This window comes from Vicia villosa, unplaced genomic scaffold (assembly GCF_029867415.1).
Source record: "Vicia villosa cultivar HV-30 ecotype Madison, WI unplaced genomic scaffold, Vvil1.0 ctg.000359F_1_1, whole genome shotgun sequence".
Classification (NCBI taxonomy): Eukaryota; Viridiplantae; Streptophyta; class Magnoliopsida; order Fabales; family Fabaceae; genus Vicia; species Vicia villosa.
This window is the reverse complement of record NW_026705162.1, coordinates 155564-227652: the sequence shown is the minus strand read 5'-3', so window position 1 is coordinate 227652 and position 72089 is coordinate 155564. Positions and strand designations below refer to the sequence as shown.

Genomic DNA, 72089 nt, shown 5'->3' with positions numbered 1-72089 from the left:
ACTAATTTTTAACTCTAAATTATATATATATATATATATATATATATATATATATATATATATATATATATATATATATATATATATATATATATATATATATTCATTTCCTTTCCGTAAGTAAAACATTCTATGTAGCTGTAGCGGTAAAATGTAACTAGTAATTTCATTTCCTTAAGGCATAGTAAATATATTCATTTTTTTATCAAATTTTGGTTATGACTTTAATTACCAGGTATTCGTGGTGTGGTTTGGGTGGTTTTGACGCTAAAAATTATCTAAATTGCACGAGAAAAAAAAATGTGCGGTTTGATTTGGTTCGGTTGACTTTTGAAAATAAAACTAAACCAAACCAAATTAATGCGGTTTAAGTTGGTTCGATTTTTATAAAAAAAAAAAAAATTAAGTCATACATAGACATATAGAGGAAAGTATAATTTTGTATTTGATCATTCATATATTAACATAAAAAAAGTTTATAACTATCAAAGTAAGTTTAAAATTTAATACATAAAATTGTATCTTACAAGTTTATTTTAAATCTAAAAATTGATATACATGAAATTGCATTCTTAAATAAATATCATAGAAAGGATAATTTATCAAAATAGTATTTATAAATGAATAATATTTTATTTTTTGTTGATACATAAATTAAAATAAAACTAAATTAAAATTAAAGTAAAATAGTACAAGGTACAATAGGACAATTTGTGTGCAAATGCAGAATAATACAACTTGTGTGCAAATGCAGAATAATACAACTTGTGTGTAAATTCTTAGGAAACCAATCCCCGACTCCTTTTCCTCTTTTGCCATCCCTCCGGCCTTTCATCTAATGGTTCAGAATTAATACAAAATAAATAAATGATTTTTTTGTTTTGAAAAGAGGTAAAAAGGTAGATGAATGATTAAGATGGAATTGGATAAACAACTGCTGCAAAAGTACTTTAAAGATCCAAATCCCAATTTCTTACAATAGTCTAAAGAATATTTCTTACAATAGTCCAATCAAACTACTTTATATATTGAAAGGTTTTTTCTTTACTCACCTCCCTATGGGGGTCACCCCCAGCGAAAATCCCACTTTACCCTTGCTTCGAAAATGCATTTCTGAAGTATTTTTTATCTAAATTTTCCCAGACTTCGGAAGTGCACTTCCGAAAACACCAAATAGGGGGTGTTTCCGGAGATGCACTTCCGAAAACACCTTTTTTCAGATTTTAGTGTAATTCGGAAGTGTATTTCCGAATTATGCAGAAGTCTCCTTTTTTTTATGCTTTTTCTAATAGTCCCGTATGAAAGATATATTGCACGTATAATATATACAAAACGAAAAAGGCGAACAAAACAAACGACATATCAACGTAAAATACGAATATAATAAATAAAATTCAAATAATATATACAAACCGAGTCATAGTGTGCAAAATATATAATCCGAATACAAAAAAAAAAACCCGAACCCCTACTGGGTATGCCTAACCCTCTCTCCCTGGGACCTCCTCTGCCGCCTGTATGCCGCCGCATGGCCCGCATCAGTGATGATCCTCTCCATCACGGCGACTGCCTCTGGACCGCCCTGATCAACGATACCTCGATCCAATGCGTCCCGCCCAAGCATCTTTATCCGCTGGCAGATTGGCAGGAGATCAATGGCGTGGTCATCCTCGGCCTGCTGGTTCTCCAGGATCTCCTCGTGTGCTAGCCTAGGAGCGTCGGAAGCGTCGAGTCTCATCAGAGGATGTGACACCCGATAGAACCATGTGACATACCCCTCCACATTGTGCCATTCCTGGGTGACCCGAATGCAACGATACTCCTCCAGGACCACTTGACGCTCCCAATCTACAAATATGCCAGTGAGCTGCACTCGGGTCATTGTGTCGAGAGCAACCTCAAAAGGTGACTTGGGTATCAGCTGCACAAATTCAAACTATCGCATGCACCGCTCAGGGAGATACCGCCCCATGGTGTTGGTCCCGCATGCCAACCAGCCATAATATAACGAGATGCTGTCAAAGGGGACAACATCCGTGTAGTCGTTGAATGGCCTCCAACTGATGTCATCGTGCATCGTGCGGTCGAGGTACCCACGGTATGGTCCCACTGCATTGTTCCCCCTCTAGGGAACGTATCAGGAGGCCCTGGGCATCTCGTCCTCGTACTCAGTATCAACGCGGAAGTCGTGGATGCGGGGGATGTAGGAGATGATCCAGCTCTGAAACACAAACACGATAATGTATAAAAAATAAATATGAAACATAAATAAATATGAAACAATTAAAATGAAACGTATCGTAAGTAGTGTGCAGGATCCGGTCAACTGCCTGGTCCTCCAGTTGGAGGCCTCATTCAGCTTCTGGTATAGGTATACCAGAATAGCTGACCCCCAGTTCCACTGGTGAACGGTAGTCACGTCCATGAAGTAGCGGAGGTAGGTCACGTCCATGAAGTAGCGGAGGTAGGTCACGCCGACGCATCTTGCACTCTTGTGCACAAAGATTGCAGCGCCTACTAGTCTACCACAAACATGAACCAGCACCGGAGAATGCAGCCACGGTGATACTCCACAAATAGGCCGTCATCCGCCTCCTCGGATTCGGCCGCCGCCACCAGGTGGTGCTCGAAATAAGCTTTCAGTGTGGTGAACCGGATATGAGGCTCATTTGTCGTCTCACACTCATAGTCAGCCATATCTGTCTCCATACCCAAATAGAGCGCCATCCACTCACTGGCTACGATCCTTTGGATCCGAGAATGGTCCAGCAGCATCCCCCTAATCGGCAAGTGGAGAAGACATTGCACATCGTGCAAGGTGATCGTCATCTCCCCAACCGGTAAGTGGAAAGAAGACGTCTCCCTGTGCCACCTCTCCATAAAGGCCCCCTGCATGCCGTGGCTGATGGTGGTATACCCCGTCATGCACAACCCACTAAGCCATGAAGCTCTCACCGCGTCGTTAAACCACTGCGCCTCTGGTTTAAAGAGACTGAAAACCTTCCTGGCGTGGTTCATCTGTTTCAAAGTCTGTCTCTCCTGTTACAACAAAAACAAATAAAAAACACTGTTAATTAGACCGTTAAGAAAATGTTGAATAAATAGTTAAATTAAAAACGGTTAAATAATAAAGTCGGGCAACTTATAAAAAATACCTCTCTCCCCAGATACGCCGAGCGACGTGCTCGTGGTAGGTAATCAGCAAGGTCGTGTCACTGGGCCCTCCCGGGTAGCCCTCCTCCTGCTCCTCCTCCTCCCCGTGTGGAGGGTCAACATCTGGTACCTCCTCCGCCTCGTGGTATGTAACTGTCTCCTCATCCTCCTCCTCCTCCTCCTCTCGTACCTCCTGCTGGCGGGAAGAAGAGACCCGAGCCAGACGACTCATGGATCCTGATGCAGAAGTACCCTCTCCATCTGCACGGGTACTCGCACACGACGACCCCGTCTCTGCGTCGACGCCAACTATGTCGCCCGCTCGCGTCTAGCCGATGCTGTCTGGGTCTCTCTACCCTGTCTGATGCGTGATGGGTTGCCTGCCATGTTCCTGAAAACAATTGAAATCAATAAGAATGCGAAACAATTTAAAAAACAAAAAAAAATCAATTCTGGACCACTTCGGAAGTTCATTTCCGAAACTGGGAATGGAGGTGTTTTCGGAAATGAACTTCCGAAACACCCCTGCGAAGCAATTTCTGCAACTTCCATGGCAGACCCCAAAATCCAACATCAAAACTAATTTTAATCATTCTAAACAACCTAAATAGCAGTACCAACCTACCCCAATATAATTTTTTCAATTTCTAAACACCCTAATAGAGATATTAATCATAGATCTAAAAATTGAAAAAATTGAAAAACTTACCAAGCTTTAGAGATTGAGATGATTTAGGTTGAGATTGGGTAGCCTTTGGCAATCTCTGACTAGTTTACACACTTGCTTTTGCAGAAATTTTGAAGAGAGGAAGTTTGAAGAAGATTTAGGGTAAAATGAATGGGGGGGGCTGTTTTGCTTAATCTGCAAAACGCGCAGTATTTCGGAAATGTATTTCCGAAATGCAAAAAAATGGTGTTTTCGAAAATGCATTTCCGAAATAAGACAAATTTTGAAGAAAAAAAAAAGCGCTTTCGGAGATGCATCTCCAAAAACACCATTTTTTTAAATTTCGAAAATACATTTCCGAAGTAAGAGGTATTTTGGAATTTTCACTAGAGGTGACCAAAAAAGTAGGGAGGTGGGTAAAGAAATTCTCAACTTGAAAATATAATTTCTAATTTACATAAATACACGAAGCTATCTTGCAAATACTTTCTATTGAAAACTAAACACTTGTAGTGTGCTTATTTCACATACTCCTCCGTGAGAGTTATTTTATAAACACTTAAACACATTAATTTCAAACTTTAATTTCCTCAAAATGTTTACTTGAAGCTTTCATCTTTGAAAAGGCAGAGAGATATACGTAAGTCATATTATTACCTAAGATATTAGTAGTTGAAATGGTGTACCTTTATGGTTGTAATCATTTTTTATTATAGTAAAAAAGTTCTCTAAGTAGGAAGAGATCGGACCGGACGAAACTATTAAATTATAATGTGGAACTAAGAAAAAAATTTAGTTTTCATTCTTTCCTTTACCACTTTCCTTTAAGCTATTTAGTTTCAACTAAAGTGTACAAAGAATTCTTTTTAATTTTAACAGTTAAAGAGCTAAATGGAGAGTGAAACTCCAACTTCTCTCTAGAACCATAAATACCTTAAGAAATCCAAAGAGAGATCAAACATATATTAATGGCTTAGGGGAAAACCACTACAAGAAAAACTTTCTATACTGTCATGATATTGTGGCGTGAAAAACATGCGGAAAAATAAATGCATTTGCGACGTGATTATTCTGACGCTATTTAAAAAAATAAATAATAAAAATAAAAATCAGGTCTTATAGTGAAAGTAGGCGTAAAAGTTGTATTAAAAAAGATGTTGTGGCGTTATTCTCACGTCGCAACACAAAATATATTTAAAAAATAAAAAGACGCCAGGCTTAAAAAAGGGAGAATTTTAAAAAATTTCAGAAAATTTATTTGTGGCGTGGTAATCACGTCGGAAAATAGAATTCGAAAATAAAAAATAATAGAGGGAAAATTTGTCTTGCAGAATTGATGGATGGTGGGGTTGGTGTACGGGTTGGTCAAGCTTTTAGTTTGCGTTATGTATATCACGCTGCAAATTAAAGGATTGTTGGCAACTTGTGACATGTAAGGCATATCGCTGACTCAACGGTTATATATTATTGTTGCAACATGTATGCCCTACCGCAAATTTCTATATATTAACTCAGTGTTGCTCAGATTTTACACATCATATCTCATCCTCTCTTCTTTCTCTCAGTGTGCACAACACTTTTCTTCTCTTACACAACACTTCTTCTCTCACAAACCATATTCTTTATTCAATTTTGTTAAGTTTTTCTTCTATTATTCATCCTTTCCTCGATTTTTAAATCTTCAAAGGTATGAAATTTAATAATTCTTTTGATTTTCATTTCTTATAATTTTTATATTATGATAATTATTATTTCTAATATTTCGTTTTGATGATTTCCTTTTCTCAGTTTTTTCATCTTCAAAGACTCAAGGGACGTGGCTTACTTAGATTCATATTTTATTATTGAGGTATTTTAGCTACTTTAATTATTTTCTTTTTCAGATTTTATATTGATTTTATTTTTCATTTTGATTTTGTTGTTGGTTGTTGTTAGTTGTTGTTGCAATTTTTTTTATTTTCTAAATATACTGTTATAAAAAAACAAAATATTATTGTAAAAAAAGAATATTATTATAAATATATTTCAAAAATTTAAAATATTTGGATATTAAATTGAAAATTTATTTTTTTAAGATATACTATTTTTAAATATATAGTATTATTTATTAACAAAATAGAATATGTTTTATTCAATAAAATAGAATATATTTTTAAATATATACTACCTCCGTTTTTTATTATAAGTCGTTTTAGACTTTTCACACAGATTAAGAAAAATAATAATTGTTGTATGAAAATAAGAAATTATGAAAGTTTTTACAAAATTATCCTTCATTAATGACATGTGGAATTGAAATGAGAGAGAATAATAAATATTTAAGGATATAATAGGAAAAATAACATTAATTATTCATTGGAATTGTAAAGCGACTTATATTTAAATACAATTTTTTTCCAAAGCAACTTATAATAAAAAACGGAGGGAGTAATATTTATTAAAACAGAATGTAAAAAATTTATTTAAAAAATAGTTGTTTAGTGACATGGTTTTCACGTCGCAAATTTGTGACATGAAAATTACGCCACTAAATTCTTGCGTTTTCTGACCCTAGTCTGCCATGCCTGCTGCAACTGAAAAGTGGTTGATGTATGTGCAGAATGTTGCGACGTTATTTTCATGTCACAAATTAGTGACGTGAAAATCATGTCACTACTGAGTTGCCACGCGCTCCCATGTGGCGTAGACGTTCACATCGCAAAAAAAGAAGTTATGATGATGTGATTTTCCATGTGGCGTGAAAATCACGTCACTAATGAGCTTCTTTTTTGTAGTGAAGGAAACAAGAGGATATGAAATGTATATAGCCACTTTCTTAACCTGTAAGTCGATTACTTTCGCATTGCCATCTATATTTTCACCCCCTTCTCAAACCCTTGTAAGTCGATCGCTTTGTGCATCGCCATCAACCTTCTCCATTCACATATCTTTCATAATTATTACTTCGAACGCTTGATCCAACGTCAAGTGCTTTCCTTCATGAAAACTGTTTTCTTAGCAAATAGGATTGAATGGACGAGATGGAAGCATATCCAACCTTTTCCTAAATTAATTGAATACTATGAGATATTGGATCGAACTCTAGTATGGTCGAAGGCTAGCTTCTTGGTTCGACAGGTTTAAGCATGAAGTCGAAGGTTGTTCACATGCTTGTGTCGAAGATGCTAGGGTTGTTAGCATGTTAAATTAGGTTTTAGTGTTTAAACCCTAATTTGTTAAGTTAGCTTGTTTATTAAGTTGGCTTGTGTAATGGGCCTTGTGGAAAAAGACCATTAGTTAGTATGTGAGGTTTTATTATAAATAGCATACTAGTCTCTCATCATTGCTAAGCTGCAAATCCTAATTTAGGGTGAGAGAGGTTATTTGTTATTCTTGTAAACTTGTAATCTTGTTTTAAGAGAAGGTAAAAGAATAGCAGTTATAACCAATATTTGTGTTCTCCTCTTCTTCCTTGTCCTTTATTCATCCCTTATTTTATACTTTGTTCGTGGTATTGAATTCACAACAAATTGGTGCGGTGAGCGTGGATAAGATGCCTTCAACAAAGTATGAGATTGAAAAGTTCACCGGAGTGAATGATTTCGGTCTGTGGCGCTTGAAGATGAAAGCCCTACTGGTTCAGCAGGGTTGTTTGGAAGCGTTGAAGGGAGAGGCAACCATGAATGCAGAATTGACGGCAGCGGAGAAGACGAATATGATCGAGAAATCACACAGCGCAATTTTGTTGAGCCTTGGTGATAAGGTTCTCCGGCAGGTATCAAAGGAGATGACGGCATCACGGTTATGGGTGAAACTTGAAAGTTTGTATATGACCAAATCGCTGGTAAATCGACTCTACCTGAAGCAAGCTTTGTATTCATTCAAGATGATTGAAGACAAAGTATTGGCTGAGCAGTTGGATATGTTCAACAAGCTGATTCTTGATCTTGAAAATATTGATGTGAAGATCGATGATGAAGATCAAGCGCTGTTACTATTGTGTTCTTTGCCTCGATCACATGCTCACTTCAAAGAAACTCTCTTGTATGGAAGGGAGTCCCTGACGTTTGAAGAAGTTCAATCAACCTTGTACTCTAAGGACTTGAATGAACGAAAGGAGCATAAACCTTCGACTGTTGGCGAAGGTTTGGCCGTTAAAGGAAAACTCTTACGAAAGAATGGTAAGTTCGACAAGAAGAAAGGCAAAAGGCAGTCGAAGTCTTACTGTGGCGAAGTATCTGGCATTCGATGCTACCATTGTAAGAAGGAGGGTCACACAAGAAAGGTGTGCCCTGAACGCCTGAAATATCATGGAGGTAAGGATAATGGCAACGCTGCCATTGTTCAAGATGATTTCGAATCATCTGATGTTCTTGTGGTTTCAAGCAGTGACTCTAAGAAGGAGTGGATTATGGATTCAGGTTGCACTTGGCACATGACTCCAAACAAAGACTTGTTCGAGGAATTATGTGATCAAGATGGTGGATCAGTATTGCTGGGAAACAACAAGGCTTGCAAGATTGCAGGTGTTGGATCTGTGAGATTCAAGCTCCATGATGAGTCAATAAGGTTGTTGACTGAAGTCAGGTATGTTCCTGATTTGAAGAGAAATATGCTTTCTCTTGGTGAATTCGACAAGAAAGGATATGTTTTCCAAGGAGAGAAAAGTATCCTAAGAGTCATGAAGGGTTCGAAGGAGGTCTTGAGAGGCGTGAAGAAACAAGGCTTGTATACCCTTGAGGCTGAAGTTGTAAGTGGTTCGACAAATGTTGCATCCACGAAACCTTTGTCGAAAACAGAAATCTGGCACATGAGATTGGGCCATGTCAGTGAAAGGGGTCTGGTCGAATTAGGGAAACAAAATCTGCTTGGTGGAGACAAAGTCGAAAAGCTGAAGTTTTGTGAACCCTGTGTACTTGGAAAATCTTGCAGAGTGAAGTTCAACAAAGGCAAACAAAGAACACATGGATCCCTTGATTACATCCATGCTGATCTTTGGGGGCCTACAAGGTGTACATCACATTCAGGAGCAAGGTATTTTCTATCAATAGTAGATGATTATTCCAGAAAATTATGGGTATTCATCCAGAAGACTAAGGATGAAACTTTTGAGAATTTCAAAAGTTGGAAGACTCTGGTTGAAAATCAGACTGGCAGAAAGGTCAAGAGGTTGAGAACCGACAATGGCCTTGAATTTTGCAATGAGGCATTCGACAGTTTTTGTGCTACCTCTGGTATTGCAAGGCATAGTGTAACACCCCAAATCTACCCCGCAATTATAAGCGAAAATAAGAGTGCATTTAAAATTATTCATCAAAGATGAGATGTCACAATTCGACTTAACCAAACAAACATACTTATATTGCATTTAATAAAGATACATAGCATTCGGAACAAAACTTCATTCACCACTTACAACTTAAACTTATAAACATCTTTCAATTTAACTCAACACAAATGTCATCATGGAATATAATAATCATATAATAATGAATAATCCCCCCCCCCCCCGAGTGCTACGTATCAGAGCAATGGACAGCAACTCGACTTGCCATAAAGCAACATAAAGACTTCACATAGATAACCTCGAACATCCACGACTAATCTTGAGTACCTGCCCATTTCCCATGGTAGGGGAAATATCAGCAAAGGGGTGAGATATCTTACAATATAAAGGAATGCATGATAAATAATATAGGAGATATAGATCATACATAATTTCACCACTTCGCATCACATAGCATCTTACAACAAGTTTCACCGTAAAACAACTCATCAATGTAATACAATTTTCAAAACGGCAACGATGTCATTAATCACATATTCAAATCTACAAGTATGATACTAAATACGTCACGACAAACATATCATTATCACGTCACAACAAACACCTCGTCATCTCAACAATCCAAACACAATTCAAATGCAATTCAAATGCGACTCGAATGTGACTCAAACTTATGCATATGCATGTGGTACCATTGGAGTAAAACTCCCGTCTCAAACAGTTTGCCATTGGGTCGTCTCAAACATTTGCCACAAGGGCCGTCTCAAACAATTGCCACAAGGGCCGTCTTAAACAATGCAATGGATGCGACTCAAATGATGCACATCCACAAATACAACTTAAACCACTTAATCAACTTAAACGACATAATCAACTTGAACGACATAATCAACTTAAACAACATAACCATATCAACTAAACAACATCAACTCAATGCCAAGGTTCTATGGCAATAACCGTATCATAGTATTTTACCACATCTCAATCACGTCATCACATCATATCAACATACAACATCTATTCAACTTCATTCTTATCAACATAATACAAATTATCAACAATGACCATAGGGTCTACAACAACAACGACAAATTCCACATATTGAACACAATAACAATAAACATCAACATGTTACAACAACTAGTATGTAATCATTCACACTCATTATGAATATCATATCACATATCATGCCAACAATGTTATTATCAATCAACACCAATTCACGTATTACATATATACAATTCAAGTAACATGTTATCATTCAATTATAATCATACTCATAGTAATTACCAATTCAAGATCTCATTAAACTTGTAGTAAACAATTGCCAATGCATTTGTGCACATCCTCATCAATTCATTACGGTATACAATATGGACTATTACAACGTATCATAACAATACATGTTATTCACATTTCATCAAGCCATAACACATATTCACATACATGCATGTTATTAAAACAACCACATCATAATTAAGCCATCACATAATCATTCTCCACAAGAACATTCAAATAACACATATTAACAACAAACATCACATTACACAATTCAAGTAACGATGTAACACGGTTAATTCAACTACTTAATGAAAGCATATTCATTGTTAATTCTTTATAAAGCATCATTATCTCATCATAAGGGAGGTTCATATCATCATCTCAATAGCATTGTATCGTCATAAGTAAAACATACATCAAGTTATACCGCAACATGGTTACATCGATTCATAGCAAAGAACATACTTCATATATTAATACAACATAATTCATAACTTAATCCTAATAAACATAATAGGAAACTATATCATATGAATAATTTCACTACATCATGGTATAGTTCGTTGCGTTAGCTTTCCAACGCTTCGAGCGGCGCATAAAACGGAGTTACGAATCAAAAGTTACATCATTTCAAAGTTTGGAAAAAGTTCTGTAAAACAGGGTTCGCGGCGCCAACAAAGTTCGCGGCGCGAACTGAGTGAATCCAATTTTTCCTAAGTTTCTCCCAGGCAGTTCACGGCTCAAACAGAGGTTCGCGGCGCGAACTGGCGATTTCAGAAACCCCCAAAAAACAGAAAACAGCATACGAAACCCATCCAAAAACCCCCAAACTCAACCCAATCAAGCTGAAAACACCAACCATCATGAACAACAATGGAATATATGTTATAAACACAAATACAACACATATTATGGATCTTCTAACATCATAACAATCATCAAACATCAATTAAAACACATTTCAAATCATGAATTTACACATTTGTTCATAAACCCTAACATCTCTACACACAACTTCCATGGAGAATAACATACAATCTAACCCACCATATACATCATCATGCAAACCCTTAGAGAGTAAGAACCCCACCCTTAACTTAGCAAAAGCCTCCTCTTCAATGGAGTCATCCCTCTCTTCATGCCATAACTTTCTTCTCTTCCTCTCTCTTTCTCTTCTTTCTCTTCTTTTCCACAAAATGAGTTATGAGGTTTAATCTCTAAAACCCTAACTCTTACTATCCTTCTTTTCTTTATTGGGCTTAACCCACAATCCAATCTCATATTCTATATAGGCCCAATTCATAATATTGCTCTAATTACATAATTAAGTCAAATAACACACATAATTGAATAATCAAATAACATAACGAATATTATTCCCAATAATATTCCCCAACTACAATTGCTCCTTAACTTAATTAATACCAACTAGCAATTGTACTTCTCTGACTAATCCGACTAATAAATCCGACCACAACTTAACTGCTCAAAATAACATATTAATCCAATTTACGTCTTTAGAATAATACCGATAAATACCGACTTCGACTAATTCCAACGAATAAATCCTTGATTTAATTTAATTAAATAATTAATTAAATTCGGGGCGTTACACATAGAACTACCGCAGGTACTCCACAGCAAAATGGTTTGGCTGAAAGGTTTAATCGAACTATTTTGGAGAGAGTCAGATGCATGTTGACTAGTGCGGGGTTAACGAAGGTGTTTTGGGCTGAGGCTGTTTCGACAGCAACATATCTGATAAATAGATGTCCTTCGACAGCGTTAGATATGAAGACACCTGAAGAAGTTTGGTCGGGACATCCACCAGATCTCGACAAACTGAGAGTGTTTGGCTGCGTAGCCTATGCGCACATTAGGCAAGACAAGGTCGAACCTAGAGCTCTGAAATGCATGTTCACGGGATACCCAGAAGGAGTCAAAGCTTATAGGCTATGGTGCCTAGAGCCAGGTCACAAGAGGTGTATCACCAGTCGAGATGTAGTTTTCAATGAAGCTGAAATGGCTTTTAAGAAAACTGGTGATGTTGATCGAAGTACAGAAACATCTGAAGAAGAGCTGGAACAGGTAGAGATTCCTGTTGAGGTTGAGCATGTTGATGCTGAATTGCATATCCCTGATGAAGTCAAAGAAGAAGCAGAAGATGCTGAGGAAGTTGAGGAAACTGACGATGACTACCTATTGTCGAGAGATAGGTCGAGAAGAGTCATCAAGGCACCTCAGAGACTTGGGTATGCAGATCTTATAGCTTATGCCTTAATCTCTGCAAGTGAGGTTTTAGACGAAGAACCTAGAGACTACAAGGAAGTTATGAGGAGTCGAAATAAGACTGAATGGCTGAAAGCCATGGATGATGAGATGAAATCTCTTCATGATAATCATACTTGGAAACTGATCAAGAAACCTGCTGGGGCAAGGTTAGTCAGCTGTAAATGGATTTTCAAAGTTAAGGAAGGAATTGAAGGAGTGACGTCGAAAAGATACAAGGCAAGGTTAGTTGCAAGGGGTTTCACTCAGAAAGAAGGTGTCGACTTCAATGATGTATTTTCTCCTATTGTGAAGCATAGGTCCATTAGAATGTTGCTTGCCATGGTGGCACAGTTCGATCTTGAACTGGAACAGATGGATGTGAAGACTGCGTTCTTGTATGGTGATCTAGATGAAACGATCCTGATGAGGCAATCTGAAGGGTATGTCGAAAAGGGGAAGGAAGATTATGTGTGCAAGTTAAAGAGATCTATGTATGGGCTGAAACAATCTCCTCGACAGTGGAATAGGAGATTCGACAAGTTCATGGCACGCATAAGTTTCATTAGAAGTCAGTTCGACCACTGCGTTTACTTCAGATTTCGACCTGGTAATTCATTTGTTATTTTGTTGCTTTATGTGGATGATATTCTCATAGCAAGCAACAATGTTGAAGATGTGACGAGGGTGAAGGCTGAACTCAATAAGGAGTTCGATATGAAGGATCTGGGAGCTGCTTCCAGGATTCTTGGAATTGACATTCGAAGAGATAGAAAGAAGTCGAAGTTATGCTTATCTCAAGAGGCATATCTACGAAAGATTCTCGAAAAGTTTGGTATGTCGAATTCGAAGCCAGTTGTGACTCCAACAAACCCTCAATTCAAGATGAGTATTGATCAGTGTCCCAGTACTGATGTCGAAAGAGCCTATATGAATAGCATCCCATATGCTAATATAGTTGGTTCTTTGATGTATGTTATGGTCTGTACTAGACCCGACATAGCATATGCAGTAAGTCTTGTAAGCAGGTACATGGCGAACCCTGGAAAGGCTCACTGGCAAGCATTGAAGTGGATTTTAAGGTACATAAATGGGTCTCTGAATAGAGTCCTAATTTATGGTGGAGCCTTGGGTGAAGATAGTAAAGCAGTAATAGAAGGATATGTCGACTCTGATTATGCAGGTTGTATGGATTCCAGAAAATCTATTTCTGGATATGTTTTCACTATGTTTGGCACTGCAATTAGTTGGAAAGCAACACTTCAGAAGGTTGTTGCTCTATCAACCACCCAAGCGGAGTATATTGCCCTAACTGAAGCTGTGAAAGAAGCATTGTGGCTTGAAGGTTTTGCGAAGGAGCTGAAACTTCAAGGTCGAGGTATCACTGTTAAATGTGATAGTCAAAGTGCAATACACCTGTCGAAGAATTCAGCCTATCATGAGCGAACTAAGCACATTGATGTGAGGCTGCATTTCGTTAGAGGAGTAATCGGGCGTGGAGAAGTCCAAGTGCTGAAGGTTTCGACTGAAGACAATGTTGCTGATATGATCACCAAGACATTACCGAGTTGCAAGTTTTTCCACTGTATGCAGTTGATAAAGCTGCACGAAGAAAGCTAGTTTGTTTCCTTGATGTTGTAGAGTTAGATTCAAGGTGGAGATTTGTGAGATATTGGATCGAACTCTAGTATGGCAGAAGGGTAGCTTCTTGGTTCGACAGGGTTAAGCATGAAGTCGAAGGTTGTTCACATGCTTGTGTTGAAGATGTTAGGGTTGTTAGCATGTTAAATTAGGTTTTAGTGTTTAAACCCTAATTTGTTAAGTTAGCTTGTTTATTAAGTTGGCTTGTGTAATGGGCCTTGTGGAAAAAGCCCATTAGTTAGTATGTGAGGTTTTATTATAAATAGCATACTAGTCTCTCATCATTGCTAAGCTGCAAATCCTAATTTAGGTTGAGAGAGATTATTTGTTATTCTTGTAAACTTGTAATCTTGTTTTAAGAGAAAGTAAAAGAATAGAAGTTATAACCAATATTTGTGTTCTCCTTTTCTTCCTTGTCCTTTATTCACCCCTTATTTTATACTTTGTTCGTGGCATTGAATTCACAACAAATACGAGTTGCCTAACTTGGCCATTTAATTAATTACGATCCGACCAAAAACACTTGAATTAATCGAGTTTGATTCAAACTCAACAAACAATAAACAGGCGAGATGGAAGTATATCCTCCCTTTCTCATGAGTACTTGAATACGAGAAATATATCTCGGCCATTTAATGATCACCCACTGTCAAAGAGTTAAGATTAAATTCGTTTTACTGTTTTCAACAAAAAGGATTAAACGGACGAGTTGGAAGCATACTCAACCTTTCCCTAACTATTTGAATACGAGAAGCATATCTCGGCCATTTGACACCCATATCCTATAAAATCAACTTCAACTTATTCAAACCTTTTTTGCCTCTTGGCTCTTCAAATCGTAACCTTTTCATAAACCTGCGACACTTAGTCTATTTCACGACAATGCAAACAAATCTTCCACATGTGAAGATGAAACGTTTTCCACTCGAATATGATGATAATCAGAATCATTTTGAATCCAGACTCAGTCATTCATTCTTAAAGTGACGCAAATGTTCAATCATCCATGTTCTAGGCAACAATGTTTTCTGTTTAAAAGCGATTGAGTACCTCTCTCTAAAATCAACCAACCCACAAACATTTTCTACCCGAATTACGAAGCTTTGATATCCTCGTCGCACCATGAGGGTACGTAGGCACAAGACTCCAAAATCTTAGTGAGCCCAATAATAAAAAACCCTAAAATCTCTTTCTTTATCTTTTCCCGCATAATAAGTAGAAGAATGCAAACATCATGCTAGTAATCACTCGTTAAACTAACTAAATGGGTATTGTTGAGTACAACATATGTGAGGGGTGTTAATACATTCCCCTTACTTAATCGACTCCCGAATCCGATCTTGGTTGCGACGATTATTTCTTTCTTCCATGGGATTTATTCGATATTTTTTTCTTTCCTTTTGGAATAAATAAAGATCGGTGGTGACTCTGTTGTATTTCGAGCGTTCCTTAATCTCGGGTATTTGTTTCACGCCGTGAAACAAACAAAAAGCAATAAAAATACAAAGGATTATTAACCCAATTGAATGCAACATCACCTACGTTTAGGGGGCTTCCAACCCAATTGTTAGATCCATGGTTTTAGGATTGGCAGTAATTTTGCTAAAACATGGTTCTTGAAAGATGTTAAGCAAGATGCCATAACATCTTGATCAAACTGATACAGCAAAATATGAGCTTACATTGAAAAACCAGATGTTCTGACAAATGTCGTGCCATGCTGAAGTCTTAAGTCCTAATGTAATTGAACTTTCATAATTGTAAAAAATAGAGGAAGTCTTAAGTCCTAGATTTTGAGAGTCTCTTGTGTTTTAGTAACTCACCCATGTATCTTTTGATACAATGTGGTGGACTGATTGTTATTTCACTGTTTATCAAGTTATTGATCTCACCTTAATGTTTTTAAGCATAGAGTTGAGCATTGTTCTTGATTGAAGCTTCTAAGCCAAACTAAGAATTTTTTTATTGGAAGTGTATTCTTCTGTGTTGGTCATTGTTTTTAGTCACAAGGTTTATGATTGTATTTATCACTGAGGTGATTGAAAATGAGATGAGATTTCTCATATTTAGATAGTGATGTTTAGGTAGAAGATACACAGGATAGTGATTAGGAGAGAAGTTACAAACTGGGATTGTTTATAATTTCAACTAATACTATTATATTGAATTTCCTTTCTGGTTTGGTAGCCCTCAGAGTAGGTGATGTTGCACCGAACCCGGTTAATAATTGATTATGTTCTTTATCATTTTGCAATTTATCTTTATGCATAAGTTACAAGTTGATGTTAGTATTTTGTATTAGGAACATATGTCACGGCATATGTCTTGACATTGTTCTAATGCTGAAGCTTCGGTATTAGCATGTATTGCAAGTGCCAGAATTTCAATTGGCATCCGAGCAGACACCCTGGTTTGTTTTGTGGGTGAGTTTTAGGGGAAAATTTTGGTACTACACTACTACTGGTCTTTTGGAAGGACATAATGATAGTACTCTTGATGTCAATGGACAGTAGAACTTGTAAAATTTGCCAGGATTGGCAAAATCCTGATGCTCAGGAGATAGAAAGGAGGCGTATGAGTTGGTTCTCTATAACTTTGAAGTTATCAATGGAATTGATAAGTGTTTGTTCAGACTCATTATCACTTGTATTGTGGCCAAAGATACTTTTGAAATTCTCAAGTCCGCTCCTAAAGGCACGTCTAAGTGTTTTAGGGAGAAAGGAGATTAGAAGAATGGTTGTTCAAAAAGAATACACACAGATCTTTATTTAGGAGATTTGACATGGAAGTTACAGCTATTGAATAAAAACAAGAGCATGACTTTTGTTCCCAACTCTGTAGGAGTGTGTCTTCAAATTTCTGATGAAGGGTTTCTCTATCCCTTGGGAGGAAATTCAATCAGGTCTTGAGGAAATGGACAGAATGTCTAGACAATATGTCCAGAACATCAATACTGACATCAGTTAGTACTATGATGCTCAAGATAAAGGTGCAACTGATATGAAGGTCTTGGATGTTTTTGGTATGCCCTATTTATCTCAAAAACCATCTGAAAGGGTTGTTTATGTCTTGGGTTGATGAGGGAAGTAATTTTGTCAAAGATATGAAGGTGAGCTTGTGCTGAAGACTCGTGTAGTGAATAACTATCTCATAATAAGCTGGCTACTTCTTGCAAAGAATTGTTCATCAAAAGTGAATAAGCTTGTCAATAAGGAAGAAAATATAAGGTGTCTACTTCTTACCTATTGTTAGAGACCTATTCGTCAATCTATCGTATTCTATCGTTACGGTGTTTATCTAAGGCTAAAAAAGTAGGTTTGGATTTGCACAAAGTAAAGTAAATAAAAGGTTTGAATTAATGTAAGAAGACAATGTTGGAATAGAATCGCATTGATTCGTTGGTACTCTTGTTGTTTATAAATTAAGTATCTATGGGATAACATTTTCTATTTTGAAAAGAACTAATTAAACAGGAACTCTCGCTTCTGTGTATTTAGAACCAGATTTATTCTTTAAATTATATCATCCATTGTCATGGTGGATGGCTCATATTGCGTTAAAGAAATAAAACATATTGCGTTAAAGAAATTGATGTGTTTAAAGCATTTCCCAATATTTCATCTCAAATTTAACATCTTGTTGATTAATAATAACTTCGATTTCCCCGTCAATAATTATTGGTGCAGTATATTCAATTTTAATATCATTAGCAGTTAAGTGATTACCTCTGATGATGTCCACCCATTGTCGGTTTTGTTCCACTTCTTTTGGTTCTTCTATTTCTTCTTCCTTTTGTTCTTCCATTATCGGATTGAGTGTTGTCATCATGGTTGTTTCCCTTTGCTTGTTCCAGTTCCGTTCAATTTCTTACTTAGTTCTTCCAATCGAGCATTAGACGGTGGCATGAAAACTCTTACCATCGTCGAAGCTGTCACTACCGCCTATTGTTTCGATTGGCCTCAGCCACGTTGCATTTGCCCTATAAACCCGTCTGACCTGTAGTGATTTTTCTAACAACTTTTACCCCCTTCAATTTGGTCCCTAATCCGAAAATTAGGCGTTTAAACCATCTCTAGAAGGGATTCAGCCGTTAAAATGTGAGAAATTATCAAATAGAAGGCACGTCAAAAATCGCTTTTCTCCACCAAAAGTTACTTATTTTTTAAAGATAAATTGCATTCTAGTGACTTAGTTATTAAAATCAGAATGATTGTTTTCTATTTGTCAAGCTAATCTGAGTATCACTACTAAGCCAAACTAAAAGCTAAGATAGTGTATATTTTATTTTAACTATATATATTGTTTTAAGTTTTAATTAATTAATGTTGTATTCAATCAAATTCACAATAAAATATTTATAAATTAACATTAAAACCAATTATTTTTTCTTTAAACACTGTAATTTTCAAAAGCTTTACTTTTTATATTTATAATATTTCTTTTTTTATGGAATAATAACTTTTTTTTTATCTCTTACTACTTCTATTTTAAATTATAAGCCATTTTTAAAAAAAAAAAAGTAAAATATAATTTTATAATGTATGAGAAAAAAGAATATAAATTGACAGTATAAAATAATTTTACAGTGTCAATCAATTACCGTTTTTATTTTATATTTTGTTAAATTATATTAATACTTTTAAATTAGTTGTATGATATGGTTAAAGAACTAAAAAAAATTGAATGATAATATAAAATTATTTTATCGTCAATGTATTAATCTAATATTATATATTATAAATTACTTTACAACATCTATGTTACATTTTCATATCATTGAAGTTTGTTATTCTATTTTTTTATACAATTGACTACTATATTTTTTTTACACACTTTATTACTCTATTTTTGTATATTATTCGTGAATAACGTTTCAATTATATTATCTCCCATCAAAAATATCTTTATATAACATTTTTCAACTTTTTATTAATTTTTTTTCTAGATTTACAAACTCACATTATATTTTACTTATATTATATGGTATGCTTTAATTTAAATGTCTATAGATATCTGTTAAAATAACAATTTATAGTTTCTTTTCATTAATCTGATTTAGTTAGTAGTTCTAGAACATCATATTATAATGCACATGTTTAATCCCACGATATTTGAATAAAACTTAATTCTTCAAACACTTTTTTATATATGAAAATAAATTGATTATTTAAATATCAACATTCCATTTTTATCAACAAAAAAAAAAATCAGCATTCCATTTACAAAACCATTATGAGTCAAACAAATTGTACTAAGATAATATTTATAATAATTTCCATAAAAAAATCAACAATTCATTTGTTTAATTTATTTCAATAGTAAATAAATAATTATTTCCAACAATAATCCATTATTATATAGCCTGAGAGAAGAGATTCACAATCCATGAATGAGAACCAAAATTCATCGTAAAAATCCATCGCATGGCCATGTTATTATCATCGAAAGAGAAGAAAAACACCAACGAAAATGGTGTGATTATCAAATATTACGTCGAATCAGTGAAAAATCGTTGCATGAAGAAAACAAAGGCGAATGAATATCTTAGAAATGAAGAAATGCATGGGTTTGAATACGATCGTCGTGCTCAGCTTCTTGCTCGTTCTCGATATCTTCGAAATCCAGCGTCGGAAACGGTTTTGTTACCTGTTATTATTCAATCAAAACCTAAACCTAAAAGCAAGGTAAATTATTTTCTGTATTTTCTTCTCCAGAACTGATTTAAATCTAGAGATTTGATTTGACTCTAACCTAATTTTCAGTTTATATCTTATCAACCGGTTCGAATTTGTTCGTGCTCGGCTTCCATGGAGACTGTTCCGAGCTTGACTATCCGGGGCAGAAATGAATTCAAGGAGAAAAAAGGAGATAATCAATATGAGAAGAGAAAGTTCAAAGAGAAATACTCTCCCAAGATTTTGGTAACACTTTGGTTATCTTCAAAGTTATCTAATTGAGTATTTCACTGTTTTGATTTTTTTATTATGATTTGAATTCATTTTTCTATATTTTGGTTTTGATTGATTTGCAGGGTAAAATGAACAACCTATTGAAGCAGCTGTCATGCAAAGAAATATAGTGGTGTAGAAGAAGGATTGAGTTAATGGTGCATTGACATGATACAGTTGTACTGTAATGATAAAATTATTGATTTTGTGGTGTAAACAAACTTATAATTGATACGATAATTTTCTTATTTGTGCACCAGAGAACTAGGTAGAAGATGATAATGGTCTTGTATAATAAATGACAATACCATTTTTTTTTTTTTTTGGATTTGAATATTTGATACTGTATTTTGTTCTAAAAATCCTTTCACAATCCTTTCTCTTTAGCTGAATTCTACTCCTTAAAACTGGTGGGAACTAAAACAAGGCAGTCTTGTAATAAACACTATTTGCATTAGATTATTGAAGTTTTTATTATGAGACCTATGGTGGAAAGGAAACTATGATTTTAGGATTCAAACTTATTATTTATTTAAATTTTACAAGGTTGGATTCTAGAATCCGGACATAAACTTTAAAATTCAAATATCTCAATTTTTTAATCCAAATATTTTTCACAATTTAAAATTGAATATTTTGTACGTTCAGATTTTAGAATCCATACTTGCTAAGCACTTCTATGTTTTTACAAAATTACACATGTATTCTAGAATAGCGTATCTCAATTCTAATTTTATAGTCAATTGTTATCAAAGGCACAAGGACCCCAAATCCAAACAAATTTGCACTAGTAGGTCACGATAACAACTCAGCCGCACAAGTTAGGCATTACAATCCTAAGTCAATTTTATGAATAAAAATGTGTTTCTCATATCTGTAAATAACAGGAAAAAAAACTGCTACTAATTCAAGTATAAAAAAGATAATCATTACCACTCGACCATATGAAGCTGAGGGATGTTATGGCTCTCTTCGACTCTCATAAATCCATCACTGAAAACATGATGATCAAGAAACTTTTGCTATAGACTCACTCGTAAAACAAACATACTCACTAAGTTCATTATTATAAACAAAAAATTTACTTGTAATAAAAAACGGAGATTGGTATAGTAGTACAAAAATATATGGCTCAGAATGTTCAACAACATTGTCTTTATTAGTTCGGACCCTTGTATATGAAAAACAGCACATCATTATCTGCTTCCAGACTAACAAGATGTTCAATAAATCATCAAGGCTTTTAATTTATCTAACTTTGGATCAGAATATGTATCAAACTAATTCATGTATTTTAACTGTTTTATAGTTATTCAAATACATATTGTGATCCAATGTTGTCGAAAGCAAGAACAGTTTGTTCAAGCTTTGTTGTGCTATCTGTCAAACCACTATTTTCAAGAGTTGTTATATCTGGCTATTAATACTGCGTCGGATTTTGCTAACAAAAATACTGCATTTTTAACCCCAATACTGTCCAGATTTTTCAAAAACATCTGAAAGAAGTCAAATTACCTGACTACATCAACCAAACCACTGGCTATATCAAAAGTGAGACAAAGGACATGCATTACTCTATATAAAGACATTCAATTTTCCTATTACTGTCAAAGATGAATTGTTATACAATAATTCAAACTGTACAGTAATAAATCATCACAGGAAGAATAATGCATCGTTTTCAAAATAAAATTATTTGAGACATCCTCGATGTCCCTGATCACCTGTTCAATTAAATTCACCAATTTGCATGACCCAATGACAATAATTATGACCTGAATCTCCTAAACCTAGAAATAAAAGAGGCAACGAGCATTCTAAATTTGCCTTTTGTACAGTCTATTTGAAAACTGAAAACAAGGAAAATAACTGCAGATACAAGTGAGGATGGTACACGGCTAGAAAGAGGGCCAATCGCTTTACTCTCCCAATTAAATAAATTAATGCTCTGGCATAGCAACAAAACAAGCCACGTCAAGGCCATTCATGTAATATTGAAGATGAGTGTCTCCTTCCCCACATTTCAATAGTTTTCCTCTATTAATTTATATGCCCTCTCCTTGCAAACATCCTGTGCCTCCCTCGTCTTCTAGAGCCCAACACTATCCTGTGGAGGCCCCGTCCAGACAAAGCAGCAGAATCTATAGGTGCTCTACGGAAACCAAAAGAATCTGCACCATGACCCTGATTATACCTGATGTTTGACAAAAAGCTGCCAGTTCCGCCAATCATTGAGAAGAAATCACCATCATCTTCCCGAAATTCATCATCAGAATCAGAATCAGTCTCATCGCTGTAAAATGCATGATCATTTGGCTCGAGCACATAATCCCCCAGTACCATAGCCCCTGGTGTTGAAGACAAAATTGTGCTGATCACATCACTCCGTTCTCGTTCACACTCGAGTCTTTTCCATTTTTCTTCTCGTACAGGGTCCACTTCCCGTGGTCGCGAATATGGATGCTTAGATCTAACATGTTTCCTAAGCTCCTTGTAACTCCCCACAAAAGAGCAGTCATCTTGCATACAGCTTCTTTTCTTGGCATTCAAAGACTTCCGAGCTGCTTCAACCACGGTCCAACCTTTCACCTGCCGGCGGCAAAGGGGACAAAGAAGCTCGGGAGCTTTTGTATTGGCACTGTGTTCACCAGCACTAGAATCAAAAGTCGAATAGTCTGTTAATTGCTGCGAACTAACAGAAGTTGCTTTTGTGTACGCCTTTTTATACTGTTCAAAACAGTTAGAATAGCGACGACTAGTAGCACACATATAAGGGCGACAGCCCTTGTTATACGATGAACAGAGGAGTAGGATAGCATTATGGGGACTCTCCATACAGACTGAGCAGGTAGCACCTTTCCAGTCTTTCTTTTCAACCTCTTTAGAAAAGCTCTTAACATTTTTCATTTTTTTTTTTGCACAAGATAAAAGATATGGGGTTTCCCTTTGACCTCGAGAACGGGACTTGCAACGCATCTTACCAACCTTAGCCATTTAAAACTGAACCTGGAACTAATCAGAAGAAAAACATGTATTAAAAAGTAAGAATTTCAAACACAAGTAGTTAAAATGACACATTTCAGAGCAAATTTAATCAAGTATCCATCTCTGAAGTACATTTCTGATGTAAAATCATTTAGATGACTTTGTAGCAAGGCTATCCCCAAAAATGCATGCAAAAGAATCAAGTAATACATTTATTATATGCAGCTCATGTAGAACACTAGTCACAAATGGCAGTACTAAAGTCAAAAACATGTGAAGCACAATCTAAGTAGTTGGTAGAACACTAAAGTAGGCACAGCCCCGTTGAAACTCAATCATAAGCTCATTGCTATATTCATGATACAATGTTTACTATTCAATACTCGAATGTTAACACTTAAAACAAAATATATCTAATCATCCTTCACATAAGCATAGGTTTTCTTTATGATCCTCTTTTTACAATTTTTTTGATGAGGGTGTTGCTCACATATATCTTTAGGGTCTGTTTGGTTCAATCGAGTTTGGTTCAAATTATGAAAGGGGAGGAGAGGAATTTTATTTACAAATATATTTGGTTCACAAGAGGAGGGAGGTATTTTAAAACAAATTTACTTTTTCATCCTTGTAAGACTCACGATATTTACCATTTATAATTCAAATACAAATCCATTGACGAAATATAAATATTCAATCAAAGAATGTAATGAAAGATTTTATAAAAACGTAACGATTATAATATATAGATTATCGAATACAATAAAATCTAATAAAAATTATTAAAAACAAAAACATTACGAAGTAACATTAAAATATAAAAAATAAAATAACAAATTTTGAACACATATAATGATAATAAGATGAAGATGTAAAAATACAAGAAATATAAAAAGAAGATAAAATTGTTCAAAATAAAACTTTTAACATTTTACAAAGTTAAATTTATAATTTAAATAAATAAATAAGGATAAATATGTAAATATAATTATAATTAAAATGGAATGCCTCCCCTCCGCTCCCCACCAAATTCCCCCAAATCGGGGGAAGCAAAAAGTAGCTCAAGAGGGATTTTGGTCCCCTCCATCTACCTCCTCTCTCCCTCTTAAAATTTGAACCAAACACATAAACTATTAAATTCATTTCCCTCCCCTCCATTTACCCCTAACAAAACATACCCTTAGTATGTGTATAACCAGGCAATCAAGATTTAGTGTAGATGATAATTCATCAAACAAAAAATAATTTGAAAATAAAAAATAAACTATATCAATGAAGTAATAAATGAATTAACAAAAAGTATAATTATTTAAAAAAAGCGCATGCATAATTTTACTTAGAGCTCGTTAGGAGAAATGTGAGTCGGCTTTATTAGCAACATAAATATTCATTGAATTTGAATGACATGGTCCTCAGAAAAGGAAAACATTTCTAGAGCAACATGATAGAATATTAGAATTTGTAATCATGTTGAGGTTGAGCACAATGGAACACAATTTATCTTGACAAGTTACCACTTTTATATATGAATCATGACTATTTAACCTCTGAAACAGGTAGAGCACAATTTTGAGTTGTACAAAAACAAAACTTCATAACATCTGCTTCTAATACCCTAGAATTCAGAGGTGAAAAGCCTTTTCCCAGAAAAAGGAACATCAATCATCTCAATTGTTTGAGAGTAAACTAGAAATTTTAGAACCCCAGACTTGATGCAGATTGCACAAATATGCAATAAGTATTTGCGATGAGTTTAAATGCATTAACTACATGCAGATTGCAGAAGTATGGCCTTAGTCAAAGTTCTACGTATGATATTTAAGCCAATCAAAATAAACTAGTCATCTGCAACTAACTAAGTTAGCACTTAGCACGAGGTCATTAAATACATAGCACATATCAAATGACTGGAAAAATAATATGAAAAATAAAGTATTTATGTTATCGAGTCCGAGTATTGTGCTTGGTGAACTATCATATGAAATCTACTATCCTGTAGTGTTGTCAGTATTTTCTATGGCAGACAGCGGAAAATAACGGCAAGCCAAAAATCCGCCATGAAAACAGTCAAAAAACAGAAACAACCAAAACACAGATATTACATGACTTAGAAAAACAGAATTATAAATAGAGCAAACTAGAATTCATGTCTCAAAATCATTGAAAAAATAATTATAAATTGAGAATTAGAAAAACAGAATATTTATTAACTATTTCCATCCAGGGCCAGTTCTCTTTGAACCAACAGCCCTGAAGATTTGGGAAGTTTCTTCCTTTTCAGACATAGCCTACATAGAGTTAAAAAAAGCCAAAAAATAAAAATAAAAACAAAGCACTCATAAAAAAAACAGAAGAGAGAAAAAACCACAATAACAACAGAGCAACAGACCGAATAAATGAGATAGAGAATAGAAGAAGGTTGCAAGAGGAAGGAAACACTGAGGGAGGGCTTTTCATTTTAAAGCTTAAAACATCAGACATGGATAGAATCATTTAGAGAGATAAATTACACTCGAGAGATGTTTAGTTTAAATTACAATGTCCTGCCACTTGAGAGAAGAAATGCATTACACTTTAGTACATATTAAAGTAAAGACCTTTCATAGTGGGGGTGGGCAACTGTGAACAATTACCAAGAAATATTTTTACTCTCTACCTACAATTTTTAGTGGCACCGAGAGCTAATTACAGAAGCCCTATTATCCCTTTTTAAAAATTCATATAATGAAATGAAGCTCAAATGCAGTTATTATCAGCTTCAATTGCATTTTCTGAAGTCACTGAGTTGATTGTAAGGGTTCAAAATGATTTTGAAGAGAGAAAGGGGAGAGTGGACAGGAAGAGACAGGGAGAAGAGAAAGATTAGAGTGTAAATCATTTTAATCCCAAAAGGGATAAAGTTTTAAAAATTAGAAAAGAGAGCAAACCAATTTAAACATCACTGAAGGGAGTGAAGTATCCTTTAAATAGTAAACACCTGGAGGTAACCACAGAGTTAAGAGCTATTGCTATTGCGCACATTCACAAGGGCAATCGTTTCAAATACTTTATGATTTATGATATATAAGCCACATATTCTCCATTCAATTTCTATGTCCAACAGAATTTTACACATAAAAAAGTACATGATATTGTTAAAACGTGAAACTTAATCACTCAAAAACTTAAAACTCATAAAAAAAAATCTAGTGTGAACAACTTTCTCACAACTAGTCCATGATGTCAAACACAAATAACAGAAAATAGCGGTTCATCCAAATAGTCCTCGAATCCGCGTCTAGAAAAAGCAGCAACGAAACACGCGTACTTACCCTTACAAAACATCCCAAATTTAACCATCCACACAAACCAAATTGTTCAAAATTCAGATTCATCTCATCACTTCATCGAGTGACAATGAATAACAAAATTATCCTTTCAAACTAGAAATTCAATGTTATGAATGCAATTCAGTCTAAAAAAACAGATCGCTGTAATACAAAAATCGTAACCGTCGAGATCTAATTTCTGATATCTAATACCAACCGAAATTATATAAGCATATTCGATACAAAAACCGTTGATAATATAGGTTAAACAAAATGCATCAGAGATCGGAAAATCGAAAAGCATGGAAAAGCATCGGAATGAATCGAGAGAGTAATATTACCTGGAAGTGATGGAAATATGGTTAGAGAAAAAATGGTGAGATTGAAACGAAAGGTAATCGGAGAGAGATAGAGCGATCTTCACGTTCACGTTCTCCAGAATCCGGAAAAACTGCCTCGGGTGACGTATGACGCAACAACACCTAACCCATATGCTGTACTTCTACCTTCTCTCTCGTCGTTAAAGCGCAAGGAAAATGAAGGGTAGGGAGTTATATATGGGCCCGTGAGCCCATTAACGTGCTTCTATATCGGGGCCCAGTTTTGAGTCTTGAATCAGATTTGGAAGAAGCTATTGTTATTCCCACTGCCGTACCATACCCTCCAAAATCTGAAAATGACTAATATTCCTTTTTAATCTATAAAATTAATAATTAAAAAAAGTTCTTTACTAAAATATTCAGAATTTTATTTTTTTTTGAACTTTTATGAATTTAAAAGTTTCTGACTTTTTCAAATCCTTTCAAATTCAAGAATCTAACAACTGTAAAAAATTATATATATATATATATATATATATATATATATATATATATATATATATATATATATATATATATATATATATATATATATATATATATATATATATATATATATATATATCCAAAACACGTCTCTATATTAATATTTAACTTGTCATTCCCCAAATTATACCTTGCACTTCTATAATGAATTATTTCATAGGGAAAAGCTAACATGTGCCCTTGGGGCACATGTTAATGAGATGTTTATAGAAATTTTTTCTTGAAACACGTGCATTTAATGTATCGAAACTTTAAATATGATTTTATTGCATTTAATTACAAATAACATTTTCTATTTATAGTATCCTTAACATGTGCCCTAAGGGCACATGTTAGCATGACCCTTTTCAGTAATATTTTTTAAATTTTCAATATTTGTAAACTACAAAAAATTTCAAATTTACCATAGAAAACCAGAAATGTTTGTTATACCAAAATTTTCGATAGTTTTCTCATTTATATTTTTTCAACGATCAGGATTTTGCCGACATATTTAGAGGGATCTGATTGCACCGACAGATTTTTTTGTGGTCTACCATCAATCTTCATTTGTATAAATAAGGGCATATGCTATAGAGAAAGACATCTCAAAAAATGTATCTTCTGAATTTCTGCTTAAGGCATAAGTTTATTTCAACGGAAACAACCCTTGTGTCGAATTCAAGCTTCCAGATGGCAGCTTATCTGTCGACAACTTGACAGACAAGCTGAATGAGTTGTTGTCTGATATCGTTAACAGAACGGTGAGAAAGATCAAGTTTCGCGAAGATCAGATTGATAGTAATGAAATGGTGAAATACAACCTGATTGAGCTGGAGACCAACAAATATGTCAAGGCTATGAGGAAATCATTTTGCCGTAGGATAAGTAAAGGTCTGATCAAGTTGGATGCACAAATAACAAGATCCATCGACGACATAATGAAGATGTTGAAACTTTCATAATCATCCGGTAGTACCTAGGTTTTCATGTTTAGTGTTTTTTAATTTATGTTTGCGGTACTGCGTCTGCTCAACCAACTGTTACTGGTGAGAATAAGTTGGAGGATGTCTTTCAGCTTGTAGCTGGGAAGCCTCTGCCTTAGCCCTCCGGGCCTAAGCTTCTGCCCTATCAGTGAGTCTGTCCACAATGGAATCGTCTTTACCTTTAGTCCTCATTGAAACAAATAAATAAGCCAAAAATAATAGCAAAAAATAAACAAACGGAAATTTTGAATTCTCTAGTATTTTTCAAAAAAAATATGAACTACCAAAAATTTTTCAAAATTTCCAATATCTTTTTAAAAAATTGAACTACCGAAAATTTCAAAATTTACGGTAAAAATTCATCTAAAAAATACCGGAAATTTTGAAAAAAATGCCGGAAATACTTGCTATTTGGTGAAATTTCTGGTAGTCGCCTCAAAATTTCCGATATTGCCCTGGAGTTTGTAAATTTTCGATAATTTCCTATAGATTTTTTGATTTGGATATTTTGGTCTTTTCATATGTACTCCTCTATATCAAAGTACGCACATTTCTTTCTTAATAAAACTAGAAGAACAAAACAAACATAAACCACGTCAAAATATTCGATGTTGTTACCAACGCAAGACCTAAATTCTAAAACATAAAAACCACATATATGAAGAACTTCCACCGTTCCACATATTAAAAATTTTGGAATATACATTTCTCGAAACACTAATAAAAAATTTTAAAAAAAAAAACTAAGTTTTCTTACATAAATTATACTTATTTAAAAATATTATATAATAAATTTTTAAAAATTTATTAGTTTATAAATATAAATAATTTATTTAAATTAATATATAAATATAAATAAATATCTCAGTCATGATTGAATCTTAAATCAATTGTTTATACTAATTAAACTCAACTGTTAACATAGCAGTTGAGGTAGTCATATTACATAATTAAACTACATATTAATATTATATATAATTAATCATTTTTAATATATATATATATATATATATATATATATATATATATATATATATATAGTTATATAGTTATATTGTTATATTGTTATATTTGCAAATGATAAACAAGAGGTGGCGTAGGATCCACCAAGGGGGTAGATAGTGTTTGTCACCCAAAGTGGAGTCACTAGTCGCGTACCTATTATTGTGTGCGCCCGTTTATCACAACAAACGCCTCTTTTCTAGCTGCATCACTTGTTATATGAAATACTATTGCATCCAAAAAGATGTGGAATTGACATGTCTTTACTCAATAACAGTGATGGAAGAGCGGTCAACAAAGAGTGTCACGTTTCCCAATATTATATGGGAAATAATTACACATTCCTCTCACTCCTGAAGGAGAAAAGGGGAGATACAACTTTCTTAGGTTCAAAGACTCAAGATAAATATTTCAATCCTAACATTGAAAAGGACATTTAATTCACTCATAAACAATAGCATAAATATTTTTTCACCATCCATGTGTGAGTTTGCTCTAATATCACAACAACCCTACACTGCTAGTTGTCACCTATTATACTTTTAACAAGTTCAATTGGCGCCCACCGTGAGTCCAGGTAAAACTAACATAGGTCACCATCACATCATTCGGATAGACTGCTACCCAAGTCTCTAACCCCTTTATCTAGTTGTTGGCAAGAAATTCACGACATCATGGGCTCGATGCAGGAGGAAAAAGTTGAATAAATACTTAGTGAAAAAGGACGATACTTGGTAATGTTTCGACATAATTATTATTTGTTTTGGGCAATGAGATTACTAGGTTACCCTGAAGACTTAGGCACTTAGAGTATTTTTCAGACTATGAAAGTTAGTACGGTCAGGGATTCGACAAAGTTGACAATTCATAACAGAAGTTGGGGAGGTGGCGACGAGATCAGATTGAATAGCTTTTCAGTCTTATCCATGCAATGAAGATACAAGGAAGGTAAATGTGAAAGTAAAAAATGACTAGCACCAAAGAGGAACATTCCTTGGTTGTTGTTAAAAATTAATCTTGGTAAATCCCTAATTAGTCTTTGATCATGATTAAAGATTTTGTTATTTTGCCTTTGCCTTTGATTTTTTTTATAAATTTTTTTACAATTTGATAGAAAACACTACAACCATAAATGCATATTTTTTTGGAATTTTATGATGAAATTAAAAACAATGGTAAAACCAGTGATAAATGAAGAATGAAAGACTAAATTAAAATATTTTTTATCTTTTAGGTTAATCGATGGATTTTAAAAAACTATGAAAATTTGAGAAATCGACTTTTATTGCCCGAAAAAAATTAGGGTACTATAGTGATGTAAAAGAGGAAATAGGAATTCTAGAAGAAGTTCCAGAGATCATAGAGGATTTCAAGGAGTTGATCGCAGAGGAACTACCAATCTATTTGTCTCCTATGCAAGATATCCGACATTATATTGACCTATTTATGGGATTTAGCCTACCAAACCTTCCCCATTATAGTATGAGCCATAAGGAGAATGAGATTTTAAGGGACTGGATTGAGGATTTATTGAAGAATGGATTCATTTGTGAGAGCATGAGCTATTGTGCAGTACCAATCCTTCTAGTCCCTAAGAAGTAAAATTTGTGGTGAATGTGTGTAGACAACAAGTCACCAATAAGATAACTATTAAGTATCAATTCCCAATTTCCCGTTAGGGAGACATGCTTAACAAGTTGGCAGGTTCTAAGTTATTCTCGAAGATAGATCTGCGAAGTGGATATCATCATATCCAAATTAGACTTGGGGATATGGAAAATAGCTTTCAAGAGCAAATATGGATCATATGAATGGTTAGTGATGCCTTTTGGGATGTCAAACGCCCATAGCACCTTCATGAGATTAATGAATCAGGTTCTACGTCAATTTACTGGTTCTTTCGTAGTGGTTTATTTTGATGATATTCTAATTTATAGTAAGACCAAGAAAGAGCATCTAGAGCATGTGAAACAAATGTTGCAATCTTATAGGAAATCTGGTTGTACATTAATCTGAAAAAATGTACATTCAACACCAAAAAATTACTCTTCCCAGGCTTTGTATTGAGTAGGAGAGCTTCCTTACTAATTACCTTAGCGCATGAAATAGTAGCCTTTGAGTGTCTGAAAGAGTTGTATGAAAGTGATGTAGGATATGAACCAAGTGCAGTGGAAAGCATCCTTGTGCAGATTTTCATATTCGAGATGGCTATCGTTGTAAAGGGGATCGAATATGCATTCCTTGCTCATCTTTAAGAGAGAAGTTAATTCGAGATCTGCATGATGGTGATCTTGACGGTCATTTGGGTAGAGACAAGACCATTTCTAGCCTATATGAGATATATTATTGGTCACATATGAGGATGGACGTTGGTGCTATAGTCATGAGATGTTATACTTGTCATGTTTCTAAAGGTCAGTATCAAATTATTGGTCTTTATATGTCTTTACCTATTCCTGGTGATATTTGGCAAGATTTAGCCATGGATTTTATGTTGGGCTTGCCTTATACCCATCAAGATGTAGAATTTGTGTTTGTTGTAGTGTACAAATTTTCCAAGATGACACACTTTATTGCTTGTAAAAAGACTGGTGATGCGTCCAACATAGCCAAACTATTTTTCAGGGAGGTTGTGTGTCTTCACGGAGTTCGTACGTCAATTACTTCGGACATGGACACCAAATTTCTCAATCATTTCTGGATTACTCTTTGGAGATTGTTTGGACCCGCGTTGAACAGGAGTTCTACAACTCGTCCTCAAACAAATGGACAAACTGAGGTAACCAACAGAACTCTGGGGAGTATGATTTTGAGTGTTTATGGGGACAAGTCGAAACAGTGGGATTTAGTTTTGCCTCGGGTCGAAATTGCTTACATAAGCGTTGTGCACACAACTACAAGGAAATCACCCTTTTCTCTGGTTTATACTTTTGTTCCTAAACATGTGATTGATTTAGTTAAGTTGCTTAAGGCGCCTGGAGTTAGCGCGGGTGCTGAGACTATGGTTGAGGAGATGGTAGTTGTTAAAGTTGTCAAGGCTAAGTTAGAGGCTACCAGGCAGAAGAATAAGATATTTGTTGATAAACATAGTAGAGTTAAATTTTTCAATGTAGGAGACGATGTGATGGTGTTACTGCGTAAGAAGAGGTTCTCAGATGGTGCTTACAACAAACTGCAACCACACAAGCATGGCTCGTTCAGAGTGACCTGAAAGATCAATGATAATGCTTATGTGGTAGCTCTCCCGGATTCCATGAATATATCAAATACTTTCAATACTTTTGTCACTCATGAATACCAAACAGATGAGGCTCTTTGTTAAGAAGAGAACTCGGGGTCGAGTTCTTCTAAGGTGGAGGAGACTGTTGTATGAAGGCTGATTGGGTGTATCGAAGAAGAAGTCGCGTGTCAAAAGGTTCTGCAGGATTTGTGGAAGTTTGGGGTCCGATGTCAAAATGACTATTATTATACCTTTCAAGCCCAAAAACATTATTTTAATATATTACGCAATTTTTCTGTTTTATTTCTGTGTTGAATTAAAAGTCCACTAGGGTTTCTTATTTCTGTATTTAAACACTCTTTGGAGTCGTCGTCAAGATTATTTTTTATCATGATAATATTCAGTACTTTTCTTTATCTTGTGGATTCCGGAGCTTTATCTGACAGATTTGTCGCTTGCAAACTTGTGCTTTCATTCTAGGCTTAGCACTTACTAATCCGTAGTGTTTCCGACTGCGACAGGAAATGAGGAAAGAAGAAGGTCTAATGCATGTTTGACTGAAATGAGGAAGGAAGAAGGTCTAATGCATATTTGACTCAAAATCTGTCTTGAGGTATATTTCTGTATTTTTTTACGAAAATGCATCTCCTTACTAATTTTTGGTAAAATGAAAATGTGACTCGTTTACGAATAGATGAGGTGTGGATGAAGTGCATCGGAAAAATACATTTCCAAATTTTATGGGCATTTTGAGTTTTTTCACAATGGTGTATGAGCACAACAAAGGATGTAAGCATCCCCTAAATCAATAATATATTCTATTCTTTTCTATCGGTCCTCTCCTAAGATCACATTTTCAGAGTTGTAAAATAAATATATTCAAATTTTCAGAGATAGTGCAAGGAGTGCATGAGTATTTTGGTGATATAAACAGAATTCCAGCAGACCGGGAGGTTTCGGAGAACTGATAAAGCACTACACAGAAACAACTCATAAAACCAATAGAAATCTTCCTTGCTGCATCAGTCAGTTATATGAAATTATGAATCGAACAATTCATTATATTCAACCAAATGAGAAACACTAAACATGGATTCAAACAAGAAAAATGTAAAAAACATGACTTTGTAATATATACACAAAAAATGGCATACTGTTAAATATGTACAACAAGAATGGTTATCCATTTCTTGCTACTATTGTCCCTAAAGCTAAGCCCGGTAGATTTTTCATACTTTAGCTCTCATTAGAGGGAAAGGTGGGGTAACTTTTTTCAGCTTGACGTTGATATGTTGTCGTTGCTACAAATGAACAAATCATACAAGTATCCATAAGCACTTTGCCGAGTTGATAGCTTGGTTCTGTGGTGCTTCATATCATTTGAGCAGAAGCAGCGTCTAAAAATCTACTTGAGTCGTAAACAAGCAAGCAAACTCTGAATGCCACAACACGAGCAAAGTAACAATTGCTGCAAAAATGAACTACGGGTCAACTCCAGCGATTTTAAAAGTGAAAATTGGAAATATTACATTGCTACATGCTATGCAAAAGTAAAATAATCAACAAACCATTGAGAGATGTAAATTCAACCCATACAAAGAATTTTACTAATGGATGCAAACAATATAGCTTATCGTTTGAGAAATCCACCAGACATGTAAAAACATTCTTGCTTTTATTACATTTTATAGTTTGTCAGTTATGCTTGCGATAAAAGTTACCCCCAAATAAGAGTGAAATCACACTTGAACCTCACCCAATTTAAATATAGAAATTCTATGTGCAGCCTGAAAACCAAAACTGGCATTTCAAGCATCTTAGGTATCTTGTGGTTACATCATTTTTCATTAGTTATGAATGGGAATTCTCATGAAAGCTATGAAAACAGTTGTTTATAAGATTCTGGTGGCATCATGATATAAAATTTAAAACAGAGAATCAAAGTGAGATGCCATGTAACAATTTTCACCTTCATTATGTTTCATGGTTGAAGATGACAATGTTTAACCCCTTCTGCCATGAATGTAAGGAGATGAAGACTGTGAAAGTGGCCTATGGAGAAACGGATGGTTTAAGAGTTGAGCAGCAGTAGGACGATCATCAGGATTAACTTGAAGGCACTGCATGATAAAATCTTTTGCATCTCTTGAAAGAGTATCAGGAATAGGAGGTAGCACACCTTTTCCAATTTTAAATATTGCCTGCATCTGCGGTTAGCAGAGATCAATCAAATGTCATAACCAGAATTAATGCAATTTGGATAGCTATTATTATAGATATATTCAATATTTCATGGGAAAGTATCCATTTTGTTTGTGTAACTATAAGAACCAACCAACATTTTTATATTATTGGAAACACAGACATAGAACATAAACAGAATCCACAGTTTAATTTACAATTAAATAGCAGGAAAATTTGGAATTAGGATCAGAATGAATAGCTTGAACTGTTTAATAATGGTTAACAACACTGCAAAAGCAAACACTTCTGTAGAGGCAACAACATGAACCAAAGACTGGGAGAGGAGTTAAAATCAAAACTAAAACTGAGAAAAATTTAAGAGCTCTCCCTTAATACAAAAAAGGAGAAACATAATCAGGGGTTATATATAGGGCCCGTTTATTTTGGCTTTTTTTAAAAATGATTTTTATAGTGTTACATATAATCACTTTTACTGTCACCTGCCAATGGAAATGGAAGTAAGAATAGCAATAATATGACACATACACATTCCAAATTGGAGTAAGGAATTTGTCCCGTTAGCATCTCCAGCACAGTGCATCCCAGACTCCAAACATCAGCTGGTAGCCCATAACCTTTGTTCTTTCCTTTCACAACCTGCATATTCATGATTAATAATTAATATGAATTAGAATAGAAGCTCATTATTCACATGTGCAATCTCAAAAATTCTAGGAAAACGCTGCTATATCTTCTGTCGAGGTAGAATACAGTGCCATGGTGATGACAACATTAAAGTTTGTGTGGCTAAACTAGGAGACATCATGAGCATGAAATTAATCTCAGATGATCAAGCTTCTCTACATTTTTTAAAACAAAGGACCAAACACAAAAATTGTGCGACATTAAATGAGAAAAAATTCCTTTTAATTCGAGAAAAATCACAATTGGTTATCAATTCCAATGAACAATTAGTGGGTATATTTATGAAATCTCATAGGGGGGCTCAGATTTAACTTATTTTAGCAAACTTTGTGTATATGATATTTGTTCCAGCTTTCGGGAAAGTGTACTAGAATATAAACTCATTCTTCACCGCGTGTGCATTGCATTGATGGTGTATAAAAATGTGATTACTATGCTCATGTGGCATCCAATCAGGTACATATAAACAAAACAGCTGTGTTTAGTACACACTCTTCTCAAAAACCCTAGTTTCACTAAATACAATAATCAATAGCTATGGTATCAAGAAATTAAAAGATCAAACAAGTAAGATGAATTTAGAAAGTTTAAGGCTTCTACGAAAAAACCTCTAATCACTACATAGACACAAAATAATGTCCCACTACAAAGGTAGCCCTTAATTTCATTTTCTTTTGGTTTAATATGGGAGGAACAGCCGTTTTGTTTTGTCAATACCAACTATAAGTTCGTGACAATGAATTCTTGAAACAGATTACGCATGATTGCTACATCACTATCAATAACTTTATCAATCTGTTCATCCCATTGACCAAGTCTCATGGCAAATAAATGGGATAAGGCAAGAGAGAATTGTATAAATTCAACACGCAAGAGTTTCATTGTTTCAACTTATCTGGCACAATAAATGCTCATGTTTCTATGAAGATTACTTTTTGCGCTCTAATAATTTCTTTGAATTCTACATGGGGGATACCACCAACTTCACAGATAAACAGAACCATTTATTTGTTTTAGACTCACGGCATAATAAATGCTCACAGTTTATGATGATTGTAAGACAATTTAATTTCTTTTAATGTGTTTAGTCCTCGACTGAAGAAGAATAGAAACTCAAGTAGAGTTCTGCATCCTGGCTATTAACATAATTATACTTGATTAAACTATTTAGTAGTTGGACCTATGTACACTCCATGAAATAAATTTGAAAATTGAACCATTATTCAGTATTTCCTGTTCATAAGTTAAGATTGAAGGCAAACCTCAGGGGCCATCCAGAATGCTGTCCCTTTGCATGATTTAACATCATTCAATTTGGTTGCCTGAAAAGCAATATATAGAGCAATATCAGAAAATGGGAATTGTAAGTAATTGCACATTGCTCAGATGTCTATAACTGAAAGTAATATGTTGAATAAATAAAAGCCCTAGAAAGAGGAGTATAAACTAAGGAATACCTTTGCTAACCCAAAATCTGCAAGTTTGACAGATCCACTTGCATGCACCAATATATTTGCACATTTGATATCCCTTAAATTGGGGAGATAAGAGTATATTAATAATGATGATTGATTCATCCCAATTACATAACTGATACAGGAATGCAGAAAAGAGCTCAAAGACATAACTGATAGAGGAATGCGGAGGAGAAGATCTCAAAGACATGATGGGCTTAACCCAAAGAAAAAATTCTACTGATTAAAACTTCCAAAACTGAAAACCCGAATTGCATTGTAACTATGCAACCTTTTACTCATACCTAATTCTGATATTGATGAACATGATTTTCTATATTTAATCATTAGAAAAATCACATTCAAAGCTCAATGTAATAAAAAACTGATAAAAACTAATATTTCTACCACATATACTAAACGATGAAAATGAAGCTATATTGCCACGGGGAAATTCATATACGAAGAAGAAAAAATAAAACAAATACATCAATGAAGAAAAAGTCTAACAGATACATCAAGTTGTTTGCAGCGAGTATTATTAAAGAGCAAGCAAAATTGAAATATTTACAAAGAATATTTATATTGCAATGATGAGACATTAAAAAAAAATGAAAGTTCATTTGAAGCAGGGAAAGCAAGAACCATAGACAGGACTCTTGACAGCACCACTCGAGAAATAGGAATCATATCATATGATGCAAGACAAGAATTAACACAGAAAATCAGTAACCATATATGCATATAAGAAAATAAAATTACATTAAAATACAAAATCTGGAGTCACCTGTGAACCACATTTTGATCGTGAAGATACTTCAAACCATGCAGAATCTGTCTTGTATAGGCAGATACTAGGGAATCTCGGAGAGTATACCTCTGATAGAGGCTTCTAAGAGAACCCTTGGTTACAAGCTCAATAAAGATATGCAGCTTGGATTTATCCTGCAATAACATAAAGCAGGTTATAAAGAACAAATCTCATTTTGATTCATGAGCTTACTCTGTTAGATGTACAAATACAGACATTGAATACTGCTCCAAAATGAAAATGCTCAAAATGGTAGCAGTAAGGGCTAAGATGTTGCAAAAATGGTTTAGTGTCTGGCCTGAATTTTCATCTTGCTAGTTATTGTAGTCTTGTACTCTAGTGGATCCGTTGTATTAAAAGTAATAGACTATATTTCATTCCCTATCATCAAGGTTGTCAAACTCAAGAGTTTACTCAATACAAAGTTTAAGTATTTTGTAGGCAAAGTATAAATTAAATCAAGATGGGCTCATAGCTCCATGCCACATTTCATTGCTTATCATCTAGGTCGTCAAACTCAATAGTCTTTTTAAATTTGTGGAATTTCTATAAATTTGACTCGTAATGTCGTGAGAGTTTACTTAACATAAAACTTAAATATTTTGTAAGTGATCTGTAAATAAGACTAAGACAGTCTCATAGGTCCAGGCCACAAACATAGCATCACAGTTAAAAAACACAATATAGGTTCATAGTTCAGGTCAGGATGGAAAAAGAGTATAATAAGTTCTAAATCGATAGACAATTGATAAACTGCAATTTTCAAAATTACTTGAGAATGACAGTGGGGCTGGATTCAGCTCGGATAGTTAGGTTTCAACTCATTAGAGTTGGATTCCTTCACCGTGTTGGCCTGTTAGATTCATTCAATGATGGGTTTGTTTGTTCACGCTTTCTAACTCGTTAATCGTAACTTCATTATGCAACAAGCTATGGGGTCGAGATTCAATAGAACATTAAACATGTATGTGGAGTCAGGTACAATACCTATGATGTAAATGCTTTTGTCCCCTATATAGAGCCCTATAATTCAGCTGTTTCATTTTAGGTTTTTTTAACACTGAACTGTTGTCTAGTCATGTCTGAGGGAAAATAACCATTATGTTGTGGACAATTGTCCCCAAACTCGTGTATGTGATTCTATACAAGTCTACTTGAGTTTACATGGAAACGATTTGCAAACGAGTTAGCTTGATTTTGATGCTGAGGGTCGTAAACCCATTTACCACCATCAGTTAACCTAAGAGTTTGACAGTCATGTCTGTCATGACTCCGTATACAGCCTATCCACAAACATTTTACTTATATTGAAAATATTGTAAAAAGTTTGAGATGCATAAGGATCTTTCAAGATTTACTCAATCCATAATGTCACTGTTCAACACATATTCAACCATGGTAGTTAAAATCCCTATTTGAATTGTAAAATCCCATGATTTTACGATTATGCATTCGCTCAGTGATTATAACTATACGCATAATCCTATTTTGGTGGAATAGCATCGCTCTTGTTAATCGTTAAATTGTACAATCGTATAATCATTGAAACGTTTATATGATTTTGCTTATGAATAAATTTAAATTAATATAAGTATTTGAAGTGTGATGTAAGGTTTTAATTATCTTGCTTGTGAACATTGCTCATGAATTTAAATTTACACAAGTATTTTAAGGGTTTTTTTGTCTTGCTAATGCAATTATATATATATATATATATATATATATATATATATATATATATATATATATATATATATATATATATATATATATATATATATATATATATATATATATATATATATATATATATATATATATATATATATATATATATATGAGTTTTAGAATAGAATTTTGTAAAATCTTACTATTAGTGTTACGATTCCACAATTTAAAATTTTACTTCCCCTTTCCGATTTTACACAATTTTAACTACCTTGTATTCAACAATGGTAAATGACAAGAAAGTACCCAAGTGAGCACAAAAGAAGATAAGACTGGATAAAAAGAAAGTACCATACCATTTCAGTGCCATAGTATTGAACTATATTATCATGTTCAAAACGACTCAAAAGTGCAATTTCCTGAGAGAGAAAAGAGAATGAATTTGAGAAAATAAACATAGTAGGAGAGACATGAAGGAGAGTAGGAGACAATAACCTCTCAAACAATTTGGCATATTGCCTAAAATGGCAATCTATTTATGTAAGAAAACTTCTCATTTATTCTTCATCAAAGGATGCTCAATCTTGGAAAAGTAAGGTATTATAAGTGATAAAATAATAAAAAGTTGTAAGCCCGTCACCTGCTCCAGCTGATAGACACTTTGTTTTCCCTGATCTCCTTGATCAAGCAATGAAACTTCTTTAACAGCAAAAAAGAATCCATCGCTGCAGTGATTCAGAAGATGTGCATAACATGTTAGTAGTTATCACTTGTGACATAAAATAGGCGGGTAAATAATCAGTATAATCATCTCACTGGGAAAAGCTTTGTTATTGAGTTTTATACTGACAAAATCAAAAAGCTGCAATTCAAATTAAAATAGGGGCGGGCAACTTGGAGCTATAAATCTTCCACTGTGGCAGAATCCAAAGGGTCAAACCCATTTGCCAAAGACTGATTCGGCAACTCAAATTTGTGACATCTTAACATGGCGGCAGTAACTTCAATTATTGCATCATGATTCATGGCTCACTTTCAACTTGAACGAAAAACATTGGATGATAACTTATACCCTATTATAAGCAGCTAAGGGAGATACCAAATTTGAAATAATCCTGAGACTTTGTTAATTTTGACAAGTAAACTAGCATTAAATAGCAATTACAGTACCCTTGCCCTCCCAAAATGTAGCTTCTTTACCTCATTACATTTTTCTAAAGTTTTCATTTAGTATAGTTTTAAATACATTGATATTGCCTATTTAACTGAAGCCGTTTCTATCACTGAATCCATATCATGCAGGGACAACCTAATTCATCATTCAATTAAGGGGTGTTAAAGCTCAAATACATTTCCTAATCAGGAGGACCAATAGGACATTAATGTAATTGCACTTCAGAAATCATCTGTCAGTAAAAGGCTAATAGCAACAGTGCATTAGAGGGACTTGGAGACAAAAAGTACCAATAGTTGAAAAGGATAAGGAAATTTAGCCCCAAAAAAAGTAATAGAAAGGGATTACACCCTTTGAAATAATGGTTTTCATCTCACATCAAACGTACAAGACCAGACGCAAAGGGATGAACCCCACACATAGAACAAAGGATGGTTACACATGGGTATAAAGAAAATTACGCATTGGATGAGATCGAACAATCCGATATATTTCTTAAGGAAGTCTTCGTGAAAAGAGAGCACTAGAACTTGGAGGGTTCATGAACCCTTCCTAATATAGGATATAAACTGACAATTTCTGAGTAATTAGTCAAACATAAGCTGACCTGTCAGATTCAACTAGCTAATCCCCTTTCTTATTCTACTCATTATAACAATTAGCTACCCTTAATTATGAAATTGAAAATTCGAGAGAATAAATGGTAGTAAATCAGAAAAGAATATATTTCTTGCATCCTCCTTTAACCAAAAGTGTTCATTCCAGTATATTGAAAGGGGTAGCAACAGACAGCAGCAAAGCTTTGCCAATTTTACCTTCAAATCCAGATAACCCAACCAGCAATATTCTTGAAATGAATTAATCTTCCTAGTCATAAATTCCCAAACCAGTGTTATCAAATAACCGCCATGGTGATACTGTGGCGGAGATACATGGCGGTTTTTGAGCTAGCCGCAATGGTAAATATCGGCCGATATTGCGGGTTTTTCCGCCGTAATCCGCTATAACTATGCCACAAAGCAGTTGGTATGGTGAAATTTTGGTTCTTCACCATGGACCACCATCCGTCATCAACAACACAATCTCATTCGTGATTCAAATATGGAATTTTCCTAACTAGCATGTTCATATGCTAAATTACTACTATTACAGCAAAAAAAGGCCAAAATACATAAACACACAAATACTAAAGTAAAGTTGAAAGCAAAGGGATTGATTACACTTACTCAGAAATTCCTTCATAGACAGATCCAAACGAACCTCCACCCAAAAACTGACCCTTTTGCCAGCATCCAGGGGTAATAATACGCTTAATTCTCCCGTTAGGAGACACATGATTGGAGCAAGGTTCCATGGCAGTCCTAGATGAACCATCTTCGTTGGAAGTAGTACTAAACAAAGATGATTCCGAAAGGCCAACAACAATCTCAGCAATCCTATCCGTATTATCCACCACCCCCTCTTCCTCTTCCCTCTTCAAACTTACCCTACCTATACCTGTACCAATACCAACTTCCTCACCTTCTTTCTCCACCACTTCCCCGTTCAAAATCCCTTCTTCCCCTTCCCTTATCGGAGCCAATTCCGGCACCTTAATCATTGCCGGATGAATTCCACTGATACCCCCACGACCATCACCATCACTAGCAGCAACAAGAACAGTCTCAACAACCTCATCTGTAACCCTATCACTATCCCTAACACTGTGTTCACATTTCTTATTCAATCCACCTTCCTCTTCTGATTCTCTCACCTCATTCACCTTCTCCTGAAAATCGACCTCTTCAAGCTTCAAACTCGATAGACTATCCGTAGAGTACCGAACCTTCATAGCCTCCCAAGCAGCCGCCGGAATAGCAAAATCCTCCGGTCCAGAAAGTCCCAAACTCTTACAAATCCGATCAAGCTCACCTTCAGCCCCTTCAATTCGGAAGCTAGTACGATCATACAACTCCATAGAACGTGTATAGAGCGAACCAGAAGAATCATCGGACGAAGAAGAAGACGATCCAGCGTCGTAATCGAAGTACTTGAGAGCATTACGACGGTCGAGCTTAGGTTTTCTTCGAAGCTTCTTGGAGTCCATGGCGTTGGTTAGGTTGTTATGGAAAATCTGATGCATGGAGAATTAGGCGATGAAGCTGTTGTGACGATGATAAGAAGAGAGGAAAGGATGATAAAAGACAGTGAAACGATGGAATGGAAGCGACTGGTAAACGGGGTTGAACAGAGATGAAAAAACGCGGTGCCACTGCCATAGGGACGACCAAACCAACGCTCTTCGCTCCGGGGGATTTTTTATATTATTTTTACGTTTTAAAAATTAAGTCAATACCGTTTGGATGACACGACGGAGTCTCTTCTATATTAATCAGAGTTCTTGAGTTCGAATTCAGTTCTGAACACTTAACACACTTAACGAGTCTCTTCTATATTAATCAGAGTTCTTGAATTCGACTTCAGTTTTGAACACTTCAAATAATTAGTTTTTGCAATTGTGCGTATATTTCATTTATATCCAAAAAAATCTAAAATTCAGTTTTTTTTTTTTTTACTAATAGTATTTACATGCAATGCAAGTATCAAACGTCAGTATTTCTTCTGGTTTTGATATGATTATTTTGTTTGGAAATTTTTCAATGATGGTTTTTTAACTGTTTATTGAGTTGGCTTAGCATGATCGGTTGTTATAGGAGAGGTGAGAGGTCAAATGTTTACTATCCTTTTAATTTTTCACTTATAGGCCATGCAAGAATTCAAATGTTTCTTTGGATGATTGGCCCGTAAAAACCATGGATGATTCGGTATGATCATGATGTTTATCCTAGATGTCTTCATGTTTTTAAAACTATCATGTATTTATGTGTTGTCATTGTGATGGAGTAAAAGATGTGTCTTAGATGACTTACAACTAGAAAAATTAAATATGTTTTTATCTTAAACTAAAAGTACGAGTAAGAGAATTCTTAAAGTGAATAATCAACTATCTAGCCATTATTAGAAAAGTCCACCATACTCCCTAAAATGTCCTTCTCTATTTTAAAATTTACCCATCAAAAAGGATATATTTGTCTTATCATAAACAAGAAATAATTCCAACCCTTACAACTTATCTCATATTACCACCTGTATTAAACCAATGGACAATCAATAGTACTCACAACATATCTTTTGTTTTCACTTTGGCCCATTGTTTTGGTACTTTCATTGACTTCCAAAAACTTTATCTCTCTCCGAAAGCTCACTCTCTCTCAAAACACACAAGCATCTCTCTCTCATTTCCTTCACTCTCTCTTTCTCCCACCCTCTCTCTCTCTCAGAAACACTCAAAGGAAGAAAACTCTCAACCTGAAGAAAGGAAGAAAACTCTCACCTTCTACTTCTTCCCAAAGTATGTTCACCAAGGCTCTACTCTTCATATTTTCTTCATTTACTCTATCTTTGTTGCTTCATGTTTCCTTCTTCGCATGCTCTTCATCTTTGTTATTCATTTCATTTTGTTAACCACGGTGTTCTGATGTTATTTTTGTTAATCATTTAATGTTCTGTTCACTCTGTTTTCATCTTCCAATGTTTCAGTTTTTGTTCTTCAACACGGTTCAACTTTTATCAAGGTATGTTGGTGTTGTTTTACACCCATTTTGTTTTCTAATTTACAAACTTTCTTAGTCAAATCTCGACGACTACAAGTCATTTTTCAGTTATTTATCACCATACAAATATTCTTCTTTCTCTTCTCTACAAAACCCACAATTAAATTTCACAATCAAAACATTTTTTCCGACGATCACCGCGTCTCGAATCATATCCACCGCGTCGGGAATCATCACAACGGCGCCGATAAAATCTAATGTCTCTATTTTATTTCTTTTACCCCATTTTATTTTATATTTTGTAATTTTTTTTCAGGATATAATTGTCTCCTGTCATGCCAATGCAATGAAGAAGTTATGAAGATGTTGCTTAGAAAAACCAAGGGAATAGTTTAGAAGTTGAGTGAGACATGTAATCTGTTGACTAGATTGACATGTAATGTCGATTTAAAGAGGGTAAATTATATTATCTATTGATTATATTGATATGTAGTCTATCAAATTTAATTTATCAAATTTGATTACCCACTAATGGAAGTCAATATATTTAATCACAGAAGAAGAAATTTCACAATATATGACAATAAAGGCTCATACAAAGGTTTCAATTAGATTCTTCATCACTAATTACATTAATAAATTTTATATGTTGAATATTATGTGTCCAGTTCTTTGTTTTGTTGTTGTTGTTATTCAGGCTACGAAAGGAAAACCCACATGAAAGGAAAAACCTCAAGCACCCTGTCATGTTAGCTCTTTTAAACTATGGTATTGTTCTAGCAGAAACGGTTTAAACAGAAATGGATTGACTCATACTGCTTGTGCCAAAATTAAGTCTTTTTAATTAATAAGTTCTTACAAACTATTAACAATCTTTGTTTCCATTCCATAGTGTAAATATTAGAGATTGAAAATATAAACTACATGTGTCTGGATTAATTTTTGCTTTGTTCCATTGTTAATGCTGTGAAAAAAATATTAGTACACATGTATGTTGAAAATAAAAGTCTACAAGTGTATTCTTAATGCTGTAAACTTTAGTACACGGGTGTTTTTTTTTGCTTTGTTTCTATGATCTTATTTGTTCCTACTGTTTTTGACCTAATATAAACTACATGTAGAAAATATAAGTCTACAAGTGTATTCAATGATTTTGATTTAACATAACTTTGACAACTTTGGTTAAAAAATATTCTCTCACATGAATTAAATATACATTAACAATTCATTTATCTTAAAAAGTTAACTAAAGTTACCAAGTCATGGCTAGGGGAAAGTCACTGAAGCCATTCCCAAAATGTATTCATATTGATAGTGACAACCAATTGATTTGTTTAACTTTTTTTAATCATTTACAGCATGCTAATAATGAGAACAAATAGAGGCAGCATTGAACTATGGAAACTCTTGCAAATTTCATTCCTTAAGACAAAATGTCACATTAAACTCTTGGAAACTCTTTCAAATCTTATAGTCGCTTATAATAATCACGAGTTAGCTGGCAGAGCAGGTGTGTTTTGTCCAACCGTTTGTTTGGATGGTTGCACTTTCATATCCCAAGTTTTGAATAAACCAGGTGTTGGTGGTCTCTTCTTTAATTTTTTTTAAAAGTATGTTTAGTTTTATTTATTTATTTATTTTTATGCTATTATAATTTGATTGCTTGCATCATCAAAAAATAATCTGTTTGGTGAGACAGCAGTGACCTCTGCTAAAGCAAAGTATATGAAGCATCTTAGGACATTAAATAACTTAAATGTGGTTGATTTCTCACGTCTTCTTCATTATATTTTTACCCCGTAAACGTTTTGCAGAATTTTGACTCCATGTTGCTTTCACACTACTATTTGTCCATTTGAATATTATATATTCTTTTCACGTAATTATGATTTTATCCAAATAATAAAATATGAACCATTATACATATTTAGAAGACAAATTATGTCCTAAGAAATTATTTTAAAATATTTAACAGCAATATAGAGATGTTAAAGGGGTGCAAAATACAAGCACAAAGCCGGACAGATATTGAGCAAGTATTTTGACGGCAGGAAGAAAAAGTAACTAAAGTTATATTTTACACTAACTAATAATATTTGAACATAGTTGAATCTAAACAGTATGGTGAAAGAAGTCCTAGCTATACATGTTGAGAATTGGAAACAGTCCTATATAGCCAATTGAAGCCGACAGGTGCTGAAATTTACATAAGATAATGCATATTGACTCGCACAAAAGAAAAGTAGAAAGCAAATTGTATCATCATACTCTTTTTTTAAATTGTATCATCATCACTTATAGAAGCAATTATATTGGTTCATTGATAAATTATTACATATTGATATCATCATACTCTTTTTTAAAATACATTACTTCAATATAATTACTATAACAGTTATATGGCAAAACCCATCAAAAAGCAAATCTCAATAACATATAGCAACCATCAAAGTTTATCTATTCTGTTCCATCAAGGGAATTTGCAATTTCATCTCAAAATTATGGTTTAAATTTATATTTGTATCTAAATAGATTTTATACTATATCAAATAAATTTACCCGTGCGAGGACAATGGTTATTATTTTCACAAATGTTGTATTCAACAAAGTTTTTCAAAACATCTAAACGGTATACATTACTTAAATTTCTAAATGCAATTTCAGTTTCAATTTCATAATATTACTTCTTTTATTAATTGTTCATCCTAACGTCATTTTATTTTCTTGCAGGTTCTTCCATTTCACTTTTTATACGTCAAAAATGTTTTTGCCTTCTTATTTCACTTATTATTTTGATGTAGTAAGATTTAAACTTATCGATTAATATTCAATTCTATAAATATTTTTGTTATTTACTTTTATTCATATTATTCATAACGTTTAAATAATGCTACACTAATTTTTGTATACCCGTGCGGACGCACGGGTACGTTACTAGTATATTAGTAAAGCAATAAAAAAAATAGAAATTTGTGATGAATGCTTACATAGAAACCACAAATCAAATAGTGAATGTTTACATATGGACTACAAATTGAATAGTAAAACAAAAATTGTATATATAATACGATAGTATAAATACAAAAGAGAAAAAAGGATATGCACTGACAGTGTAAAATATTTTTATACTGTCAACCCATCACAACCATGTATTCAATTAAAATATAATTTTAAGTTAAAAAAACTAATATGACATGGTAAGTGTAAGGATTTTGATTGGTTGTATGTGTAAAGTTGGTTTACACTGTCAGTGCACTATCTTTAAACTCAATACAAAATGACAATGTCAAATACATAGTTAAAATGTGTCTTCAATAATATATGACACTGCAGACAAAAAGTTTACTGAAAAGAAAGAAAAAAATAGTAGTAGTTAGAGTAAAGAATTTCATTAGATATAGTCATTAACTAAAAAGTTGAGTGAAATTATTTAAATGTTAACAACGTTGTAAATATGTATTTTGTTCTTCAAAGATATTTGTATTGAAAGTTAGAAGGAATACTTTAATGCTTCCACAGGGATACTTTGGAAGTACTATAACCAAGCATATTAGGTTAATATGTAAGTGTTATTAAAAAATAAGCATAGTAAGGGTACTAATACAAAGTTATGTTGCAGTGAAAAAAACTAAGACAAAGTATATTTAGAAAAATAAGAAAGACAATACCTAAACAACATTGTGGAAAACTTCTTTGAAAAGCACATTTGTTGTTTGAGATAACAGTGTTTTGTCTTTGTCATGGATTAAGATTTTCAAACCACCTGTGCTTTTGACTTTTGACATTGCAACATAAAGTTGTCTGTGGCTGAAGATATCTTTCGGCAAATATAAATCAACATAGTCTAATGATTGCCCTTGAGATTTATTTATTGTCATTGCAAATGAAACAATTATGGGGAATTGTCTCCAAATAAGCTTGAATGGCCAAGGTGATTGAGAAGGAGACAAAGATATTCTAGGTATGTAAATAGCATTGTCAACATGGGTACCTGAAATAATCTTAGCCTCGATGACATAATTTGTTAGCCTTGTCACCGTCAATTTTGTACCATTGCATAATTCCTCTAATTGATCCAAATTTCTTATCAACATTATGGTTGTGTCAATCTTTAACTTCATAGAATGATTTGGCTAACCAGAAGTTTTCAAGCAACCTAAGAATTTTGGTGTCAACTGCTCAAAAGTGTCATTGTCATTAGCATCTGATCTTTCAATAGAATCACTATTTAGATACTCCTTTTCATCACTTAAAAAAACATATTATATTTTAGTCACATATTTATAAAAATAAAGCTTTTAAAAGTCATGTTCGATATTAACTCATAATTATTTGTTGCTTGGAAGAAGATTAGTAATGTAACCATTGGTTAAATCCACATTCTATATAGTGGAAGTCAAAATAGCTCTACTCTGAAGGTAATCAGGATTAGTGAGATTTTCAAGGATGTTAGGGTAAGTATTGGTAACAATCGCCTCAATGGGGTCCACAAAATCTGATAAAAGTAACTCAGGGAGAATAGTAATTACAACATATCTATCATTTGATTCTGAGAGCTTACCGTCTCCAACATCTAAAATCCATTTAGAGAAACTTTCAATCTCTTCAGCATTGTTAGAGATAGATCTGGATACCAAACACATATTTTTTGTAAGCGTTAGAACCTTGCAACATTCCCAAATATAAGAGGCATTTATTGTTGAATGGACAATATCGGACCCAGTTCCTCTTGGTACAACTGGTAGAATTTGTCTGAAATCACCATCAAAGACAACAACCTTACCTCCAAATATTTGTTCAAATGGTTTTTCACTAATACCTATAATATCTTTCAATGACTTGTCAAGGGATTCAAAACACCATTTGTTTGCAACGGGCACCTCATCCCATATAATTAACTTAGTTATTTGCAACAACCCTGCAAGGTTCAAATTTTTAGGAATGTCACAAATAGATGAATCAAGACATAGAACAAGAATTTTGAATCTAGAATGTGTAGTTTTTCATTCGGGTACTTGCTATTCCACTTGATGCGGCGTTCAAAATAATATCATGATTGGAATGCAATATTGCTGAAAGTGTGTTCCACATGAAAGTTTTTCCAGTATCTCTGTAACCATATAAAAAAACACACCTCCATTTTGTTCCGTAATAACATGCATAATTGTGTTAAAAATTTGCATTTGTTCATCTAAAAATGGCCAAAAAAATAAGATGTTAGTGATGTCATTCATAAAAATTATGCATGCATTATTAAACATGTTCTGACAATCTTATATACTGTAATGTTACTAGCTTTGTATTAATTTATTTACATAAACTCAAAATAAAACTGATGCATATTTTACGTAATATAAAGCTTATGCATATTTTATTATGCATAAAAGCTACATAGGTAACATAAAATAGCAAAACGTGCAAAATGATTTGGGGAATAGTTAATGTCACAATAGTTAATGTCATTACTTGGGGGAATAGCAAAACATGCCATCGTAGAATATGAAGCAAACAGGAAATAATAATAGTTGGCCCACTGCATGTCACAGTAGGTTAAATATGAGAAGCACTTAAAAGGAAATTTATCACCAAATAAATCTAAACAGCAGGTAAAAGTGAATAAGAGTCATTATGTTTGCATTTTCTAGAAGATCAATAGGCGACAAAAGCGGAACTTCGAAGCAACCTATTTCAATTTCATCTTGAAGCAAGTATGTTACAATTAAGTGTTATTCATCTCTGTGTAGTACTAAATGACTAGAGAACATTCTTTTGGGTCTGAACTATGTTTTGTGTTACGGTATTGCAGGAGACAAAGTCTCCCTTATGATGTTTGCTTCTTTGAATTTGTTACATGCAATATATCCTTTATTCTCAAACAGACACCGATTTGTATGTAGTTTTTGAATGCAACAAAATCTCCCTTTAGGGATTGCTTTTAGGCTTCAACCTGTTGCAGGCAACAAAAACAGTTTCATTGGATTGTAATACTTGATTGCATGATGCCGTTATCGCAATGTAATTATTCAAACTTGTAGTGTGAAAGCAGATTGTTAATATTGATTGTGATTACATACTTTAGAAAAGCTGAGTTGATTTGTTAACTTTTTGATGGGTTTTTTATGAGTTGTTGTCTTTTACAATGATGAGAGCGATAATAGTTACTCAGAGGACTCAAGTGATGGATCTTCTTTCACAAACAGCAGTTCATGCACTAATGAGGGTTTCACAAAGAATCATGGGTTCCATTGGGTTTTAAAAGTGAAGTCTGCAGCTAAATAAATTATTAAACAACATATGTTGTTGCAGTACTTTCCAAGAAAGGCATCTGATCATCTCTTATTGCCGCATCCAAGACGAATCAAAATGTTTAATGTCGACAAGGGCAATTGGTACAACTGTAAAATATTGCAAGCAAAGAGGGACAGTTTCGAAAAATACATAAGGAAGGCGTGGTATGCATTTGCGAAGCAACACGACTGAACAAAGGAGATGTTGTGGATTTAACATTGTTGAATCCCCCTAAAACCCTACAAATGTTTTTGCGGAATCGTTCAACCTAGACCTGGAGTTGTATTCACTACGCCAAATAAGCTATTTATCATCACTTTTTTGTTTTCGATAGCGTTTAAAAGTGTTATTAACCGCGTCGCTATTGTAAAAGTTTCTTGTTTAATAGCACTTTAAAAATGCTATTAAAGTACCGGTTTTTAATAGCGTTTTTTCTAAAGTGCTATTGAAGTATGCATTTTGTGTGTGTTTTGATTTGATTTTGACAGCACTTTCAAACTAAGTGCTATCAAAGGGCACATGTTTCATAGTGTTTTCAAACAAAGCGCTAATATATGATTCATGTTTGATAGCACTTTTAAAGAAAGCACTAATATATGACTCATGTTTGATAGCACTTTCAAAGAAAGCGCTAATATATGACTCATGTTTGATAGCACTTTCAAAGAAAGCGCTAATATATGCTACACTTATTCTTCTTCTTTTTTTTTACATAAAATCATTATCATTTTATTGGTGTGCAAATATCAAAAGGCTACATTTAATTCAATACCAAATAACATTTTAAGTTACTCATTGCATATATATTATGATCCATCAATACCAAATAACATTTTAAACCAAATCCTCTTGTTTACAAATATCATAACATATATAGGGTATTTAGTGTACTTAAAAAAAGAGGGCATTTGCATAGCCAAATTTGTATATGCATGCATTCCATCTAAGAGTACTTTAATCCAAATCCCAAAACAAAAAGTCATATTCTCTAAATAAAACTAGGAATTAAAAATGTTGAACTTACACCCAAGGTTGAGAATTCATTTTCCATCTAGAATATCCAAAAGTATTGAGAGTCTTGCATATACCATTTTCATATGGGAAATAATTCAATTGTACAATTCATTTAATAAACTTGATCACCAAAAGACACCCATCCTTAAAACTTTGCATACAAATTGGATTTGGGAAAATTTCACCTAATTGAAGTTCCAGCTTATAGCTTAGGGTTTCACCTTAAACTACCTTACCACTAATATTAAACCACAAACATACAAATATTATTTCAACTCAAAACCACGACAACTGTATTTGACCCTTTAACATTGGAGGCAACAACAACAACAATATTGACCCTTTAATGTTCCTCCTTTTATCGAGTCATTTCCTTCCTCTATATAATCCAAACAACTTTGTCAATAAACACAACCTAAAATACTTAACTTGTATGTATTGAATGATTAATCTAGGACTCTAGATCAATTCACGTTAGATATAATTGAACACAAAATTTAAGCTAAACTTTAAAGTAAGCAACTTGTTTCCTATAGTTTTTCATGTATTTCTAAAATGCTTCAAAATTGAAGTTATTCATTATAACAATTGTATATAAGGCACCTTTGAATCTTCCATCAACAAAATTAATTGTGCATCAAATAAAATTCCAAACACTTCTTCCCTTGTACAAGCTTCCACTAAAAGTATGATGAAATGAACAACAAGTGGAATATAATGGCCGAACCGGAGGCTTCCTCATATTAAAACGAAAACCACAAAAGCTTCCTCAACCATCTGAAATAATCAAATAGAAAAACAGAGAGATGATAAAAACAAACTAGTAGTAATATGAATTCAAAAATAAATTTTAACCTAACAATTAAATCAAAGGCTATCAAAGAGTAAATTATAAGTTCTATATAATTTTCGAAAATACATGATAATAGCAAATTAACGATGACGCAATGAGAAAACCTAGACAAAAAATCAAAGACATAGTACACCAAAGATGGCACAAATCAAACAATATTATAGATTAGAAAAAGAAACGACATAGATCTTATATGAACGAGGTAATTTGGAGAGGAACCTCGTAGATCTGAGAGAGGAGTTTTTGGAGATTGACGAGGAGAACTGACTTTAAGGCGTAGCAGAAAAGAGGGGGAAATTAGAGGAAAACTACAAAGTATAGCACGCCTGAGACAATGAAGATCAAAGACAAAAAGAGAGAATTATTCATGGTGGTTTGGGAAATTTCTAAGGTGGCGGAGCGGTTCAAGTGGTTATAGTTCGTTCAACTATGATAAGGTCACAAGAGAGATTAGGATTGGCTATAGTAACAAATGGACTCAATTACATATAGTTTTTTATCTCAATCGTCAATTTAAGATCGGACGGTTTAGAATAAAAACTATGTTTTTAAGTTAAAAGATTTTCAATCGTTAAATTAAAAATAGACAATCCAGATCATTTGTAGTGTGATAATACAAGAAATAAAAATTTTATTTTATTTTTTAAAATATTTAAATTACAAAATTAGTATATATATTCGATTTGATGAACTTCAGCTATATGAAATGTCACCCAGCCTAACAGTGTGGTTTTTTATTTTTAATAGAATTTATATATTTATTAAAATACAAAAATGAAAAGTCACCCTTTTTTTTATTTTATAAAAATCAATAATAGCACTTTAAAGGAAATGATATCTTAGTTAAGAATATTAATAGCATTTTCAAAAAAGTGCTATCTTTTTTAAGTTAAATAATAGTATTTTCTTTTTCACAAAGTGCTATCAAAATCGTATTTTCAGCATCCTATGATAGCGCCCGACGACAAAGTTCTATTATAAACTTTTTTTTCCTTTTCTATAGTACTTTCTTCAAAAGTGCTATCTTTTTTAAGTTTAATAATAGCATTTTTTCACAAAGTTCTATCAAAATTGTATTGTCAGCATCCTATGATAGCGCCCGACGATAAAGTGCTATTATTAACCTTTTTTTTCTTTTTCAATAGCACTTTCTTCAAAAGTGCTATTATATTAGGCGATACAAAATATCAAATTTGGCGTAGTGATTGCAAGTTGTACAAAATTGAAGATGTCATTTTGATTTAAGATAATGTGTTTGGTGTCTGTTTTGGGAGGATATCACCTTGGTGTATTTTGTGATTTCACTACTGGCTTCTATGTTGGTTTATGTTAGAGTATGATGGTTAGGTTAAACTTGAACATTCTTGAAGGTTGTACAAATATGAATATTTCATTTTGGGTTAAAGTTAATGTGTATGGTGTCTGTTATGGCTAGAAATGTAGTGTGTGTGTGTGTGTGTATATATATATATATATATATATATATATATATATATATATATATATATATATATATATATATACACACAGTGTTATTTCACTACTTTTCTCATGTTGGTTTATCCACCATTTATGATGGTTATGTTAAGATGTTTGTATGTACTATTCAAATTCTGGTAATTTCTAAAGCTATGTTTACTTCATGTAATGACTTTTATTTTGGGAAAAACAAATGATGCTATATATATATATATATATATATATATATATATATATATATATATATATATATGAATGTACTTCCCTTGTTTAAATTGCTTACTCAAAAATATGGGGTGTCCTTGTGAAGTGAATTTCAACTGTACAAAAGGAATCACATAACATGTTTCTCTATATGTTATAATAGTTAAGTGTTGTATATAGTTTTCTAATCTTGTTTACTCGCAAGTTAAATGTATGATTTAAAACAAATGGACATATTAAATGTGTACCATTTAAAGACTTAAACAAATCTTGGAATTTATTTTTTGAGCTACAATGTCGTGTTATCGTTCATTGTATGTCAGCCGATTTCCTAGTAGGGATGGCAGGAAGACCCGAACTCGTGGAGCCCACCCGCATCCGAACCCGAGTCAACGGGTGAAAATCCGATTTGAGTGAGTTCGGGTTCGGGTGCGGATTTGGGTAGTGTGAAACCTGCACCCGAAATCACACCCGCTTATATATATAGTGGAAAGTTATAGGAAAAATATATTTTATGTATTTTGTTGTGGGTTCGGGTTTGAATGAAAAACCCGAATCCAATGGGTGTGGGCTTGGATGTTATTTTGCAACCCGAATAGCCTTTAGGTTCAGATTCGGGTTCAGGTGGTGATTTCAGGTGCGGGTTTGGGTAGTATGAAATCTGCACCGACCTTACCTGTTGTGATCCTTATTTCCAAGGAAATCAAGCACGTACTCATCAGGATACAACATTGGCTTAAACTCTTTTAAGATCCTCCTATTTTTATGTAATTGTTTCTCAATTTCCATTAAAGTCAATTGTTGGATTTCTTCGAAAGTGAGAGGCAACTCTAAAATTAATGGGAAAAAAGCGTTCAATGAAAAACAATATAATGAAAAGATTAATTAACTTATTAGACCATATAATAAACCTACAAATTACCTGGATTAATTGACAAACTTCTTTGTTCATAAAGAATTCTATCATATAAACGCGATCTGGTCGATTCATTGAAGCTAATAACAACATGGTAAAGAGTTTCAGCAAAAAAACACTGGAACCCCAATTATATGCCTCTTTTATTGCCTCAACGAACTCCTTGTTATCTTGTAGAAACCTCATTACAAAGTGTGCCTCACAGAAACTCTTATGTTTAAACCCATCAATATTTTTGAGATCATCGTAATTGGTTGGTCCTTTCTCTACAGTTAGTAACATCTTCGTATAATACAATTCTCTTGTTGTGGGAGGGATCCAAATTAATCGACCAACTGTGTAGCCTATTTTCCTTAGTTTCAAAGTTCTTGTTTTTTTATGTAAACAAATTTGGACACAAATTGATCATATGTCAATAACTTGGCTTCCTCATATTCTTTATTTGCAACAAACCATGAAGTAAATATTGATTCAGTTACACTTGCCTTAGGTAAGACATTTCCTATTTGTTCAAAATCTTTGTAGTACATTGAATTTTCTCCTTCCAAGTAAAAAGAAATATTTCAACAGCCAGTTCTCTTCCATGAATAGAATAAGAAAAAAATTCTCCAACATGCTTCGCTTGGGGAAACATATCTCCAATATAGGTATTGTTTGATTTCATCCATATTACCCTCACATGTGCTATTAGTTAGAACAATGATAACGAATATTCTATTTCAACCTTTGTTAATGTACTTGAAGAGATATTTAATTGAAGTACTTTGATTGCACCATTCTATATTTATGTGTGCTTTATACTTCATTAGCAAACTTGGATTGTATGGAACAACATGGCCGCTATGAAGTTTGATTCCATTTTTCTCAATTGAGTGCCCATTATCTCTTCTTCTATATACATGATATCCATCTTGATCAACCACAGTCACATCTTAACTTCTTTGGGAAGAACTTAGAACACCTTCCATTTTTCATGCATGGACATTTTAGGTTTGCCAACCCGCAAGATCCGTGTACCATGTGGTTTTTCACCAAATTATACAACCTCGGATGTTTCAATGTATCAAAAACTTCTGCTGATATAATCTTTTTGACTTTGAAGGGTGAAAAAAATTATACAACACTCAACTCTCCTACTTAAAATCTTCAAGAGTGAGAACACATGTCCACCTTAATGTATCAGAAGATACATGAGTGACACAAATAAACAGAAAACACAAAGGACTCGAAGAACTCCCAAAACAACAACCCTTATTGCTCCCATAGTTTTCCTTACAAGAAAGCATGGTCATCTGGGTTTTCCAAGTCTCTTTTTATAGATACTTCATACTTGCAGAATTGGCTTGGACTTCAATTTGAATCTAATATTCTCTTTTCTGAAACAACTGCAAGATCTTTTTACAAATCAGGAACAAATAAAAATCAAATAAAATCTTAGTTTTCCAAAAGAAATCTCAAAGATTTTTTTTCTTCTAAAAACAGAGACTGGTCGATTAAATAGAAAGTCTACTATTTTTACAGATGTAGTAATAATAGGGGATAATCCCGGGTATCAATCTCGAGGACTGCGTAGGAAATACAAGTTATTTTAGCGATTCAATTGAACAAAGAAACATGGGTGTTTTGTTGTTTGTTTGGGAATAAGACGAAATTATGACAAAGTAAATCAAAGAGTAACTAAAGGTTTAGAGTATATGAGCCAGCTTGTGAGGGCTAAGTGTTTGAATTGACTTGTAACAACTTCTAATCCATATTTTATAAAATATTGTTAGAATGGTTCTCTACCGAATCTTAAGAGTGTTTTCCTTAATTCCTTAACCGAAAACCTTTGGTGTGTGCCTTTAATCCTAATTCCTTAGCCATTAAAGTTAACATCAAGCAATAGAATTATTTCTACCAAGAATTAAATGGTTACTTCGGTTAAATCCTTATTTGTAAGAGATTTCACCGTCGTTTTATTGTGCAAAATGCGTTGAGTTAGTTTTTCCGACCTAAATCTCAACCGTAAATCAATAACTATTTGTTCGATAGAAAAGGCATTAGGAACTTTGCGCAATAAAGTAGACTCGTAAAAACTTCAATAACATAGAAATATGGAAATAAGGTTCATCACAATAGCAATTCAGGGATACCCCTGACATTGGGGGTTTAGCTACTCATACTATATAAAGTATTCAAAATAAAGATGATAGACATTACAAAAATTCTATAAGGCTTTGATTTTCAATTGTGATTTTCGTTGAAGATCTCTGTTCTCCGAAATCATTGTTAGCTCTCTTCTTGATTCTCTAAACTCTCCAATATGATCCAAGATGCCAAATGTTTTCAAAAACTAGGCTTACATAGCCTCAGGTCACCAAACAGTAATGCGAAAAGTCCAAAGTACCTTAATGAACTAAGGCATTTCAGAGTTTAAAAACAAATTTTTCTTCTCGTGCCTGCCAACACAGGCCGTGTCAGCTGACACGAGGCAGCCGTGTTGGCCCACTGACTTCTCCCTTTTGAGTTCTTTGCATCAAGTCTGCTGACACGGGCCGTGTCAGGTGACACAGGCGGCCGTGTCAGTCCTTTGTTTTTGAGAAACTCACACTTTTAACTTCCGTGAAATGTCCTTCGGCTTCGCATCAGTTACTCTTGTACCTGAGACATAAACACTACCAAACTAAGCACCAAAAGCACCCTAATTGTCATGAAATTCAAAGCAATGCAAATGCAAAATAACCAAACACGGAAATGGAAATAATATACGAAAAATGATAAAAGATAAACATTGTGTTACCGGAATGATAGACTTTTTGCCGAATGATTGACGAAAACCAAGTATAAATGGTGACCGATCAGAGACTAATATGACTAATCCACATTTGTCCTAATCATCCCTTGATTGCTTGCGTCTGTAATGATTATATGAATATTCCATATTCTCATTTTTTTTCCAGTCAAATCTTTCAAGGTTTAAAAACAGTCTAAACTGTCAGGATTTTTGGTGTGTGTTGCACCCCAAAATTTGCCCTCTTTATTGGAGCTAAAAGTTAATAATGACGTTTATTTCGTCATTCAAAAATTGAAGAAAATCAATAAACAGTTCTTGTGGTTTTAAGAAGGGCGACGTGAAAAATGGTCTAAACAGTGGAAATACGAGAAAATTCACAAGTCTTATTCTGAATGTGATATGAGCTGAATTCCCGCGTAGGCCCGACTGTTTCGACGATATCTACAACTTTCATGTTCGGCTCGAAAGCCAGTTCTTTGAGGAAGTTTGTCAGATTTGCAGGTTACTTGAGATTTCACAATGAAAAAGAGTGCTGAATGTAGAGTTTCGGTTCTCAGAAAATTCATATCTCCTAATCCGTTAGTCGGATTCGCTTGAAAATTTAACTGGAGCTCTGTACCGTCATTACCAAGATTTCATATGTTCGGACCGAAGACTGATTATGCACTGAAAACTCCCAGCATTTTAAAGATCGCCGTGTTGTTTCGGTAAAAAGTGTGATTTCGAGTATGTCGCGCCAAGTTTGAAAATTCATAACTCCTTCGATTTTTATCGTATGAAGTCCATTCCAGCGGAATTTTCTCGGAAATTTCGTTAGCTTCGATTCTTCGTCACACATGCTTGTTCAGATTTTGAGCCGAAGATGGAGTTTTATCGAGTTCTTTGAGCGGTACGCACAAAATTCTGCACAGTCGCACCAGATGAATCGGCGTTTCTCGTCATTCAAACGCGCATAATTTGTTCATCGCTTATCGGATTGAGATGATTCTCGCGGCGACGAGTCAAGAATTTGGTCATCTTCATAGTGGCATTGGTTTCGTTCCGGAATTCAGAGCCGAACCGAGTTTCCTTAAAAACGAGCCAAAATAAGACGCACCGAGGGCAATTTGGACATTTCGCGTTGACAATATATAAACATTTTGCTCTTCACAAATAAAAGGAGGACTCTCATAATTTCAATTCACCAAAAAAATTCATAACCACTTTCTCTCAATTCTCTTGAATCAAAACCACAAATTACATAAATCTTTCATCAATTTTCTTCAAGAATCAAGATCAACATGGATTGAAGGTCAAGACTCCGAGTTCGAATTTCCTCCTTCCTCTCTACATCTCGCGCGCCTCTCTCCTCTCCCTCTTGGATTTTGCTTTCGCATTCGTGTCGCGTTCGTGTCGTCTTCGCGTTCGTGTCGCGTTCGTGTTCGTACCTCGGTTTAGATCTTCATCCGGTAAGCCTTTGAACCTTGAATTAAGTGCTTAATTGTTGATGTTAACATGATTGAATGTTAGATCTAGTTGTTGATGATGTTTAATTGATGTTGATGATTATTAAATGTTAGATTCATTGAAACTTTGCTTGCAATTGCATATCGATACAAGTTTGGTGCACTATGTGTTTGTTATAATGCTTGCATGAACTTGTTGCTTGGTAGTTAATGATGATGAGTTGAAATCTATGTGAATTGATGCTTAATTGTGGTGGTTTGATGTTCATAATGCTGTGTGAATTGATGCCAATTCGTGCTTGATAGTATCTTTGATTGATGCATGAGTAGATTGCTTTTGAATGATGTAATTTGCTGTTTTTTGAACTTCTGACTTGAAGTAACCGGTTACCTCATTTCAAGTAACCGGTTACCTGGCTGTTTTTTGCACTTCTGACTTGAAGTAACCGGTTACCTCATTTCAAGTAACCGGTTACCTAGCTGTTTTTTAACTTCTGACTTGAAGTAACCGGTTACCTCATTTCAAGTAACCGGTTACCTGCCTGTTTCTTCACGCTGCCTGACTGAGGTAACCGGTTACCATGTCTGGAGTAACCGGTTACTTGCCCTGTTTTTCACTAAAATTCTTGAAGTAACCGGTTACCTCATTTCAAGTAACCGGTTACCACTGAGTGTGGGCAGATTTAATTCCAACTTCGAAAATTCATATCTTCTCGCTCGTAACTCCGATTTACATGTTCTTTATATCGTTGGAAAGCTTGTAAGATATACTATTTTGTGGAATGATTTGTATTGCTGAATTTTGTGTTTTCCATGATGGTACTTTTGTCGGCTTCCGGTGTGATTTTTGCATGCTTATTCGCGTATTACCGCACCTTTTCCCACGTTTACTTTGTCCGGTTTATTTTAGAATAGCAATAACGCAATTCCGATTGCGGTGTCTTGTTATCTCTAACGTGTGTGCTAGTGTGCGAGGCTTTTGGACGGTCACCGATCGATGCTCATTCTATGAGTGTTCCGCTTTACTTGCGGGACACGATTTCATTCGCTTGCTTTGTGTTCTCATCCTGGAGACACATCTCTATTACTCTATATCTGCTTGTTTGGTTTGCTTGTTCCTCTTGCAGGTGTATTGTGATTGTGTTCGACGCGCGTGTCAACCTTTGTGTGCTTTCATAGCTAATCGGTGTGCTGACTATTTGCTTTTGCTTTGCTAGCTCGCTCGCGGGATCCTTAGTTTCTTCGCTTTAGTTTACGGATCATCATCCGTTTGGTATTGATCCCGTTTCATTTTATTTCTATCGCACTTTATCGCTTTCTCGCATCATCCTTTAACATGAGAAGTAGGACCTAGACATGCATCTGGCCAAGTCCTCGAAAGAGGCTCTGTTTTTGTTGGTGTGTTTATATTTGTGCTTTGCGGCAGGGAGTCACGGTGTAATAAGTCCTATATGGCACTCCGTTAAGTCCTCATGGAAGGCATGCGGAAAGGGTTAGCAATCAACCCCCGCCTAGTCTCATCGAGTCTGTTCATTATGCGCACGCTACGCCTGGCTCGCTTCTGAACCTGCACAAGATCATGTTATCGAGTATGTCAGGAAAAGGGTTCATGTAGCCGGACCCCCGCCTTTCTTATAGCTCGCGTCGCTCGACGTTGATGCTCGGTGTACGCACGCACCGTTTTCCTTTACGATCCGTGACGGCTTGGTTGCTGAGAGGGGTCCGCCCTCTTGTCTATGACCCGATCATTTTCGCGAGGTCTAATGCTTGGTTGACTTGGGTTGAGCTGCTCCCCTTGGCTATGGCGGGATCGCTTTCCTACCACTCGGCCAGTGCCGTTGGTTTTGTTTGCTTTACGAGCGGATGCTCGTTTGTGTGATACTCTTGTTTGCTTTCCCTTTTCCTCGTAGGTTGCTAGTTTAGCTTAGACTTGTACCCTTTGTATGATAACATTAGGTAGCAAGCTTTCCCCCTTAGCTTAGGTTTTCCTCATGCATCTTTTAAAACACAAACCACAGTCTTTCATTTTCTTTTCTTAAGAGCTTGTTATTTCCGCTCCATTCCCAGCATAAGTCTCCAAAGGTCGAGCAGCGGAGTGTGAATGTAACTCGTTCACCTAAAAAACACAAAACAAACAGAAACTAGTTAGCCGAGCTACGGTAGCTCTGATTCTGCAAAACAGATACGTAGGCAGCGGGGTAGGGCCCGTGCGAGCATAACTCTTTCTTTTCCCTACATTCTGCATTCATTTTAGTCCAGATTAGCGCATTTTGCTTACACACCCATAGGTTTATACACAGGCGTGGATACCATCGAGTACGATGGGCGCGAGGGGTGCTAATACCTTCCCCTCGCGTAACCGACTCCCTTACCCTTTTTCTCTGGTCGTGAGACCGTTGTTTTGTTTTGTGGTTTGTTGGCATTCCCTTCCTTTTTAGGATAAATATGTTAGTGGCGACTCTGTTAATTTTCGCGGTAGCGACAGTGTGGAATGTCACAATATCTAGCAGAACATATGTCCATACACATAGCAGCAAAACCTGTTATGACAGTAGAACAGGATGCTACAACATCTGGTTCAACATTAGTTAAGAACCATGTTTTAGAAAAATTATGCCAATAAAAAAACCATAGAACTAGCAAGAATGATGCAAGATGACTCCTTGTTATGCAATAAGAGATCAACCAATTAAAAATAAATAATGTGTGCAATCTTCTGCCACATCCTCAAAATAAAACAATCATGGGCACCATGTGTTTTTTTTATCAAACTTAATGAGAATGATATAATTACAAGAAATAAATCAAGATTGGTGGAAAAAGGGTAAAATCAAGTTGAAGGAATTCACTATGAGAAGACGTATGCTCCTATAGCCCGTCTTGAAGTGGTTTGATTTCTATTGGCATTTACATGCTGTCTGGATTTTAAATTTTATCCGTGGCATATGTTCATAACCAAGATTGGCATATGTTCATAACCAAGATTATCAAAATTTCAAGAAAACATCCAAAATTTGGGCTATAGTCGAGACTCGAACCAAGTACTCATTGGTTGCTAACAAATATGGTGTACCACTAGGCCATTTCATCATAAGTGATTTAAGTTACATCTAGTTTCTATATCAAGTTACACTCCTGGAATTAAAGCTTTGTAACTACAACATATTTTTCTTCATGAAGTTCCAAGATCCATATTTTAGTAATCAATAAACATCCTGTTAAAGCATTTTTTTCTTCTGACTTCCATTTATACATGGTTTTTCTTCTTGAACATTAGTTAACTCTGGGCGATCATGATTCATCACCAGCTTATCTTCAATATCTCCCAACTTTTTATTTTCTACCACACCCTTAAACAATATTGAGAATATGGCTTTTTAAAATGAATTCACCAAAATACATACAAGGATCATGGAAATTACATTAAGTACAAATCAATATCATGCTAAATAAGTACACAAAGTAATGGCAAATTTATACCTAGTTTAGTTTGTGAAACTAATAGGTATTTTAGTTTTTTAAATATGCTCTTACTCCCAATTTTAACATGTCTAACATGCTTCAATTACAATAGCTATGTTTATCTGATGTCATATTTTATAAACTCACCTCATTTGTTTCCCTATAATACACAAGAACAACATGTTCATATTCCTTGTACAGACAACAATAAAAGAGAAAATAAATATAAATATCCATTACAATATAATACATATAAATGAAAACATCTTTAGATTAATAATTCCTATTAAATACTATTTTTTTTCAAGTCGATATAATTTGAGTTTGGTAAAAAATATAGAAGGTTGATTGTTATTCAAATGCAAGATAATTTTATATTGATCAAAATTATAATTGTTCCAAACAATTTTACGTCTATTTTGAAAGATACAACACATTAGGATAAGCTTAATAATATGAAGGATTTTTATACAACTAATAGTTAACTCACAGGTTCAACATCCATTAACTTCGCCTCTGGAAACTATGGTTCTCTGCTACATGTGCATAATAATAGTTCAGGGCTTTAACATTTCCAACCTAATGATGTAGAATAATATGGCCACTCAGATTGAGAAAATCAACATATAAGATTAGGGTACATAAGCAACAACTGCAACATCAACAAGGAGTGAATATCAACAACAACCTCATCCATCAGTTCTAACTACACTTGCTAGGGCGGTGATTGGTGTTTCAAATGGAAATGTTCTGGTTGCCTCTGTGTTTCGACTACACTTGTTGTGATTTGTGTTTAGGTTTATATATCAGTTAATAATCATTTTAAATCATTCTACAATGTTCATCAAAAGAACATGTAATAAATCACTAAACCTGGAGTTTTAAAACACATAAAATCTTAAATGAAATCAGTATAATCAATGTATAAAAAAAATTAATATTTAGTTTATGAATTACTACCTTAATTAGTTAGGAATGTGTCGAATCATTATAGTGGTTATGCGTGATGCTTTAGCTTCATCAATGACGTTGGGAAATTGTGTAACATTTCCACGGCGACAAAGGTTTTTTTAGTTTGTTTTGGTACAAACTTGTGTTGTTGGTAATGAGAGTTGTTTCTATTTTGAGGATAGGATAGTTGAGTGTGTGGTTGCATTGTGATGGGAATATGAATGGGAATGGAAGGGGTTTTTGGAATGGGAATGGAAGGGATTTTGTAAATATATATCTGATTCGTAAAACAAATAAATAAGCATCATGTAGCCTTGTGCTGACCATGGTACGATTCCTATAGAAGGAAAAACTTTGAGATTTTTTTGGAATTTTTAACCTTGTTGATAAACATATGCCACACGTATGAACATATGCCACGTGTGCAGAAATAGATGTCGTTTATGAGAATTACACGAAAATGACCTAAATGACATCGTTTGAAGACATAAGGGATTATATTGGTCCTTTTAAATGTTAAGGGACCAAAATGGACTCTGAGGTAAAGTTAAGGAATTAAAAAGGGTAATTTGCCAAAGTCTAGTTGTAAAACAACTTTTTTCCTAGATGGTATAAAATATAGAATTTTATTTTGAAAATGAAACCAGCAAGATCTGCGAAAAGACTAAATGCCCAAATCGAGAAGGTCTCTCTCTTCTTGAAGGGGTGGAGCTTCTATCGCTGAATTAATCATTTGTTTATCTAGTACACGATCATCCACCCCTAATTCTTTTACTCAGAACCACTTAATTGAGTTTTCCATCAAAATACTCCAAAACCAATCAACCATTCAACAATAACCTTAAGAACCAAGCTACGTTATTCTTTACCAATCCAAACAGTATTGACTTTCCAAGAGCAAATGGCAGTTACTTTTCGTAACACAATTTGAGCAGACATTGTTGATGAATAAAAGTAATAAAATTCTTAGATCTCATGATCCAAAATCTAAAAAACAAAGCCTTACAAATCAATACAAAATCAACATAACATTGTTAGTCAGAAATAAGAAGTGGATTTCCCTACATGATCCCAACATACCGTTCCCTTCACCTTCATTACATTCTAAAATCCAAAAAATTTCGATCTTTGAAACGACACTTAATTCTCTAAAATAGTAATTCGAGCAAAGATTTCTAACTAGATTTTTCATTTGAGATTTCATTTTCAATCACCCGCTCCAAACAAGACAACATTATAAACTTATACTCAATTGTCTTTAAACATTATAAAAATCTTAAAGATAAATAAAATTTGCCCATTCTAATATCTATATCCAAATTCAAAAAATATTGACACCGAATTTTTTTTGAGCAAAATCCTAATAAAATAAAAAAGTTTTTTCCTTTTGATCCAACTGGTTAAAACATGTTCATAACTAACACATACATTTTTTGGAAAGACAAATAAACATCTATAGCTAGTATTCTTTAATAGTACATGATATCTTATTATCCAACTAAATATTAATGATTAATAATAATATAATATTTTATTATCTAACTAAATATTTATAATCATACTTTACCTTATTTAATTTACATTTATAACTTTGATATCATCCATTTTATCATTATAAAAAAAAGAAAAGAAACCAGTTCATCATTCATTAAAAATGTAAAATAGAAATTCTACATTAAAATCATATATATTAAATTTCTTAACACGTAAGTAAAGAAAGAACTAAACATTTTCCTAATATTTTCGTCTTATTTAATTATCTTTCTTGATAAATTATACTTGAATGCCTCTCACCCACGCTTTCATCACTGGTCAACAAACATCACAACCATACAACAAACTTTCCGTATTCAACAAAAGAGGATCGCATTCGCATATAACAAATTAACAAAAATAATAATAATAATAATAAACGAAAGTTCAAAGAAGGTGAAAAAGGATAATTAAGAAATTTCATAAATGAATGAATATGTGAAATTGAAAAGGTTTTTAATAAATAAAAAATTTGTATGCATTTGAGAGAAGAGGGTGTTCTTTGTTGATACGTTTCATTCATTCATTCAGAGAGTATCCGAAAGTAACAGAATTATACTACCTTCTCTCTCGCGTTCTCACACACACCGCACACTCTTCACAATACACAAATCATAAAAACAAAACCCTAACTCCTCTCTCTCACACTCTCTTTTTCTCTCTTTCATATCTCTCTCATTCTCTCACAAACGCATTCTTCATCATCGTCATCATCATCACTCTCTTACGTTTCTCAAACCGTTGGTTCCGTGGAATCAATCACTAGGTTTTTTATTTTCTTCCCTTTTTGTTTTTTTTTATCGCTTCGGTTTTCAATTCTAGGTTTTCGAATAGTTTTCATTGCACGTGCGTGTATTTCTAGGGTTTCTGTTTTCGAGACGCGGTTTTCGTTCTATATAGGGCGATTGTTTTGTTTTCTCCATGGGCTTTTCAATCGTGCTTAATTCTTGGTTTATCGATTGTTGAGAGCCGCGTCATTGTTTGAATCGGTTATCTCTCTGGAGAGAGTTTTTCGAGGTCTTGTTTGGTTTGAATCCATCTTTCTAATTGAAGATGGAGGCGTAGAGAAGGTTTTCATTTACGGCATTGTCTTGTGATTCAAGATTGTGGTTTGTTAAAGGGGGAATTTCGGTTCGGCATTGTTGGAGCCGTTACGGCGGTGAATTTCTGATTAATTTTTAGGGTTTGGAATAGTTTAGGGGAAAATGAGGTGAGAATTGGAGTGAGTTGTTTAGTTTAGAATTCAGTAAATAAAAGTGCTGTTCTAGGAGTGGGGTTGGTGAAGGGTTGGTTCTGCTTTTTGTGTCTTGGTTCTGATCATGTTCAGTGTTCGATATGGAAAAAAGTGAACCTGCTTTAGTTCCACAATGGTTGAGAAGTAATGGAAGTGTTACCAGTTCAGCCCACCATTTTGCATCTTCATCTAATCACACTGGTAATTTCTATACCTGATTTCTTTTTTATCGTTTTATATATTCATCAATTCAGAATATTATGCATTTTTCTGATAGTGGAATTAGAATCTTATAATTATTACTTATTTTGTGCTTTCCTTTTCTTTTTTGTTTATGAACTGTAGAATTTTGGATTTTATTTTTAGTTTAAACTTTAAATAACGAAGTTATCTCCATGAGGAAGAGGAAACGATAATAAATTAATAGGTTTAACATTGTTGTGTAGATACTCATACTGTAGCTCACTCAAGGAATAGGTCTTCTAAGACAACTAGTGATTTTGATAGTCCTCGTTCTGTGTTTCTTGAACGGGCGTTTTCGTCAAATTCTCGGAGGGGCACTATCAACGGCTCTGCTAAGAATGCTTATAGTAGTTTCAACAGAAATCATCGTGATAAGGACCGCGATAGAGATAGAGATAAAGATAGATCCAACTTTCTAGACCACTGGGATCGTAAATGTTCTGAACCATTGGCTGACCTCTTCTCGGTAAGGACAGAGAGGGATCCTCTGCGGCGTTCTCATTCATTGGTCTCCAGGAAACAGAGCGAGCTTGCTAACCACAGAGGGGCTGTAGATACTAAATCTGGTGGCAACTGCAACCAGAGCAATGGTGGGGATGTACTTTCTGGGGGTAGTATCAGTAACAGTTTTCACAAAGCTGTTTTTGATAAAGATTTTCCATCACTTGGTGGAGATGAAAGGCCTGGGTCAGCTGAAATAGGCAGAGTCAAGTCTCCTGGTTTGGGTGGTACTGCTAGTCAATCTCTACCTGTTGGCAGTTCTTCTATGATTGGAGGAGAGGGATGGACTTCTGCACTAGTAGAAGCACCTTCTATGATGGGAAGCAGTAGTACCGGGTCTTTGACAGCACAACAAACTGGTACTCCGATTTCTGGGTCTGTACTTTCAAGTACATCAGCAGGTCTTAACATGGCTGAAGCTTTGGTACAGACTCCATATCGAGCTCAGTCAACTCCCCAGGTAGTCAAGCTAGCTGTTTGTCACTTTCTATATCATTCTTTTAAATTTAATGATTTTATTTATTTTCACCACCAGTTTATAATGTGTGTATCAATTGTAGGTCTCGGTCCAAACCCAGAGGCTTGAAGAACTTGCTCTTAAACAGTCAAGACAGTTGATTCCAGTGACACCATCAATGCCTAAAGCTTTGGTGAGTAAATTGCCTTTTTAAAAATTATTCTATTGGTTTGAGTTACAAAAATGGGTCTGTTTTAGGGTTTATCAGGGCACAGGATTTCCTAATGTGATTTTACACTTGTGTTTGATCTTGTTTTGGGGTGTTATTTAATGGTAAACAACTGTGTTAAAATTGAAAATTTGAATAAGTACCAGAAATTTTAAAATTGATGCTTTACTGGGGGTGTGTTTTCTAGAGAGGACATTAGACTTGGAATGAGCAAAATGTCAAAGAAACTATTACTATGAAATTTGACCAGTGTTTATTTCTTACAGTGTATACTGCATGTGAGAAATGCTTATAACATATAAACTTGTTGATTCAAAAGTTTATCTCTTTTATTTGATTGCTTCTTCTTGCTTAAATTTATTATTAGATTGGTATAAATTGAAGCCAGAAGTTTTTTACTAACTATTACCCTCTCTTAGCATCCCCTCTATCGATGTCACATATTTTCATTTTCAAATCACACTTTTTTTAATTGTTTCATCTGACTGATATGTTTCTATCCTAAAAGGAATTTGAAATAACAATTTCAGTTCGCAAGCTTGAACATTTTGATTGTTAGTAGCTCTAGTAGCGACTTATTAGCTAAGTGAATGATTTCAACAAATTTTCTTAGGTTGTTCTTAGACGTGGTTTTGTTGCCTGAATTTGAATCATGATGCAGAACACTTATATGGCCAATTTGTTTATTGTTTTAGCAATTCTTGGATGTAAAATATGTACTAATCGGTGTTTATGAATGCACAGTTTTTTCTAGAACAAATGCTTCTTATACACAATTTAACCTTTTTTTATACATTCACATCATAGTAGCATTTGACAGACAATAATGCCAAATAGCCTATTGTATTGTATCTTCTTTTTTGTTCCATCTATTAGTTTATCCAAAGTTTAGCGTTTTTGTATTTCCGTGTCTTTTTTATTGTTCTAAGTTTGATATATAGGCATATAACAAAGAGAAAACTGCGCTTTTATACTTTGTTTTGTTGTTTCTATAATGTCTACCAAACACTAATTAGTTGATAGTTGACACTGATTTTTGCATGCTCACTCTGGTTTCTGTGTTACTGTTGGGCAACCATGATGGTTGTGGGTATCTGTCCTATATTTACATTGGATTCTGTAATTGAAATCTTTCTTATATTTTCTTTGTATGTCAGAGTTACATGTTTGTTTTGTCTTCTATTTGATAACTAATTGATATTTTCTTGAATCCTTGGTGATTTTGTGATATTTTTTCTCAGGTTAATAACTCTGAAAAATCAAAACCGAAGACAACACTCAGAAATGCTGAGATGAATATGGCTGCCAAGATTGTACAACCCTCTGCATTGCATACTGTTAATCATTCTGTCCGCAATGGAAATGCCAAAGGTGATGCTCCAAAGACATCTGGGAAGTTTACTGATCTTAAGTCTGTGGTGTGGGAAAATGGTGTTTCTGCAACAGCAAAGGAAGCTTCAGCTCCAACAAATTATTCTAACAGTAAACCCGGAAATCATCTGGCTGTTGCTTCAGCTGTTGCTTCTGCACCTTTGAGGAACCCCAATAGCCTTAAATCCCCCACAGAACGGAGGCCAGCTTCTTTGGACCCGAAAGTAGGTTCCACAACGGATAAGAAACAGGTTACTTCTCAAGTGCAGAGCAGACACGATTTCTTCAATCTCATTAAGAGGAAAACTCTGAACTCGTCAGTTCTTCCTGATTCTAGCCCTGTTGTTTCACCTGCCACAGCTGACAAATCTGGTGAAGTGAATATGGAAGCAGCTGAACCCCCTGCAATCCTTCACAATCTGGGTAATAGTACTGAAGTGACTAGCAATGGTAATGCCCATGTGGAGGTTCACAGACTTCCTGAGATCAGATGGAAAGATTCAACTTCTGATGAGGAAGAAGTTGCATTTCTTCGTTCTCTCGGCTGGGAGGAGGATGATTCTGGTGAAGATGAAGGCCTCACAGAGGAGGAGATCAATGCATTCTATCAGGAGGTGAGCATCTACTACGTTGATCTAGTTTTTTTTTTATTTTTAATATTAATGGGTATACAGTCCATATGTTAATTGTGATGATGAAACAATAAAAACAGCACACATTTAATTGCACCTAAGTTTAGCAATTTATCAAATCTGACCTTTTGATTTTGAAAGTAAAGATTTCTCTCCACTACCCTTTTTACCCTTTCTGTCTATCAGGCTTAATTGATTTGTAATTTATAATACCAAGTTAGATATCCATTTTGTTAATCAAGGCTTTGATTGATTTTCTATGGGTAAATTTAATAATGCTATTAGATCATGTTGATAAAAAAGTATATCTTATTCTTCATTGATTTTTTTGTTATGTAGTGCTTGAAGTTGGGCACCACCACATTAAAGCTATGCCCTGGCATGCAGCCAAAGTTGTCCAAATTTTTTGAATCTTATGCCACTAACTTGAATGGAGCTTCTGCTGGATCAAGTTCTTCTGACTCTGGATCTGAAGTTTGATGTTTGGTTGTATCATGAATAGATCCAAGTTGCATTCTTTTATGCAGATGGCTAGTAACATTCTTCTCTTTTGATTTTATAGAAGGCTGGTGATTTGGGAGGGAAAAAAGAGGGTGGGTTTTGTTTGGAACCATGCATTTGCAAATATTGCAATAAGTTACAGGTGCCTCAAGCCTGCCTGCTTAACAGGGAATTTTTTTTGGTTCTGAGGCAGGGTAAAAGTAATAGGTTGGTTGGGTAGGGGTAGTAGCCTAGGGGTTATTTTGTCTGCAGGAAGGTGCTGGGCAATTGCATCTTTTGGGGTATTTTCATACGTTTTTCTTTCAAGAGGGTTTGATTTTAAATGATAAATTTTATGACGTTTTTGGTAAATTTACAAACAAAAAAAAAGTAAAAGTTTACGTATAACTTTGGTGCTTGTTGATACGTTTTTTTTGCTGTCATCGGTTAAAGTTTTTTAATTGTACTTACCTCAGTTGTATAATATTCTCTCTAATAAAAACGTGAGACACAGACACATAATATGCATATTTTAGTATAAAATCTGTTTTATGTGACTTCCTTTATTTTTTTACATCATTTTCAATCTTTGAGTTTTTTTGTCCCCAAAAAACAAATAGACATATCGTTGTGTAAGGATGACATTAGTTTCAATACATGTCAAAATGTCTCTTGTTTTGTGCTCACAATTACAAAGAAGAAAATTTAGGTTAAGCGATCTGTTTTCTTATCTAGAGAAGAAATGCTACTTAATCATGCCTTTTTTTTATGGTAAAGAAATGAATAATGCACTATTTACAACTTTAAACACTATAGGCTCCCTCTTTGTAGCGTAGTATGTATATAGCGATAGTTCTATGTGCAATTGATCAGTCGGTTGGTAGTATATGAGTATGTACTGTCTACACTCTACAGTCTACTATACTCAGAGTTGTACGAAAGAAGAATCGGATGAGAAAGAGAAGGGAAAAAAAAGCCTAGTTCGTTGTACACTATCCCCAAAATGTAAAAAACGTGTTTGTCTTGGTTTCTCTCCATCGATATTTTTTTTATAGGAATAGTTCACCCGTCCGATAGATTGATGAATGTGTTCTAATTATTAAATAAAAAACATATATGAATTTGTACTTGAAAAGTCAATCATAAACACCATAAATAGAATGATTAATTATTATTCTAAATTTATTTGTATTTTTATAACTTTTTGTGTTGAATTTTTTAGGGAGGGTTTGCCGTCTATTATGGTTTTACATGGTTCGAAAAATTAGTTGTAGTTGTGCGCAAATGATATCCGGTTTATAAAAAAAAGAAAAACTCATTGCATTGAAACATGCAAAACGTTGCTACTAAAAGTAGGGTTGTTCACTTCTCCTTATTTAGTGATTATACATCCTAAAAAAAGAAAAACTCATTGCATTGAAACATGCAAAACGTTGCTACTAAAAGTAGGGTTGTTCACTTCTCCTTATTTAGTGATTATACATCCTATAGTGATTCTACATCCTATGTAAATCTCAAATTACTTTTTTTATATTTTGGATTTTAAAATTTGAATGCGCTCATTTTACAACAAAATCGTCTCATGACTGAGACATCATATTCTTGTCAAAAGTCGGTCTAGAATTTATTCTTCGGACGAAATCTCAATTCCAATCTTTAGAATTTCAATCGGAAAAAATAATTTGGCTGTCACCTTGTATGTATACTATCTTCAAGCTCTTTATGATAAAAAAAAATTTTCAAAAATTCTACACAAATCTCATTCCATTGTCATTCAAGATTTTTACTTTAAAATAACATTCTTTTTTTGTATTTTGGTAACAGAGAGAAAAAGAAGCTGGAATTTTAAGTAATATACATATATTCCA

General features: G+C 34.2%; 4 protein-coding genes across 5 annotated transcripts; 2 read left to right on the top strand and 2 right to left on the bottom strand.

Moving 5' to 3' along the window:
• Window positions 1-19611: 19611 nt before the first annotated feature.
• Window positions 19612-20500, top strand: LOC131627340 (uncharacterized). Its single transcript, XM_058898185.1, has 3 exons — window positions 19612-19960; window positions 20039-20197; window positions 20308-20500. Exons 1-3 carry the CDS (start codon window positions 19700-19702, stop codon window positions 20353-20355), a joined length of 468 nt encoding a protein of 155 aa, XP_058754168.1. The 5' UTR covers window positions 19612-19699; the 3' UTR covers window positions 20356-20500.
• A 1402-nt stretch (window positions 20501-21902) lies between these two features.
• LOC131627376 (uncharacterized) lies at window positions 21903-27065 on the bottom strand. Of its 2 annotated transcripts, none has more exons than XM_058898224.1 (2): window positions 26856-27065; window positions 21903-23230 (listed from the first exon to the last, which is right to left on the bottom strand). In XM_058898224.1, exon 2 carries the CDS (start codon window positions 23216-23218, stop codon window positions 22265-22267), a length of 954 nt encoding a protein of 317 aa, XP_058754207.1. In that variant the 5' UTR covers window positions 23219-23230; window positions 26856-27065; the 3' UTR covers window positions 21903-22264. The 2 variants fall into 2 exon arrangements, with proteins under 2 accessions (XP_058754207.1, XP_058754206.1); XM_058898223.1 differs by having other exon boundaries at window positions 21903-23236; window positions 26856-27060.
• A 6420-nt stretch (window positions 27066-33485) lies between these two features.
• Window positions 33486-42893, bottom strand: LOC131627375 (mitogen-activated protein kinase kinase kinase 1-like). The gene is made up of 9 exons (XM_058898222.1): window positions 41790-42893; window positions 40030-40114; window positions 39746-39808; window positions 37698-37855; window positions 36914-36986; window positions 36719-36778; window positions 35298-35408; window positions 34537-34774; window positions 33486-34035 (listed from the first exon to the last, which is right to left on the bottom strand). Exons 1-8 carry the CDS (start codon window positions 42683-42685, stop codon window positions 34571-34573), a joined length of 1650 nt encoding a protein of 549 aa, XP_058754205.1. The 5' UTR covers window positions 42686-42893; the 3' UTR covers window positions 33486-34035; window positions 34537-34570.
• A 22657-nt stretch (window positions 42894-65550) lies between these two features.
• Window positions 65551-70629, top strand: LOC131627374 (uncharacterized). The gene is made up of 5 exons (XM_058898221.1): window positions 65551-66509; window positions 66755-67512; window positions 67613-67702; window positions 68980-69723; window positions 70081-70629. The coding sequence occupies exons 1-5, from the start codon at window positions 66410-66412 to the stop codon at window positions 70219-70221; spliced, it is 1833 nt and encodes a 610-aa protein (XP_058754204.1). The 5' UTR covers window positions 65551-66409; the 3' UTR covers window positions 70222-70629.
• The last annotated feature ends 1460 nt before the right edge of the window (window positions 70630-72089 follow it).

Bases quoted from the DNA above. Each gene is read 5' to 3' on its own strand.
- LOC131627376 (XM_058898224.1), bottom strand. From the start codon at position 23,218: ATGGCTAAGGTTGGTAAGATGCGTTGCAAGTCCCGTTCTCGAGGTCAA.
- LOC131627374 (XM_058898221.1), top strand. From the start codon at position 66,410: ATGGAAAAAAGTGAACCTGCTTTAGTTCCACAATGGTTGAGAAGTAAT. The intron at 66,510-66,754 runs GTAATTTCTATA...ATTGTTGTGTAG, and splicing joins ATCTTCATCTAATCACACTG to ATACTCATACTGTAGCTCAC. The intron at 67,703-68,979 runs GTGAGTAAATTG...ATTTTTTCTCAG, and splicing joins CATCAATGCCTAAAGCTTTG to GTTAATAACTCTGAAAAATC.
- LOC131627375 (XM_058898222.1), bottom strand. From the start codon at position 42,685: ATGCATCAGATTTTCCATAACAACCTAACCAACGCCATGGACTCCAAG. The intron at 39,809-40,029 runs GTGACGGGCTTA...TTTCTCTCTCAG, and splicing joins GTGTCTATCAGCTGGAGCAG to GAAATTGCACTTTTGAGTCG. The intron at 37,856-39,745 runs GTATGGTACTTT...ATGTTATTGCAG, and splicing joins AATACTATGGCACTGAAATG to GATAAATCCAAGCTGCATAT.
- LOC131627340 (XM_058898185.1), top strand. From the start codon at position 19,700: ATGGCCATGTTATTATCATCGAAAGAGAAGAAAAACACCAACGAAAAT. The intron at 19,961-20,038 runs GTAAATTATTTT...CCTAATTTTCAG, and splicing joins AACCTAAACCTAAAAGCAAG to TTTATATCTTATCAACCGGT. The intron at 20,198-20,307 runs GTAACACTTTGG...ATTGATTTGCAG, and splicing joins AATACTCTCCCAAGATTTTG to GGTAAAATGAACAACCTATT.